The sequence below is a fragment of the Andrographis paniculata genome, unplaced genomic scaffold (genome assembly GCF_009805555.1).
Source record: "Andrographis paniculata isolate CXL003 unplaced genomic scaffold, ASM980555v1 Contig5END, whole genome shotgun sequence".
Taxonomy (NCBI): domain Eukaryota; kingdom Viridiplantae; phylum Streptophyta; class Magnoliopsida; order Lamiales; family Acanthaceae; genus Andrographis; species Andrographis paniculata.
In genome coordinates, this window is record NW_026137595.1 from 3821404 (window position 1) to 3893492 (window position 72089).

The 72089-nt window shown below is 33.7% G+C and overlaps 5 protein-coding genes and 1 long non-coding RNA gene across 8 annotated transcripts; 1 reads left to right on the plus strand and 5 right to left on the minus strand.

Annotated features, from left to right (window-relative positions):
* Nucleotides 1-2306: 2306 nt before the first annotated feature.
* Nucleotides 2307-3994, minus strand: LOC127258718 (uncharacterized). Its single transcript, XR_007840352.1, has 3 exons — nt 3775-3994; nt 3531-3633; nt 2307-2496 (listed from the first exon to the last, which is right to left on the minus strand). It is a non-coding gene; the product is annotated as an uncharacterized LOC127258718 (long non-coding RNA).
* An 18521-nt stretch (nt 3995-22515) lies between these two features.
* Nucleotides 22516-24832, minus strand: LOC127259024 (transcription factor bHLH90-like). Of its 2 annotated transcripts, XM_051286150.1 has the most exons (9): nt 24628-24832; nt 24371-24544; nt 24208-24271; nt 24061-24129; nt 23546-23959; nt 23274-23474; nt 23001-23180; nt 22641-22898; nt 22516-22535 (listed from the first exon to the last, which is right to left on the minus strand). In XM_051286150.1, the coding sequence occupies exons 1-8, from the start codon at nt 24720-24722 to the stop codon at nt 22836-22838; spliced, it is 1260 nt and encodes a 419-aa protein (XP_051142107.1). In that variant the 5' UTR covers nt 24723-24832; the 3' UTR covers nt 22516-22535; nt 22641-22835. The 2 variants fall into 2 exon arrangements, with proteins under 2 accessions (XP_051142107.1, XP_051142108.1); XM_051286151.1 differs by lacking the exon at nt 22516-22535 and having other exon boundaries at nt 22614-22898; nt 23001-23174.
* Nucleotides 24833-25486: 654 nt separating this feature from the next.
* Nucleotides 25487-28670, plus strand: LOC127259023 (uncharacterized). Its single transcript, XM_051286149.1, has 9 exons — nt 25487-25962; nt 26160-26309; nt 26739-26953; nt 27051-27121; nt 27305-27467; nt 27617-27788; nt 27862-28020; nt 28110-28198; nt 28275-28670. Exons 1-9 carry the CDS (start codon nt 25599-25601, stop codon nt 28353-28355), a joined length of 1464 nt encoding a protein of 487 aa, XP_051142106.1. The 5' UTR covers nt 25487-25598; the 3' UTR covers nt 28356-28670.
* A 17205-nt stretch (nt 28671-45875) lies between these two features.
* Nucleotides 45876-48063, minus strand: LOC127259140 (rhodanese-like domain-containing protein 4A, chloroplastic). The gene is made up of 4 exons (XM_051286285.1): nt 47303-48063; nt 46931-47033; nt 46264-46494; nt 45876-46117 (listed from the first exon to the last, which is right to left on the minus strand). The coding sequence occupies exons 1-4, from the start codon at nt 47992-47994 to the stop codon at nt 46064-46066; spliced, it is 1080 nt and encodes a 359-aa protein (XP_051142242.1). The 5' UTR covers nt 47995-48063; the 3' UTR covers nt 45876-46063.
* LOC127259139 (TPR repeat-containing protein ZIP4) lies at nt 48016-51867 on the minus strand. 2 transcript variants are annotated; one of them, XM_051286284.1, is made up of 6 exons: nt 50538-51867; nt 49954-50143; nt 49818-49850; nt 49121-49744; nt 48326-48989; nt 48016-48099 (listed from the first exon to the last, which is right to left on the minus strand). In XM_051286284.1, the coding sequence occupies exons 1-5, from the start codon at nt 51842-51844 to the stop codon at nt 48330-48332; spliced, it is 2814 nt and encodes a 937-aa protein (XP_051142241.1). In that variant the 5' UTR covers nt 51845-51867; the 3' UTR covers nt 48016-48099; nt 48326-48329. The 2 variants fall into 2 exon arrangements, with proteins under 2 accessions (XP_051142241.1, XP_051142240.1); XM_051286283.1 differs by lacking the exon at nt 48016-48099 and having other exon boundaries at nt 48166-48989.
* A 4411-nt stretch (nt 51868-56278) lies between these two features.
* LOC127258974 (formin-like protein 1) lies at nt 56279-60207 on the minus strand. The gene is made up of 4 exons (XM_051286080.1): nt 58348-60207; nt 58046-58251; nt 57356-57600; nt 56279-57277 (listed from the first exon to the last, which is right to left on the minus strand). Exons 1-4 carry the CDS (start codon nt 60063-60065, stop codon nt 56489-56491), a joined length of 2958 nt encoding a protein of 985 aa, XP_051142037.1. The 5' UTR covers nt 60066-60207; the 3' UTR covers nt 56279-56488.
* Between the last annotated feature and the right edge of the window lie 11882 nt (nt 60208-72089).

Genomic DNA, 72089 nt, shown 5'->3' on the forward strand with positions numbered 1-72089 from the left:
ATTGCCGTAATATTTCCATATTTTGTAATGTCATTTGGCAGTATTTTCTCACATCGTACAAGTTTTTCGGTCCCGAAACCATTTTTTTTAGGTTATTATTGAAAAAATAAGGAAATCTTTTTCGATACAATAAATTGGTCGTTACAAATACTGGTACATAAAATATTAACTAGGTTTCTGAAAACCAACTATTGTAACGAATTATTACTGTAACAAAAGCCGTTACAAGTGGATAAGCGTTTATTGTAACGATTCTTTTATAACGATAAATGGCCGCTACAAATACATCGAAAGTACAATCATAGCGTTACAAACATTGTTACAATAAATGCGTTGACCATCTATTTTTTGTTGCGGAAAAAGTCAGTACAGAGACTTTTTGTAACTCAAGTATATGCACCGGTTAAAATCCGGTACAAAATCGTTACAAATAGCTTTTTTACCAAAAAATGGCCATTTGTAGCGGTCATTGACCATTTTTTTGGTAGTGGGTATAATTAGTAAATAATTAAAAATATATTAGTAAAAATAAATACAATACAATAAAAATAACTATAGATTAAGATTAAGATAAATTATTTAAAATGTAATTAAAGTGTAGTTAAACAAATTATAAATTACAAATTTTAAAATGTAATTAAAGTGTATAATTCTTTTTAAAAAAGAAAAATGACATAATATGTAGGACGAACGAAAATAAAAAATGTGACATGATATATGAGACGAAATGAGTAATACTTTTTATTATATTATTTAATAATTATTTCAATATATTTCTATTTTTGGTAAGGTATGATTTTATTTTTACAAATACAATAAAATTATTGAAATTATTAAATTATTTTTACATATCTATTTTTATTTGAAAAAATAAATCTTATTTATTTATATATACTATATAATTATTATATTAAAAATGAGTAAAATGAAATAAATTTATTGATAATTAATAACAAAAATATCTCAAAAAATTTATTCACCAATAGAAACACTAAATATTTTAAAAATCCTTATTCAGTAATGGACTAAGGAGATACCTTTCAACAAAACATATAAAATATATCTTATTGTTATTTCATATGTAAATAATTAATACCGAATAGTTATTTTACCAAATAGTCTAATACAAATAATTAATATATCCCCTCAATCAAACTAATAGCCAAAGTTAATTGTTAAATACTCCTTGATATTTTGAAAAAAAAAAAAAACATAACTACGAATATATTTGTTTGTAGAATTTTAGTTATATTTTGTTATTCTAATTTTTTTTTAAAAAAAAAAATATCAAATCAAATATTTATTTATTTATTATACTTCACAATTATTAATTCCACCTGTACCATTAAATTTTTCTTTTATAGAATATTACCGATTCCTTTTTCTTTTTTTTTTAAATAGAAAAAAACTTTATCAACAAATTATATACATTAAAATTAAAATGTTGATTGGAAGAGAGCATCCAATAGTGTCTATCAACTTATTGGATAGTGGACCACTTTGGATGGGTATTTCAAACAGTTTGAAATTTTTTTTGTGTCCGGACACGAGGTCCCACCAAGAACGTTTTCTAAAACTCTTTGACCCCCGAATTTTGAGTATCCTGAATTTGGGCAACCGGCCGTGGAAGCTTTTACTCGAGGGGGTAATAGAGAGAAAAAGAAATTTATGAAAATCAAACTCTTTCTTTGGGCCACATAGAAGCCCAATATTTGTACCAATTGGGTTTTCCTGTCTGAATCAATGTCTGAATCAATGTGCCGTAGAAATTAAGTTTATTTTCAAAATAATATTGAAGCCCAATATTTGTACCAATTCTTTTTTTTTTTTATTTGATCCGCACTCATTTTTGACAATGTGTATATTGATGTGATATTATTATATGATTGTACATAACAATGTAATAAGAAAATTTAAAAGAGAAATTTTGAGGTGGTTAGCAAATATACCAAGCAGATATCTATCAATTTTCCATCACATACTTATTGGTTCTTAGAAGTCAATCAAAACAAAAGGGTCATCATTCCATCGCAAGAAGCAAGTTAAAAAACCCAAGTTAAAAAATATGAAAACACACTATTGACTGAAGCTTATTGGGGTGATTTATGATTGGAAGATTTGTACTCCAATATTTATGCTTTATAACATTCTTTGTCTGTCAATTCTCATGATAACTTGAATGAAAACATTATAAAGCCACCATCATTAACCAATAGTAATAAACCAAAATTTCTTTGAAGATGAAAATTCAATCTTAGCATATCAAAAGGAAAAGGCTTTAAAACCAAAATAGAGACATGATAGCGTTGATGTGGTTTTGGAATGAACCTTGCACTATTTTCGAAAAATGTCATACATGTAAAGGGTATCTATTTCCTACAAAAGATCAACAAATTTCAATCAGGTAAAGATAACAGAAACCTCAGATATACAATAAACGATAGAAGCAAAAAATAAGGCCTTTCATTCCACTGCATATCCGAAAGCACTGCAAGACTTGAAACAATTATGTGCAACACAAATCAGCAAAAATTCATTTGCCTCTCAAAGATATTTGTAGTATAATGCATTATTAGTATTTATTTAACAAGGAAATATATAGTAGAGCGAAATAAATATAATTTACAAATTTATCATTAATAACATAACCCATTGATAACATATAGTAATGTAAATATAATTTGAGGGTATATCATTAATAACACAATTCATTGGTCGATAACATAAAGCCATCAAAATTACATTAAGCACTACATAGATGATTACAAATTTTCAAAGTTCACTGTTTGGTCACTGCCTACATGGAAAGTAACTGGCTTATCATTGAGACAACGACAACGAGAAAATCTCTTTCTACCGGGAATTCAACAAGTTTTTGTGCGACAAAGAAATAAAATATGTGCTTCAATGGATTTGACTAAGGTAGACCCTAAAGGCTTATTCTCTTGGAAAAGATCTTTGCCAAGAAGAATTAAATCCACATAGCCTTCAAAATTAAATAATAGCTTAGATAAAAGAATAAACTCACCAAGAAATTACAAGTCACATTACAACATTTCTTTAGAGATGTAGAAGACAATAGCTTAAGATACATTAACACACATAACATTAGAAATTGCATAACAAAATATATAAAAGAGCATGAATACTTGTACAAACAGAAGCCAGATAAAAACAATCCTAACTCGGCCTCCCATGCTTCCAATTAAACAGCAATCACCGAAACAGATACATGTGAATATGCTAAGAAGAGCACTGGACTCTAAACCTATTTTTTTTTACCAACAATTGAGAAAATATCCATGATGGCAATCCATGGCAGTTAATATTCTTAACACATTGTATCTTTGCTACAACTTTAAGTTCATAGAGAAAAACAAGAAATAACAAAATTGATCTCATATAACCACTTCAATTTAAACCAAGTTTCCCAAAGGCACCTTCAGAACCCATACCAATAAGATAAAATCTGTAAATAATTTGAAGTATTGATCTGCTAAATATCCCAAGCAAATAAGATTAAATCTTACAATATATGAAGTTTTGTTGTTTTAGGCAAAAGTACTCTTGACAACTGCAAAACTTGTCTGTCCATTCCACAGAAATTGAACATGAATTAGCTAGCATTCCCTTCTGGCCAAGAAAGGGGTAGCAAACATATTACAAACCACAATAACTATTATCACAAACCAAATACACCCTAATCAACAAACGAGAGAAACAAAAAAGATATCACCTAAAAGAAGTTCGTTTTAAGAAGCGACTGAGACTTACGTTTGGGAGAGGAGTTTTTTTTCATCGCCGGATGGAGATGATGATCGATTTTTATTTTCCAACGCCATAGATCATCTTTGCCTCTTTTTTACAGTGGCAATGGCATGGAGTGCCCCAAAGTGGTTGATCAGCAGTGGTGGAGGATATGGCGGGGTGATGGCGGCGGCTCTACTATTGTGGTGAAGAGATCATGGATAGGTCGAGCTGAAAAAGACAAAAATATGATAGAAAATAGGAGGGTAGAGCAAAACAATTGAAGGGTACAATAGTAATTTTATGTGTCAAAACCCTACATTCGGATATATTAGTAATAATATGTATAAGAGCATTAATTAGATAGGTAAAGGGATACGAGGAGGTGTGGTTTTTTTTCATTTCATTCAGGCCTATATTTATACACAAGAAAACCTTAGTACGAAGGAAAATAAAAGTATACAAATGACTACGTTGTTCCTTTGTGTATGCAATGTGTATAATACTTCCCTTGGATGTTATTTTATAAGAATGTGTTTCATTAAAATCTTATTAGAAAAAAAATTTGTCGAAAAAAAATATCTAGTAAAGGAAAAATAGTATAATATTTATATATTAATTTGTTCTCCCTGATCTGAACATTATTTGAGATCTCTTAACTGACGCATCCCAATTTTCTTTACCAATTTTTCAGAAGTTGCAGTCGGAAATACCTTGGTTAATATATCCTCTAAATTATTATCTGATCGAATTTGTTGAACATCAATTTTACCATTCTATTGAAGATCATGAGTTAAAAAAAATTTTGGTAAAATATATTTCGTTCTATTTTATTTAATGTAACCCTCTTTCAATTGGGTTATATAAGACGTATTATCTTCATATAATGTAGTCGGAAGAATTTTATAATAAGATATTAACCCATAATTTTTATAATATGTTGAGTCATTGATCTCAACCAAACACATTCTCAACTCGCTTCATGTATTATCAATATTTCAACATGATTTGAAAAGGTGGTAGTTAAAGTTTGTTTCATTGATCTCCAAGAGATCACAGTTTTGTTACAAATAAATATCTAGTCAGTTTGTGACTTAACTTTATGAGGACCAAATAAATATCATGCATCGGAAAAATTAATCAATTCGTGTCGAAAATCTTTCGAGTAAAATAACTTGTGATCAATTGTTCCTTGAATATAGCAAAAAATGTGTTTAATCTCATTCCAATGTCGTCGAGTAGGCGATGAGCTAAATCTTGTCAATATATTTACAGAAAATGATATGTCAGGTTGGGTGTTGTTAAAAGATACATCGATGCACCTATAGCACTCAAATATGGCACTTCAGGATCAAGTCTTTCTTCGTTTTCCTCATTTGGTCTAAATGGATCCTTTAACGGATTGAGTGCTCTGATGATCATTGGGGTATTTAGTGGATGTGATTTATTCATAAAAAACTGTTTCATTACTCTTTTGGTATAATTTGATTGGTGGACAAAAATTACACTTTCCAAATGCTCAATTTGAATATCAAGGAAAATTTTGGTTTTTCTAAAATCTTTGATTTCAAATTCATTTTTCAAATATTTAACACCTTTCTAGATTTCATTAAGAGTTCCAATTAAATTAAGATCATTGATATATACAACGATGATTTTGAATCCTGAATCATTTTTCTTTACGAAGACTCATGAACACATATGGTCATTTATGTAACCTCTTTTGTTAAGCTTTCGCTGAAGTAATTGTACCACATTCGGCCTGATTGCTTGAGCCCATACAAAAATATTTGCAATTTGATGGAATATGATTCTTTTGACTTTGATTTGAATGATTCGGGTATGTTAAACTCTTCTGAAATTCTCATATATACATCATTGTCTAAGGAGTCGTAAAAATAGGTAGTAACTACATCCATTAATCGCATATCAAAATTTTTGCGTACTTTCATGCTCACTAAATACCTGAATATTATTCCATCGATAACTAGTGAATATGTTTATTCAAAATCAATGTCTGGTCACTGGAAAAAACCCCGGGCTACAAATCTTGCTTTATATCTTGTAATTGCATTATTTTATTTTATTTTATTCTCACAAACACTCATTGCTAAACAACATGTTTCACATTTTCAGATGTTTAGACTATAAGGCTGAATACTTATTGTTTATTCAATGAGTCCAATTCAGATGCGTCTTTCCATTTTGTCTAGTCATCTCTTTTCCGATATTCATCTAACTTATTTTGTTTCATAATCCCCGTAATCTTTTATAATATCGAGTGCTACAAAATATGCAAATTCATTATTAATATTTGTTTTCTTTTAATTCTAATAATTTCCCCTTGTGGTATAGTTCAAAAAAGTTTCAATAACTTCATCCTCACTCTCATAAAAAATTTTAGTATCAACTTCTTTAGTGATTGTACTGACCTTTTTAGATATCTTATCATTATTGATCTATTCACCAATATTTATAATTTTCTTCTTTTATGAATTTTTATCCTTGAAACCTAACGATCATTTTGAAGAGGTGTGGTTTTTTTTTTTTTTTTTTCACTTCTTTCAAAACTATATTCATACACAAAAAAAAAAAAACATCAAAATACAAAGGAAAATAAAAACATATAAATGACTATAGTATGTCTTCGTGTATGCAATGTGTATAATAATATATATATATATAATATGTTGAGATAACACCTTAAAACCTATAGGGTACAAATTCTTCAATCATTTTTTAAATTCAAATCCTATCAATTCATACCCAAACATACTAAAATATTAGTTAGTATTTTATAATAAAATATTTTTGCCCCTAACTTTGCTTATGGTATTAAATACAACTACTTTGCTCTCAAACACTTTTTAATATTTTTCGTTTAATTTATCTTAAAAAATTTGCAATATTTCTAAAATAAAAAATAATTAAATATATTTAATCTGTATACCACACTTTATCTTATTACTTAAAAAAATATATATATATACTTCTCCATCACTTTATCTAATTCTCAAATTATTTTATTTAATAATATTCACCTGACTTCTCATATAAAAAACAAATATTGCACTATATTTGGACATAGAGAGTATCATTCAACATCGTGCAAATAGTTCGTAAAATTTAGAAAAACATAATATAAAATATAAATTAATAATAAAAAAATATTAATATAACACAAATACAATATGCAAAGTAACAATAATCAACACATCATATATTATTGTTAATCTCAACACAAAATATATTTTCATATATCACACTTTTAAACTATCATTCGCATAGTAAAAATCTACATAGCACGTGTTCTAGTAAACAAAGACTTATACTGAGATGTCCCGTAAGGGATGACTTGATGGTGTGAGGGTGAACTCGTGACCGTGAGGTCATGGTTCAAATCCATGACACCTCCAGGTCCACCTGCTACATATGATTCCCAGTGTGACTTGCCTTGTCAGGCCTAATTTGCATAGTATTAGGTCTCTACGAGTAATGGCTAGTGTGACTTGTCTTGTTGAGTCTAATTTGCAAGGTATTGGTTCGACCGAGGATTTACCATTCGACGAACAACAACTTCGAATTTTCACGTTATCGAAAAAAAATACTAATATTTTATATTTTATGTATTGATTAGAATTATCAACTTCAATATATACATGCTCATATAAAAGAAATCTTTAAGAAAAATAAATAAAAATATTTTGCTCTTATTAAATTAAGATATCTCATATACTCCCTCTGTTCTATAAAAAGTGTAAAGGTTGCTGTAGATACGGAATGTAGGTAAAGTATAATTAGCAAGTAATTAAAATATGTATTATTAAAAACATTTATTGTATAATAAAAATAAGTATCAATTAAGATTAACATAACTAAATAGTTTAATTAAAATTTTTAAAAAAAATTATAAATTGTAAAATTTAAAAATGTGATTAAAGTGTATAATTATATTTCCAAAACTGTTTAGGACGGATAAAAATAAAAAAATAAACTATTTATATAAATTTAGCATTCCAAAATTTATGCATTCTTTTATTATTTGTTAGTATAATATAAGGCAACGCTTTTGGCGTTGATTTGATAAGTTAGCAAACTAATGTGAAATAATTAGTAAATTATTACCTGGTTAATAGAATTTTAACTTGAAATAATTTTCAGATAACGTATGTTGTGTTATATTTAAATATGCATTGTGTGGGTTATATTTCATACTGAAATTGATATATATATATTATACAATATGCAATTATATAATTGGTTATACTCTTTTCGTCCCATCACAAATAACCCTTTTTTCTTTTTTGCTCATTCCATAAAAGATGATTTATTTATATTTTTAGTAAATTTATTAATTTTAAACACACTTAACAAATATAAATTAATTTAATTAAATTTCTAATCTTTCACGTAGGATCCACTTAAAATTATATTATTTTTATTTTTTTCTCAATGAACAAATATTTTTGTCTATATCTAATTATATAATTTGCTATTAAAATATTTGTTATATACTCTGTCACACCTTATTTGTTCACTATTTCTACTTTTTTTTTTGTTCACCTTATTTGTTCTTTCCTATTTTTAGAAAAATATTTATACACTTTAATCATATTTTAAATTTTATAATCAATAATTTTTTAATTAAAATTAATTAGTTAGATTAATATTAATTTATAATTATTTATATTATATAATAATTATTTTTACTAACATATTTTTTAATTATTTACTAATTATATCTTACATAAATTAAGTATGTATAGTAAATCGGACACCAAATGCGGCGCGAATAGAGTATTATATTTTTTTGATCGTGTCAAATAAGCATCATGCTGAAATCAGAATCATATTTTACTATATATAATTATATAATTTGCTACTCCCTTCGTCCTATTGAAAGGTTTTTATTTTTCATTTTCGTTTATCCCAAAACAAGGTTACTATTTTCTAATTTAGTAATTGTACTACCTACCTAACATAATAAATATCTTTTCAACTTACAATATATTATACAAATATCATTACTTTTATATTACACAATACTAATAGGGGAAATGTTTGTCTTTTTTATTACAATACAATAAAATACTAATATTTAAATATCTACGTATAAAAAGTAAACAAAAATCTTTGAATGAGACAAATGGAATATAAAAATATTTGATATATATATTAACATATGTTAAACATTCGTTGATTGTGGCAAATAAGCACAATACTGAAATCAAAATCATATTATGCTATATACAATAATATAATTTGCTATTAAAATAAATGTTATAGTAGTATATTATATTAATATTTATTATCTTTTATAAATATTTGTTGATTTGATTGATTTAATTTAATCAACGTAACGGAAGTGAAAAACATAAATAAAATAATTAACAATATACAACAATAGTTCATACTTATTATATGTCATCATTGAAGTTTGCATAAAATATAATTCATCTGTTCTAGTCATATGTTTCTATTTGATTTTTACACATGAATTTAGACAGGGGCGAATCTATGTTCTGTCCAATGGTGGTACGTGTCACCAGTGATTTTATTTCGATTAAGGAAATGTTTTATGATTTATTAATTAGCACTACTAGTAAAAACTTGCAGTGTCTTCACTAAAAATTTAAAATACTTTGTTATCCAAAATGTTTAGATAGATTATTTAAAATTTTAAAATATCACCGATATCAAAATGATTAATTTACATTATATAAGAAATAAATATAAAAAATAATATTATTATATTATTATTTTTTATATTATCAATATTATTATCCTATTATATATTATTTTTATTAGAAGTATATATTTTGGCAAATTGGGGCTAAATCAAACAATCCATTAGAAACAAGCGAAGCGATGGGTTGCTTGGGTCAGGCTCATGTTAGAAGTTAAAATTCTAACATTTAACTACTCCTAGAAAGCGATAATCCTAACTATTTTAAGCGATAACACTACTCTAATTAAAGCGATAAGAAAAAAAAAATACTATAAATCTAAACTATGAAAGCGGGAAGAATTAAAAAAAAAAATTGGGTAAACTGTTTTTTTAGTTCCGTAACTAGACCCCCTTATCATTTTAGTCCCGTAAGTGGAACACGTCGCAAACTAGCCCCATAAGTGAAAAATTTTCGTTGTTTTAGTCCTCCGGCGCCGGAGACGCTCGTGTGGCTCGCCGGAGGTGATGTGTCCGCCAGGTCAGCGACACTTGGCGCTGACTTGGCGGACACGTGGATTTTTTTATTTATTTTTTATTTTTTTAAAAAATTATTTTTAATTTATTTTTAATTTTATTTATATATTTTAAATTTTTTAATTTGATTTAATTTTTAAAAAATAAAAAAAATTGAAAAAAATAAATAAATCCACGCGTCCGCCAGGTGTCGCTGACCTGGCAGGACACCTGGCGGACACGTCACCTCCGACGAGCCACGCGGGCGTCTCCGGCGCTGGAGGACTAAAACAACGAAAAATTTCACTTATGAGACTAGTTTGCGACAGACTCCACTTACGGGACTAAAATGATAAGAGGGTCCAGTTACGGGACTAAAAAAACAGTTTACCCAAAAAAAAATCTATCTATGAAAGCGATAAAAAGAAAGTTGTAAAGTTAACTAAGAAACCAATAAATTCTAACTAGGAAAGCGATAAAAGAAATCTGTAAAGTTGGCGGATATAAGATTAGGCTTTTGGATTTTCTTCTTGAAATTCTATCATCGAACGAGATTATGAACCTCCACCAGATTAATATCTGCATAGGCCTGCTGCTATATAGGCCCTTCGATATAGGGTTTCAGCCTCGCTCCATTGACCAGGAAGGAATCCCTTCCTCTAGGGTTATCCACATTACTGATTCTTATGGCTCCACTTGGTAGCACTTGTCTGACTAGATATGGCCCAATCCACCGTGATTTTAATTTTCCTAGGAACAAGTGGAGTCTAGTGTCATATAAAAGCACTTTGGATCCTTCGACGAATTCTTTCTTCTTCAACTTCCTGTCATGATAGAACTTCATCCTTTCCTTGTAGAGTTTTGCGCTCTTATATGCAAGATATCGGAACTCAGTCAGATCGAACAATCTTTTAGTGCGCTTCTCTTGCACGGGGAGAAGATCAAAATTGAGATACTTGATGGCCCAATATGCGCGATGCTCGAGTTCCAGAGGTAAATGGTAAGCTTTTCCATACACAAGCCGGTATGGGGACATTCCTATTGGAGTCTTGAAGGTTGTTTTGTATGCCCACAGTGCATCGTCCAATTTCTCTGCCCAATTCTTGCGAATTTTATTTACTGTGGTCTGGAGAATGTGCTTGATTTCTCGATTCGAAACTTCCACCTGACCGCTCGCTTGTGGGTGATAGGGGGTAGTCAGATGCTGACGAACACCATATTGTTGAAGGCAAGATTGCAGCGCCTTATTAACAAAATGGGTGCCTTCATCGCTTATTATCGTTCTGGGAACCCCAAACCTTGGGAAAATAGTATATTTCAGGAAGCGAAGCACAGATCGAGCATCATTAGTGGAGAGCGTCTGCGCTTCAACCCACTTGCTCACGTAATCCACCACCACCAGAATGTATAACTTCCCATTGGAATTTGGAAAGGGGCCCATAAATTCTATCCCCCATACATCAAATATGGATACAAACAAGACTTCAGTTTGGGGTATCTTATATTTCTTTGAGATAGATCCCAGTCTTTAGCACTTGTCGCAAGATTTGGCAAAGGCATCTGCATCTTTCTGTAAGGTTGGCCAAAAGAAACCCGACTGCAAAACTTTGGCCGCTGCGCGCAGGCCAGCGAAATGCCCTCTTACATAGGACCCATGACATTCATTTAAGATCAACAGGATCTCAGATTCCGTTACACAGCGGCAGATTATCCCATATGAGCTGATGTTAAACAAATAGGGTTCATCCCAAAAATAATCCTTTGCTAAACTGAGCAATCTCTTCTTTTCCCGTTGTACGGTATGTGCTAGAAACTGTCTTGTAGTTAAAAAATTGGCTAGGTCAGCAAACCATGGCTCCTTCGCTTGCACCAAGAACAACTTCTCATCTGGGAATTGTTCATTAATTCCAGGAGATATGTCCTCTTCTTGCCTTAGCCTACTGAGGTGATCTGCCACATGATTTTCTTTGCCCTTTTTATCATTGATCTCTATATCGAATTCTTGGAGCAACATAACCCATCTAATCAAGCGGGCCTTTGTCTCCTTCTTCTCTATCAAATATTTGATAGTTGCATGGTCAGTGTGAACAATGGTCTTGCTTCCGATAAGATACTGTCTGAACTTCTTGAAAGCAAAGACAATGGCTAGCAGCTCATTCTCGGTTGTAGTGTAATTCTTCTAAGCGGAATCCAGTGATTTACTTGCATAGTAGATAACGTTCAACTTGGATTCCACCCTTTGTCCTAGCACAGCGCCGATGGCATAGTCGCTTGCATCCATCATCAGCTCGAATGGCTCGCTCCACACTGGTGCTGAAATTATAGGAGCGGAGGTCAATTTTTCCTTTAAAACTTGGAAGGCCTCCTCATACTCGCTTGACCAGTGAAAGTGAGAGTCTTTGCACAACAGTGATATGAGCGGTTGCGTGATTTGACTAAAGCCCTTGATGAAACAGCGGTAGAACCCCGCATGTCCAAGGAAACTTCGCACGCATTTCTCATTCGAGGGCGTTGGCATCTTTTTTATTACACTAACCTTCTATCTATCTACCTCAATACCGGCAGATGAGATCTTATGACCCAAGACAATTCCTTCGTTTACTATGAGGTGACACTTCTCCCAGTTTAGCACGAGATCAATCTCAATGCAGCGGAGAAGCACTTTTTCCAGATTATTGAGGCATCTGGAGAATGTCTTGCCATAGACCGAGAAGTCATCCATGAATACTTCTATGCAGGAGTCCAGGAGATCACTGAAGATATGGTACATACACCGCTGGAAGGTGGCCGGGGCGTTGCAGAGCCCGAATGGCATTCTTCTGTAGGCGAAAGTCCCATACGGACAAGTGAATGTAGTCTTCTCACAATCCTCCGGTTTGATGGGAATTTGATGGTAGCCTGAGTAGCCATCGAGGAAATAGTAGTATTCGTGTCCTGCGAGCTTCTCAAGGCATTGATCAATGAAGGGAAGCGGGAAATGATCCTTCTTCGTGGCTAAGTTCAATATATAGTAGTCGATGTAGACCCCCCATCCAGTGACAGGTCTTGTCATGAAGACCTCCCTTCATCGCTTGTTTGTTCAACAAAGCCTCCTTTCTTGGGAACCACCTGTGTTGGGCTGACCCACTAGCTGTCACTGATAGGGTATATGATTCCTGCATCGAATAGCTTGATCACCTCATTTTTTACCACTTCTTGCATATTTTCGTCTAATCTCCGCTGAGGCTGTCCACATGGCTTAGCATCAGCGTCCAGCCTAATATGGTGCATACACACCGTTGGGCTGATTCCTTTGATGTCTGCGATCTTCCATGCAAACGCCGCTTTTCTTCTTTTGAGAAGTGAGACGAACTGAGCGTCTTGGTCCGGCAACAGTGAGGCAGAGATTATCAGAGGGTAACTCTCCTCCGGCCCAAGGAATATATATTTGAGGTGCTCAGGTAATTTCTTCAGTTCGTCCTTTACATTGGTGTCGCTTGTTGGTTCCCTCGTGGCTCGTTCAATGGATTCAGTGGGCGCTGGCGTCTCATCGCTTGCCTCACATGAGTCCCCTTCATCTTCCTGCTTAAGCGACCCATTATCTGAAATTCCTTCCAGATTTTCAAGTGTTATATAGCTCTCAAAAGTTGATACTTCATTTAACTCATTAATAAAATCACAATTTTCTTCTTGAGGTTGACGCAGTGCTTGGTTCATGGAAAATGTGACTTTATAACCACCGAAGCTCAATGAAATTTCGCCTTGGGCGACGTTTATAGTAGCTTGAGCGGTGGCCAGGAAAGGTCTCCCTAATATGATTGAAATTTCGCGATCTTCGCTCATTTCCATAATAATGAAATCTGCAGGGAAAATAAATTTGTTTACTTGCACGAGTACATCACGAATAATTCCTTTAGGAAGTCTTATTGATTTATCAGCAAGCTGAATTACAGTTCTACATGCTTCTAATTCATAAAGCCCTAATTTAGAGAAAAATGAGAAAGGGCATAAGATTGATACTTGCTCCTAGATCACATAATGCCCTAATCGGCTCTAAATTTCCTATTGTACAAATAATAATAAAACTCCCAAGATCGCTGAGTTTCTTTGGGAGGTCCTCTTTAAATACGGCGCTGTACACACTCTCCAGCTGCACCGCTACCGTTTCATCAGGAAATGTCCGCTTGCGATTGATTATATCTTTGATAAACTTAGCTTAATGTGGCATCTGTGACAAAGCATCAGCAAATGGTATAGTAATTTGAAGACTACAGAAAATATGTACAAACTTATCAAATTCCCTGAAATTGTCCTTCTTCCCCAATCGTGTAGGAAAGGGGGCTCGAGCCAAAGGCTGAGCAGGACCCTTTTCCTTCGGTTCAGGCACCCGAGCGGCTGGTATCGCTCGTTGTTGGGATGGACCCTCTTCCTCAGCTGTAATTTGTATAATTTCATCCTGCACAGGCACGTTAGCAACAATAGGGGTAGGATGAGTATTAGTACCTCTGTCTGGCAGCGGTGGTGATTGCGTCCGCTTCCCACCCCTTGTTTCGATGGCCTTCGCTTGGTTTGGGACAGTCTCGACTGTCCCAGGCAACGTTCTTTTATGCTTCAGCTTCATAGCTTCAGCAATCTGCCCGACTTGACTTTTCAGCATTTTAATCGAGGCAGATGTGTTTCTTTGGAACTCCTGATTTGCGCGCTCTGTGTTCCTCTAGAGTTCTTCCAGACTCAGCGGTACTTGGGCCACTGTGGGAGGTTGGGCAAATGCAGGTGCCTACTGCGGAAAGTGGGGGGCTTGATAATATTGTTGTTGATGTGGATAAAATCCTCCTTGATGATATTGTTGCGCAGCAAACTGTTGTGCCCTTTGAAATTGTTGCTGAGGATGCGGTCCAGCGGGGCCTTGAGCCTGCCCCTTGTTGGTCTGCAAAGGCATTCTCCTCAATTTCCGCAACCTCCTGCAGCGCCTGTTTCCCTTTGCTACGCAGGTCCTGCTTCATGAGCTTAGACAGCTCTTTGACTTGGATAGACAGACTGTCTATCTGCGCATCGTGGGAAACCGAAGTAGGAACCTGGTATAGACCCCTCGATGGCTCGGGCCTGTTGGACTCTGGCCAACTTGTGTGATTGGCCGCCATCTTTTCAATTAAAGCCCTCGCTTCTGAGGCATAGCGCCCCATCAACAAGCTTTCTGCCGCTGCATCAAGCGACATCCTCAGTTCAGGAGTGATTCCTGAGTAGAAAATTTGAAGCTCCATGAAGTCTGGAATTTCATGATGAGGGCAGTTGCGGAGCAATTGTTTGTATCGGCTCCAGGCTTTGGGAAGGGTCTCATCATTCGCCATCTTGAAAGTTAGTATTTCATTCATCTGACGAATGGTCTTTGATACAGGATGGTATTTTACTCACGAAGGCCTGCGTTACTTCCTTGAAAGAACCAGGAATGGAAAAAAGATTGTCAAACCATTCACTAGCTTCTCTTGTTAAAGAAAATGGAAACATAATCAGTTTGGCAGCGTCCTCCGTGATGCCATGTGATTTGGAGGTGGCAGCGATACTATTGAAGTTCACGAGCGCTGATTTCACCTCATAATGGCCAAAGCCTCTGGGCACAGAACTAGTAAGTAATGTATTATCCAGAAGGGACTGGTAGTGAACGTCCATTGGGACTTCAACAAGCGGGCGTTCAACAGCCCTGTGTCCCTCAGCCCTCTGGTTAGGCTCATCAGTAGGTGGTGGGGGAGTGATGGTAGAGGGAATCGCAACAGTGTTGGCAGCTTGAGCTGCTTGGGAAGCGATAAACGCTCCCTGCGCGGCTTGGGCCTTCTCTACCTGAGCGAGGTGCGCTTGCAGCCCCGCCATTCTCTGTTAGATGCTACTGAGGGCTCTCATGAGCTACTCCTCAGTCGGTGTCAGCGCGTGGGGAATGAAAGTAAGGACCACAGTGGGAATTTGGAGCGGCACCTCCTGCGAAGACGCAGATGTGGCAGAATTTGATGAGGTCCCTACAGCAGTCTGGTAAGCTGGGACAACAGTAGAAGAAGCGGTGCCATTTTCTTGGTTCACCATAAGTTTTTCTCGCACTTGCTCTCTAAAATGACGTCTCTGTGATCGAGCGGAAGGAATAGGACTTGTGGGACGCTGAAAACGCTTCGGACCCCTACACAATGATAGCCACACCAAAGTAAAAGTTAGAACAATAGTTAGTAAAACGCAAAACAGAATTACAAAGATTAAAAGAGTATAGTATGGCGCTTCAAAAGATCATCAACCCGGATACTTTTCATGAGTTTAAAATTCCCCGACAACGGCGCCAAATTATGGCAACTAAATTTGTGTGTATTGTAATTTGCACAAATCCACAGGGAATTTATATACGAAAGTCAGTGAGTGATGTATATAGAAAAGCGATCAGATATAGTAAATTTTGTGGTTGTAGACCCTGAGTAGTTATCACAATTATTTATACTCTTTTTACTAGTGAGTTTCCAGGTCGAACACAAGGATTTTAAGTCATGAATTTCAAATGGTGAAGATCTTGAAAAAACGATGAAAATTGCAGGAAAGGATCCGCTTGCGGCGGATCAAAACTTCTAGTCTATTTGAAAGCGGTAAGTAAAGCGGTAAAAGGGGTGAGCGGAAGCAAGCGAAGCGAAGGGGTAAAGTGAAGTGCCATCAGTAGCCAGATGATCGGGACATGAGCGGAAGCGGGGACCAAGTGAACGGGACATAGATGAATGGCGGTTACCGAATGAACGAGACATGGACGGGTGGCACATTATGTTATATATATATATGTATGTGTATATAGGTAAGCGACAGAGAGTGAAGAGAAGATGTTATGTCTGACTTGTGCGTTACTAAATGGATAGATTCCCCTGGATGTAATGAGCGAATGATGTAAGTGTGTTAACGAAGATATATGTATATTACGAAAACGGTTAGAAGGGGATGGTGTAATTAGATAAATTAAAGTATAAAGAATTCATAACACTGGAATTTGACCTTAAGGGATTTACAACAAGACTTCAATGACACCCAGAATCCAGACATTATAAGAAAGAAACCCTACTGTCACTAGGAATCTCTGTGACCTAATAGACCACCGTCTATGCCCCATTAATTATCCCAACTTCTGCCTCATTAGTGGCTTTACCCTTCTGTTACCTCTCTTTAATCAAAATTGAATTCAGAACAGTAGTTAAGCAGGTCGACAAGGCTCCCACGTACTTAATTACGTTGAACTACCTTGAAACCGCTTTTGGCGCAAAACAAGGCTCAGATTAATCAATTCTTCTCATGCTCTAAACCAGTGAAATGAAGTTCTTTAAATTCAAAGTTTATATAAGTATGGATAAAGTGTGAAAGAAATGAGGATTGAGAACTGAATGATATTTCACTAATTACTACTAAAGCTGGAAAGATTAGAACTACAAAGCTATAATTGAAAGCAGTAATCTAATCTAAGAAAGCGATAAAGACTTGGCCAAGGGAGGAGGAAAATCCCTACTCCCTTGGCCATTCCTGTGGAGAACTCCCTTATAGGGTTGGAGCTCTCGGAGACAGGAAGACAACTTGACTGCATAAAGTAATTGCTCAAAATACTCCAAAAATCGAAGTTATTTACATAAAGATATATGGCCCTATTTATAGTAGGTGAATTGGGACGGTTGCAAGCAGTTGCTGGGCGGTTCCAACCGCTGGGCAGTTAGGCGGTTGCTGGTAGTTATTCTGTTGAAGTAGTTGCTGGTCATAACTTCCAGGGTGCCCGCTTCGCTTGCATTGAATTGTAAAGGCTCAGATCTTCCTCGCTTGCCGGAGAGTTGGAGGGCATCAGCGCAGCTAAACTCGCTTGTGCTGGCTGGAAATGAGATGGCTGAACCGCTGCAGTTGGAATACTTAGTCGAAATCTGGTGACATTCTGCAGCGGTGGGTGTCTGGGCTGTCGCTTGCAAGCGGGAGGGGCTATCGCTTGTGAGCGATGGAAGCTACCGCTTGCCTCTCGTGCCTTAGTCTTTTTCAGTAGATATTCTGGGCGCATGCGAGCGGAGGAGGCTAACGCTTGTGGCACATGCCTTAGCTTTTCTGGCACCAGACTACCGCTTAAAAAGGGCAAAAAATCGTTAATAATCTCAACAACGGAATATGGATCATGCCAAGCGATATAGATCAATAATGTATACCATTAACGGGTTATTATGATGGTTTTTATACAGAAATTCGAGTAATACACAGTTTTGTCAAACTAAGAATATGCTCATATTTGGAGTCATCAGCCACCGCTGAGCCGCCTTGCGCTCGTCTGTTATTGCAGCTTCTTCTTTTTTCTTCAGTTCAATCCAAATTTCTTTAAAGATCTGTCCGTGAAACTCACATCCAAGTGAGGTGAAATTATTGTACTTTTTATATATATTTTGATTCAATGCATAATTTATCTGTTCTTTTTCTAATTCGATTCAAATTTTTATATTATTTTAATTTTATTATTGTATTACTTTTGGTTTTACATTTTTTATTAGAAGATTTTACATTATTTATGATTAAATTAGAACAAAATTTTAAAATTTGAATTATATTATGATTTTTGATAATTTTCTAATGTTTTTTTTTTACATCTATAAATGTAGATTTATTTTCTATGGAGAAACTTTTAAAAAGAAAGGTATCTTGTGATGGTTCAAGTGGAAGTAGTTCCGACAATTTTTTTCAACCGAAATGTTATCTATCAACACCATCAAAGATAATTGAATTAACAGATCTTTCGTGGGATTCGGTTGATAGGCCAAGAATTTTGAAGTATGACGCAAATCAAACAGATGAAATAAGGCGACTGTATTAGCAAAGAGGATCTTTTTTCATCCACACGATTATGTGTTTCCAACAAAAAGAGTCGGAAGTAAAGTACATCGTTTTGTCCTCAAATGGTTTAATGAGTTTTGTTGGTTGGAGTATAGTGTGAAAGAAGACAAAATTTTTGTTTATATTGTTATTTCATTAGAGATTATGTTGGAAATTAAGGTGGGAGTGATGCTTTTGTGACGAAGGGATTTGATAGTTGGAGCAAGAATGATTGATTCAGTATTCACGTAGGTGATATTTCTAGTTTTTGCAATAAAGCACAACAAAAATATAAAAATCTAATGAAATAGAATTAGTCAATTGTTGTTGCATGTCATAAGCAAAGTGAAACTGCGAAGAAAGAATACCGAATTAGATCAAATGCTTCGATTGATGTTTGCAGATTTTTAGTGAAAAATGCAATATCACTATGTGGTCATGATAAGTCGAAAAACTTACTATAGAGGTCTTTTTTTGAAAGCATTATCATTACTTGGAAGTGCAAATGAGTCCATTCACAATATTATATTAAGAAATGCTTCAAAGAATAATCAAATGGTGTCTACATCTATTCAGAAGGATATTGTGAATCGTTTTGCGAATGAAATATTAAAGTCCATTTTTGAAGAGATTGGTAATGATGTATTTGCATTTTTAGTTGATGAGTCTATTGATGTATCAAAAAAAGAACAAATGGTCGTGGTTTTGAGATACGTAGATACACATAGACTTGTTAAGGAAAGATTTATTGGTGTAGTTCATGTGATGGATACATCGTCATGAACTTTTAAATCTGCCATAGATTTCCTATTTTTTAAGCATGGATTGAGTTTTAATAGGTAAGCTTTTCATAATTAAAATTCTTAAATACATATATTTTTATACTTGAATGTATATTTACTATCTTCAACTTTAACTAAAACATATAAGGCATCAAGGTTATAATGGAGCAAACAACATGCAATTTGAGTTTAGTGGTTTGAAAGTTTTAATCTTGAAGGATAACAACTCTTTATATTATGTGCATTGTTTTGCTGACCAAATTCAGTCAGTGACAGAACCAGCAGTAAAAGCTTGGGAGGGTAAAAATATCGATTTTCTTTTTATCAATTCAATGTTATTTTTTTTTAATTCATAACACACCCGGGCAAACAAAAATTGGGAAAATTTAAATGTTTTAAAAAAAAATTCAACAAAACTACATAAAATTTAATATTTTTTTACTATAAAAAAGTAAAATATAAAGGCTAAAAGTGTAAATCAACAAACGGACAAAATTTTTATTATTTTTTACATTATAAAAAAAATAAAAAAATAGGAGAAGCATATTACTATAAAATACATAATTTTATTATTTTCTACACCAAAATATATATATATTTTGGGAGGTGAGGTCAGCGGCCCCATGTAGGTCTGCCCCTTAATTCAGTTAGTAATTGTTGTTGTTGCAAAAAAATCACAATGATGTTAAAAACTTTTCTGACATGCTTGCAACAATGATGAATGTTGTTTGTGCTTCTTGCAAACAGAAAGATATTATTCTAGAAGGCTACAAAGATATAATACAATAAGTTATTTGTAAAAGTGAAATTGAAACGGAAAGAGGATTTAATCAAGAATTCTCTTTTATTCGTGCAAGAGATACACATTGAGGTTCTCACCACAAAATACTACAAGGTTTGATTTTTTTGTTTCCCGAAAGTTGTTGTAGTGCTTAAATATATTAAAGAGGATGATGATAATAGTTTGAGCCGGCATCAGCTTGATCTTCTAGAATATTTTCAGTAATTTAATTTTGAATTCTATTTGCGCCTAATGTTGCATATTTTAGGGTTTACGAATGTGTTGTCACGAGCTCTTCAAAGATAAGATCAAGATATTATAGAAGCAGTCTCATTGATTGAAGGAACAAAAAAATCATTGCAAAAGTTTAGAAAAAATAGGTTTGGTATACTTTTGGAGATAGTGTATTCATTTTGTCAAAAGTATAGTATGAAAGCTTAAATATGGAGAATTGTTATGTTACTTCAAGAAATCGAAAAACACCATCTCCAATCGGCACTATTTTGAAGTAGACATTTTCATCATTGTTTTGGATATGCAAATTCAAGACTTTGGTGATCGATTTACTAAGGTTAGTACTAAGTTGCTTTTTAATATGGTTGCTTTAAGTCCGCTAGATTCATTTTCTATGTTTGATGCATCAAAGTTAGTGAAGTTAAGTGCATTCTATCCATATGATTTTAATAATATGGAAGAAAATTCATTGGAGGGTGATCTTGACATCTACTATAGACTATGCTTCAAGATGAAAGATTTACTAACTTAGATGGTATCAGTAACCTTGCTAGATTGGTGGTGCAAACAGGAAAGCACATTTCTTGTCATTATGTCTTTCGATTATTAAAGCTAACTTTGGTTTTATCAATCGCAACAACAACAATTGAAATATATTTTTCTGCTATGAAACTTGTGTAGTCAAATTTGCACAATCGGATGGGTGATGATGTTTTGAATGATTCGTTAATTTGTGCTACAGAGAAGGAAACGCTTGTTAATGTCAGAATAAAGTTGTAATTAATCGCTTCCAAAGCATGAAGAGCGTTGAGAACAATTGTAGAAGGTATACACGACTAACAAGATATACATCCATAAAATGTAAACTTACAGTACATAACATCAGTTAACACTACTAACAAAATATACATTCATAAAATGTAAACTTACAGTACATAACATCAATTAACACTACTAACAAGATATACATCCATAAAATGTGAACTTATAGTACATAACATCAGTTAACACTACTAACAAGATATACATGTTGTGTTAACTAAAATTATACTTGTTTGTTTGTATGATATATATTGATTAATCCTCTACAATATACTTTTACATCTCCATTTTATCACAAATAACTAATTTTACTTTTTTGTTTGTCCTATAAAGCATGATATTTTTCTATTTTTAATAAATTTATTCATATTAAATATACATAAAAAATATAAAATAATTTAATTAAATTTTTTACATCTTACCCTTGACACTCAAAACCTCATTATTATTATCTCTTTTTAATAAAAAAAATATTTTTATCTATATGTAAAACTCAGTCATTTTCTATAGAAATTAGTTTTAAATTAATTATAAATAAATAAATATAATTTTATTTATTTGTATTATATAATAAATTATTATTTAAAAATAATATTTATATTACATATATTTTATATAAATAAGAGTTTATTTTTTCTTTAAGCTGGACTTTTTTTTTTTTTTTTTCTCTCGTAGGCGAACTTGAAACCCAAGAAGTAAAGCGAAGGACACTCTGGTTCAAGTCTAGGATGGCCTAGCCGCTCCAGAAAAAAAAGAAGCATCGGACTACTTCATGCATGCTCCACTTGGCTCGGAAGATATAGCTCGTTTGCACCTTGGCACATCTCCTTTTGTTTTGTCAGCCGAGGACCAAATCCAGATAGATTCAATACTAAAAATATTTAAAATATTAACTATATTGTTCATATAATAAAATAATACCGTTAATTTATTATCAATAACTTGTTAATTTAAGCTATATAAAATAACAGAGTCCTTGAGCAAATGAATCATCTAGCGAGTCCTTAAGCAAATGAATCATCTGATTGGAGACGAAAAGATCTCTTAAACATATACATATTCGGAGCCAAAAGAAGTCTACAATGACCCCTGAGAGAGTGGACTGAAAGAACATATAAAAACAAATCACTTGGCTCTCATCGCAGCACCATATGCTCTGTCCCAACCACTAAAGAGTAAGCGGTTAATAATTTACAGATAATAAATATCAAGCAGACGGACTTGTCAACAAGCAAGCAAACAAACAAACACAATAATGATGTATCAAACATACAAGAATATACTCTCAGATTCCATTCCAGTGCCCACTTCACTCTACAAGAATATACTCTCAGATTCCAGTGCCCACTCCACTCCAAGGACAGATTTAGTCTATTAACAAAACATACAACACAAAAATACACAACAAACAAATCACCTAATAATAATAATAACAACAAATATGAAAAATCACCAATGGAAGATCTTCTTAAGCAACCAGTTGGATCAACAAACACTCCAAGCTCTTAGGATCCACCTCCTCATTGCCTCCCTTCAACAACACCACAAATTTATTTCAATTCAATTCAAAAATAGTCTATTTTTATTGACAAATAGCATCAGACAGACAGAGCATGTCTTTGTTTCATCGTACTTGAACTCTAAGAACAATCGACGACATGGAGCCGTTGAGCGTGGTGACATTGGCGTCGACCACTTGTAGCCCCAAGGCGTCGAGCGCCTCCATCAGCCGCGAAAACCCGCCTCTCCTATGCGCACACGCCACCTTCACGGCAAAATCCTTTGCCCCCAGACGGCTAACTTCCGCCTGCACCTGAAAAAATATTTTATAAACGACTCAAAAATTGTAAAGTAAATCACTAAAAAAAAAAGAATCGTAGAACAGGTAGTGTAGTCTTGTCCCGACCGGTGGCGTTGGAATTGGCGGCGGCAGCCTCTCCTCCGCAACGGCGTTCTTGAGGAGGGGGCAATCGGGCTCCGCGTTGATCACTTCGCCGCATTTGTCTTCGTCTTCCATGGCTTGAATTTGGCTTTTGTAATCCTCGATGCTCTCCAATAGCTCCTCGATGTACTCGGCGGCGTCTCCCAGCGTCGCCACCCTGTCCATCTGCAGCAATCGAGAGATAAGTAAGTCGTTACTACGGTGGGTGAAGAAAGACGAGATATTTTTCAGACAACCTTGGATATCTTCGGGACTAATGCGCGGAGGGCGAACATGCCGGCCTTGATCCTCTCCCTCCGGTTCCTCTCCGTGACAAGATTCTTCGACTTGTAAGGCCCTCTTTCCCGGTTTTTCACTGCGCCGATGACGGATACAGAATCTGTGCACTTCTTCCTCTTGGGCTTCGGACAGCTCGCGTGATCGGAGGGCATTAATTGGCGGTGTCTGGTCGAGAGGTTTGAGCTCAACGACGAGGCTTCGAGCTGGGGGAGGAAGTTGAGGCAATGGATTTGCCAATCATAGGAATCGGGTTCCAAGAGGTGATCTCCGAGCTGGTTGAGATTCATGGCCATGGCTTTCGGCTTATCCATAACGGTTTCTTGTCCGAATCGGGCCGATACATAGTCTATCATCTTCTGATCCCTCGCCACCTGCAGACAACAAGCAAACCAGTCCAAGATTCAAATCAAATCAAATCGAATACTTTTCAATTCAAAACTTCACTATTATTGTCCTTTCACAACCATCTTACATGCTTTGAGCTGAAGAATTCGACCAGTCCGCCGTCTACAGGGATTACAACTTGAGTCCCCTTTGGCTCCTGCAACAATGGAGATGTAAATTTATTGTTATTTTTTTTATAAAAAAAAAAAACACAAAGCAGAGTTTTTGAGAATACGTTGTCTGAAGAAGAGGCCGTCGTCCAAACTGGCTGTTTGGATGTAGCAACATCGCCGTGGATTCTGCATAAAATTTTAACTTTTTTCTCATCATTACAACAGCTTTTATGGATCCTCAAACATTAATCGCTCCGAAAATGGAGAATTAATGAAATAATTTACCCAGAGTAGAGCGGAATGACTGACGGCAACAGAGCAAGTCTCCTGCAAGCCTTGGTTTGGATGGAATGCTTCACAATCTGATCCCTGCAACAGCACTCCTCCTTCACCCCTCCATTTTCATCCTTCTCCACCCTGTTTGCGCCGCTGCAACAGCAAGCCCCCCACTGTATAAACCTGAGAAAAAAACAAAAAGTTGAGAGGAAGAAGAAAGAAGAATCAAGAAGGAATTTTGAGGAAAAAGAATAAAAGGAAATCGCCTTGAAGGATCGTCCCCTAAAATCCAAACCACGATATACTCCCATGGCTTGGCGTTGACAAAAGGCCTCAAGCACTCCATTGCTGCTGCCTCCATAGCTGCCAAGTTTTTGGTGAAGCTATTGCTGCAATTCTTACTCCTCTCTCTCTCTCTCTGTCTATATATATATATATATAAATAGTGGTGAAAGGTAGAGAGAGTAGAGTGAGTGTAGACGACAACCCTAACAGACTCTGCTCCTCTCTCCCCTTCGCCCAGTGCAAAATCTGTCAGACGAATCTCATACCCTCTCTCTCTCTCTCTCTCTCTCTCTCTCTCTCTCTCTCACTCTACAGTATGCACAGAGACAAGAAAGAGGGGAGAGAGATGAAGAAATAATGGAGGTTTAGAGAATTGTTCAAAAAGGGAGGCTCATATGATGGGTTCAGTTGATAACTGAACCTGCCCAATGTAGTCATGGAGGATTCCTCTTTCTCACTCCATTGTGCTTTTTCTCTGCTTTTCGAGCATCATTCCGTATTGTTGATACCAAAACTCCATAGGCAGAGAGAGAGGGCTTATGGGGGGACAGAATATTTTGCTGGACAAAGTATACGTTGGGCTGTACTGCTTTTCTTGTGGGTACAGACCTCTTATTAGCCATGGCAGTTACAGCTGAATTCCATGGCTCTTCGAACAAGGTAACCCTAACCTCAAAAATGGCGGAAAAAGCAAACCCCTCAGAAATGGCGGTTCAAAACTTCAATGGGGCAGAACACGCCTGTGTTGGTCGAAACACGGCCGTGTCCTGCGCATAATTAATTTAATAAATATTAATTAAATAAATAAATGGTAAGTTAATATTACTGCCACTGGATTAAAGAAGGCAATGGCGTCGGGCCTCTAGGATCGATCGGTATTCTATAAAATCTTCAAACCTTCTTCCTTCACTCATTCCGCTTGCTTGTTGGCTCACTCACGTCTCTTCTTCCAATGGCGGCTACCGTTCTGAACATGGCTTTCAACCAATGCTCCCGCCGCGTGCAGCCTCTTCGACGCGCCTACTTTTCCGGCTGTGGCGGAATCGCGGCGGCGGCGGCGGCCGCCAGAAGTGCCTGTACTCGTAGCCCAAATTTCTCGGGACGTATTTGTAGTAGCTATCGGGAAATCAGTACGGAAATATTCGAACCCGCTCAATCGGGTCGGGCCTCTGGGTCGGATTTGCACACCTTCGATGTGGTGGTTGTCGGGGCTGGAATAATTGGGTTAACCATCGCCCGCCAATTCCTACTCGGTTCAAATCTCTCCGTCGCCCTCGTCGACGCTGCCGTTCCCTGCGCCGGCGCCACTGGTGCAGGTAATAAGGCGAATCGACCTCCTCCTACCTGCACTATTTTTATTTTTATTTTTATTTTTTTCTATTTAATGATAATTAATCAAGCTCTTGGAAGCAAAGCAGAGACTGAAAAAAAGATTCATTTCAGTCGTAGGGTGGATTTGATTTTTTGCGATCCGTTCGATGTTCTGGATTTGAGTTAGGTTTCTGATTTTCAGGTCAGGGTTACATATGGCGGGTTAACAAATCGCCGGGAAGCCATAAATGGGAGCTGGCGGTTAGAAGCCATGGATTGTGGGAAGCTCTGGCTGAAAGCGTCCGGAACGAAGGTTTGGATCCACTTCAGACGCTTGGGTGGAAGAAAACTGGTAATAAACGATTTCGATTTCCCCAAATTCTTCAATCGATTCTTGCACTGTTTCAAATAAGCTAATGGAACTGTGATACAAATCAGATTCATCGACGATTCATTCGGAGATTTAATTCACTAAAATTCATGCTTAACTTGCTGGTTCGTATGCTTCCACTTTGTTTATGAATCTTACAGGATCTCTGACATGCCAAAGGTGTTGCATAACATTGGCTGATACCTTTCATTAGGAAGTTTCTTCGTTGAATTCTCTATTTGTGACTTCTACGATACCACTTGTTCAGGACAAATTCGATAAACAGGGATAACATAATTCTGCAAGCTCTATGAGAACACCCCCAAGTGTTTTACATCTTTACTACAAATGGTAGATACCAATAGTCAAAAACTTGGGATTGTAACTAAAATTCGTATCACCTTTTAACAGGAAGCTTGTTGGTTGGTAAAACTTCAGAGGATTGTGCTGATTTGAAGAAGTCGGTAGATAAGCTAGTAGATTTCGGTGTGAGTGCAGTTTATTTAAATCGTGATGATTTGCTAGCCGAAGAACCTGCTCTTAAGCTTGGAGATGCACACGGCGCTGCTTTTGTCCCCGGTGACTTTCAAATAGATGCAAAGCGCACTGTTGCATATATAGAGAAGGTTTGATTATCTCCCTCCCTATGCGTTACTTGGAAATATTTGAGCATTTTTTCACTAATTCTTTCTTTTACGTAATTATGGGATTACTGCTTGATAGGGTAACAGGAAATTCGCAGCAGAAGGGAGATATGTTGAGTTCTATTATGAACCAGTTACCAGTTTATTAAGGTTAGGGAAGATTTATCACGTCGTACAGCGCTGCCCCTGGCTGAAGTTGTAAACGACGATTCATTTGGCTTTCAATCTTGCTGCTGCGTCGCATTTGTTTTTGAAATGATTTTGTTTTTTTATACGGGTCTTGGAAATTTTGGTCATATTAATGCAATGTCTGTTGATTCTGCTCGTGGTTAGGGACGAGAGCAGCGGAGAAGTTGTGGCTGTTCAAACGAAGAAGAATATGATTCGTGGTAAGAAAGCTGTGATCATTGCAACCGGCTGTTGGACGGGTTCTGTCATGGATCAGCTTCTAAAGGATTCTGAAATCGATTTGGATTTCCCAGTAAAGCCGAGAAAGGTGTGAAATCGATTTGCCTTCTTTGTTGTTAACTTGGTTGGAGTTTGAATTCGCTTTGTGTTATGACCTTCCGATGTTTTTGCTGACATGAAGGCATCGAAATGTTCTTCAAGAAGAATACCTTTCTAATGCTACCGTTTATGTGGCAGGGTCATCTTCTTGTTCTCGACAACGACAACACAGTCGAGCTTAACCACGCCCTAATGGAATCGGGATATCTCAACCATGCATCTGCAGCCGGGGTCTCTGCTGCTTCCGATTCGGATGCTACATCTATTTCAATGACGGCTACTTTGGACCCGATGGGAAGGCTTGTTCTTGGTACATTTTCGATGCTCTTATTCTTCTGTATCGATTCTCTGCTGGAACTCATCTGCTGTGCTTTTCTCTGCAGGAAGCAGCCGGCAGCTTGTCGGGTTCGATACTGAGGTTGATGAAACTATCGTTCAACGTATCTGGGATCGAGCAGGCGATTTTTTCCCTGCACTTAAGGAAGTTTCGCTTCAAGATATGATCGACAATAGGAAAGTGAGAGTTGGACTGAGACCTTACAGTAAGTCTGCACCAAATGAGTTTACCGTAACGGCTGCTGAATTCGTTGTTGTTTTCTTCTGAATTGCCGCGCCTTTGTAACATTTCCAGTGCCTGGTGGAGCTCCGAAGATCGGGCCGGTGCCTGGATTTCCGAAGATGTTCGTCGTTGCCGGACATGAAGGCGAAGGGCTGACATTGGTAAACCTCTCCCGACCTTACTCGGTGATTTAGTTTCCGATAACTCTGTGTTGTTTGCTTGACTGGTTTCTTCCAGGCTTTGGGGTCGGCAGAGATGATTTTCGACATGACGCTCGGAAATACTCCAAGAGTAGATGCCGAGCCCTTTTCGATGTAGGTCGATTCGATGATCTTCTTCTTCGACCGATGGCGGAGCATGTCGGATTACTAGGTCTTTGCCGGAGCTCCGGCAATGGCTAAATTTGGGAACGAAGATATTGAAAACTTGCAATTCAAAAATTGCAATTTCTTATCTAGACTTTTGGATTTGGATTTAGATTTTGATGGTATTGAATTTATCCTAAGATTGCGTTCAGCAATGTTGAACGCTAGCTATAATAAGTTCGAATATTGGTTTCATTAAAAATTTATTGAATGGTGCGCGTGAATTATGTATTGTATAAATTTTTATGGTTGATTTGTTTAGTGTTTATGATTTGTAATGTTTTTTTTTTTTTTTTTGGATGGAACTGTACTTATTTATTTTTTAAATTATTATTATTTTGTATAATGTTGGAATTCGCAGTCATTATATTTCGGATGCGTTCTAAGTAAAATCTAGACAAAGTTTAATAACTTGCGAGTTAGAATAAGACAAATTATCTGTGAGAAACAAGAGTGAAATGAGCAAGAGAATGACCTTCTCGTACCACTTATTATCATTGATGTCGGTGTCGTTGTTTATATCCAGCCAACAATAAATTTCCATCCACTCAAATCAAAAAGCATTTAGAATAAAATGTGGTCCGTAAGGGCACCCACAACATGGGAAGTATCCCTACGTCACCAATTTTTTAAAAATATAAAATAAAATCTAACCGAGGAAAAAATAAAATTTGATGAAGGAGCGGTTCTTTGTGGGCTCAGCTAATTCGTTTTTTTAATATAGATAGAAATATATATATTAATATTAATATTTATAAAAGATATTTATATTTTGTTGCACAAAATTTTATTTTTAACAATTATAACTTTAAATATATTATTTTTGTATTAATTATTTTCATGAATATTTTTGTAAAATATTTAATTTAATATCTATTAATTTAATTATAATCCTTGTTTAATATAATTACAATTTTATTAATCATATAAGTGACTTTGAATTTAAAATGTTAATTATTATGTAAACTAACCGAGACAAGTGCTAGGCATGGATGATTATGTAATTCTATATTTAAATTATACATAATAAATTATGTTTTAATAATAATATACTTTCTCTATCTTAATTCAAAATATTTTTTTGTTTATTTTTGTGTCATTCAAAAATAATTTTTTTTTATTTCTTAGTAAAAGTAGTTGTACATAAATACCAAAATACTCTAACTCTTATTTAAATTAAGCATACAATTACGTTATACAAAAATTAAAGTCAAATGACAAAAACATCAAAATTTCTTTCACATTTCCACATTAATAAAAATATTTTATTTCTTTCTAGCCGCGCTGTTGTTCTCACTTTATGGCTTTATCGAACGGTAAGTTAAAACTAGGTATGTTATTGCGTAGTTATGAAAATTAAAATTTTTAAGTTATTTAGAACTCTGGAATTTTTAATAATCTTCATAGACATTATTTCATATTTTTAATGGGTATACAAATTTGGACCAATTGCCTGAAGCTTTCCTTGAACCACTGTTTCTAGTGTTGTCCGTCTGCAAGGCCTGGGTTTGGAATCCAAATTTAGTGTTCAATTTGTGTTCTTGCTTGGTTGGGGAAAAAGACAATGGGAGTAGAAAATAATTAATTTGTAAACTTTTGTATGAATTTAAGGTTAACTTTTGCTTTGCCACTGACCATGAAAATTGTTTGGATTTTCTCAATAGTTTTTAAATTTTGATGTTGTAGAAACGGATTATTGAATTTGCACGGAGAACTTTCATTTGTACTTATTTCTATTCCATATTTTTGTTTTGACTTTTGCTTATTGAGCCGTCATCGGCAATGTTGGGGTTGTTGGTCGGACTTGTTTTTTTATGTTGGAAAAATCTATGCAAATCTTAATAGCCTAGGTAAGGTTACAGTGATATTTGTTATATAATTGAATTTACAAATTACTATTTCAATGGTTGTCAAATGGTTTAATAAAGACACCACAATTTAAGAATACTAATTTAGTTATTTTGGTGGGGTGGTTTAGTTAAATAAGATAAATAATTGATGGACTCAACACACTGATGGTAAATTTTGTATTCTTATTATACTTTAAAAATTCACGTATTTTCTTAGATTTATATTTTACCTGTAATTGATGGAATGATTGAACCAACCAAATAAGAGAGCAAGCGTCTTTAACGGTTGAAAATATTGAAACTTTGGATTTATTTCAAACATTTGTAGTGTAAATTTGAGTCATTTCAACTAAAGGATTATATACTTTGGTGTCTCCTGTTGGTTTAATTTAGCTTTCTACCAATAATTTGAACCATTAAAAGTGTGCATTGAAGTATTATATTTTATGATTTTGATTATAGTTAACAACTATATTTATTTCATATGTTTGAGTTTGATTCTGTGCTTTGAATCTAGTCACAATTTATATTTGAGGCTTTCTATAATGTGATCTCGTAGACATGTATTGGTACATGTAAGAACCTTTTTCAGTAAATTGCAAATAAGCAAAAATTTAACTATTAAGATGAGATGTTATGCCATCTTAATTAATTAAATTTTAATTAAATAAAGTTTAATAATTGCTAGAGGCATCATGGATGTTTGAATATTACATTGAATGTTGTTACTTAAAATGAAGATAGGCATGTGCTGTGATTTAGTTAATTATATACAAAAATTACGTTTCCTTAATAAATATTGGAATTAATCCAATTATAAGAATAAGAATGGTATTTATTGAAACTTGGAAAATATTTTTTTTGTTACCAAGATATACTTAATTTGTTGGTGAGCATATAAGGGTTTGTAAAGATTATGGTATTCTGAAATTTTAATTAGGAAGGTCTCATGATAATTTTGATTTTCCTTTTATTGTGTATGTTATTGACGTTTAAGAATATATATTTCTTGTTATTTTTTATGTTCCTTATTTGTCTCTTAACATTTTTACAAAATTTAAAGATTAATTTTTTACATGACCTAGGTGAGTTTAGTATCATTTTTATACCTATTCAGTGAGAAAGGAAAAAAATTATTAATTTTCTTATCGTCATTTTTCTCATGTTAGTTTGGTATTTGAAAAAAAAAAATATCAATACTTGCGTGGATTAAATTTAAACTTTAATTAATTAAAGTTTAAATTTGTTTTTGGATTTGAAGTTCTGATTTCTAAGATGTTAGATGTTATGCATGGGTGGATTCAAATTTCTTATGTGTTTTTGAAAACTTTACATTGTGAGCATAAAGTGTAGTCGTATGCTAAAATAATGTTTGGTTTTTAGATTAATTACTTTTTCACAATGAATTCTTCTTCATTAAAATCTTAGGATGTCTAGGTGTGATATAATGTTGGAAAATATTCAAATTTGATTCAAAATAATCTCAGTTGAATGATCTATAAAAGTTTGAACTAATTGTCTTATGATTCACTCAATCAATTGGAGCTTATTGATTTGAGTTTTTTTTTTCATTTTTTTTTCTTCCTTTGAAATATAGCTCATGTGTTTATTGTGAGTAGAGTTGGCAAAACCTAACCCGACACGACAATCCGACACGAATCCGATATGAAATTATTGGGTTTGGGTCAAATATTTCAACCTGATTACGTATACAGGTTGACACAAACCCGATACGATAATAAACAGGTCGGGTTAGGTTTCTCAACTCAAATCTGATACGACAACCTGATTATAATATATTAATATTAATTAATATATTTATTATATATGTAAAATAATTATGATTATATAATTAGCCCACATATTAATTTAATACAAGTTCAATCTTAAATAATTTAATCTAATTCATTGTGCACATTACACTATAAATAACAAAAACTAACATAACACCACAACATGACAAAAATAATTGAATTTGAATTAAGGATTTCGACTTAGTTACATATACGGGTCAACACGAATCCGACACGATTATAAACGGGTCAACACGAACCCGACACGATAATAAACGGATCGGGTTAGGGTTGAGTTATTTAACTCGTTTAAAGTAGTCGACCCGATACGAACCCGACATGAATCGAAAACAACACTTATTTTGCCAACAATTGCTAGAGCACGTACTCTCGGTGAGGTAGTTAATGTCGAGCCTATCGAGTGGACCTAAAAAGATGTATATAATTTATCTTTGAAGGTTTATTTGATGTAGTAATTTATATCTTTTGCAATTAAATACTCATACAACCTACTTATTCATTGCAGTTGGTTCCTCACACCTGAGTTCCCCCGTCGTCTTTTTGTCGTCGCATGAGCATCGGCTCACCATGTTTATGTGTTGAACTTAGACTGATGCCTTACATGTTTTAGATAATCGATTGAACACTATTACGTAGAACTATGACGTCTCTACGGTTTACTAGATAATCATTTTGTGCATAAGTATGTAATTTTGGTTTGCTTCCTAGCATGTGCAGGAAAAGGGTTATTATAACGGACAGGTGTTCCACTTTTTATAGAGATTATGAAAAAAAAAAAAAGTTTATAATTGTCACGACATCGATGTTGTTACAAAAATCGTTACAATTGTCTTTTTAGGTTGTATTAAAATGTTATTATAACGGACATGTGATCAATTCTTTTTCACGAAAAGATGTTACAAAAACTGTTACTAAAAGTTATTGTGCACGTCATAGAATATTCACAACCCATTTTTGTAACAACTACGCTTTGTTACAAATAAAATTTTAATTTTTGTCACGAACAAGTACCCGTAACAAAATCGATACGAAAATATGTTGTAACTGTCAGAAAACTTCCCTACCATATCGTTTGTTACGGACATGCGTCGTTACAAAAAGAAGTTTTGTTTTTGTCGTGTACAAAAATTTGTAACAAAAAGTCATCCCACGGGCATTGACCACTTGGCTATTGTTATAACATTTGTGACGATGCAGAATTTTTGTTACTCGAGTAAACGTATCGACCAAAATCCGCAACAAAATCGTCACAAATAGTTTTTTGTCACAAAAAAATGGCTATTTGTATGGATTCAATACCGCTAGAAATAGTCACTTTTTTTGTAGTGTAAATAAATATATAAAATATATATATATATTAGAAGTTAATGTAGGATCCACCATTACTAAAGAAAAAAATGTAAATCTTTGAATTAGATGGATCAAAATAGTAATATGTAAATATTAGAAGTGGAATGAAATAGTATAATATAATTATTATTATCCATAAAATAGTAATTTAATTTTAAATTATTTATATATTTTTTTTCTTATGACGTGGGAGCAGCTACCCTAAAGTACGCACTGTTAAGCCCTCCAAACGAGATGAATACTTGTTGTCCCAACCATTCTCAATGGACATTTATGTTCTTTTTCATATGCTATCATGTTTCTAAAAATACTTTTGAACTTAAAAAAAAACTAATATATTTGAATAAAAATCAAGACAAATATACATAAAATATTTTTGTTAGATACACAAGTCAAAAAAACCATTTCAAAATCAATCCAAATAGAATCTTATTTATGAGAATTTAATTAAATGTTTACAAAAAAATTGATGAAAAAATATATATACCTAGCAACAAACATATTGATTTTTTTATTATTATTATTTACGTCCGATTTTGAATAGTAATAAAAAATGTTTTATGACAATATTTGTAACAAAAAAAAAAAAAATTGTAGCTATTTATGTTATTTTAAAAATTGGGAATAAAATTCTATGGAAAAAAAACTATGAATATTTTTGTTATCTATACTGAAATCTTAAAAAATTACAAAAAAAATTATATCATGGTAATAACTTAGATTATTGTGGGTTTTTTTTATTATTCACGTAAAAATTGGTGGCAATTATTGTGACAAGTTAAATTTATCAAAATTTTATTGTGGACTTTTTTATTATTATTATTTATGTCGTGGCTTTCTATAATATATGCCTTATTGAATGAATCCTAAAAAAAGTTTAATTAATTAATTAAATATGTGCGGCAAGCAATTTAATGGAGCAGGAAGAAATTAGTACCCAAAATTTTGTGTGAAGCTGCGATGAATGGTGTTCCCTGTGGATTTTGCAGATATTTAGATTCATGGATTTTTTTGGTGGGATTAGAATTTGACGGATTTATACGTTATGGGATTTATTATATTTAAGATTTGGAATCTCATATTATGTTTGGTTGGTAAAATATGGTGGGATTTATATTTCGTGGATTTGGATTTTTTATATTCTAAATGACATAATTGCCCTCTTATGAATTTTATTTATTTTGACAAATTAAACCTTTAATTCATTATTAATATAAATTGAAAAGATATCAATAATTTTATAGGATGACCGCGTAAACTCGAGACCCGACCGAGCCCGACCTATTTATTTGAAGTTGAGTCCAATTATTTAAGTATTAGGCCTGGATCCGGATCATGATGAGGGTAATATAATAATAATATATCAACCATACATATCAAAAAATAATTTCGAATAATATAATTATATTAAAAATATTTTTTGAGTTTAACGTATTCATTATTTTATTATAATATTTTTCTAATAAAATACATAAATTTTAATATACATTGGATCCGGTACATGTGTAATTTTAAATTAAAATTTAAGAACTGTAAAAAAAATAGATTTTTCGGATCCATCAAGTCTTACCGGGTATAGTCTTGGTCGGATCTAGTATAATCGGATCCAATTTGAATTTCGGATTTAACAATATATATTTGGGATGAATATCAGTTTCGATTGAACCCGACTTATGGTCGTCCCTATAATTTTATAATTCAAATAAAATTTATAATAAATAATAATTTAAACAATGAATTTATTAATATATTTAAAAAATATTATAAAAAAAATAATATAAATTTAATTAAGTATATAATTCAAATAATAATTAATGTTAAAATTATTTAATTTTTTATATAAATATAATACTATTATTTTTTTTATAAGAGGATATAAATATAAAAATTAAAATCTAAAGAATGGAATTTAAAAGTAACAGGGGTATCCCAATTACAAAAAAATCCATGTAGGATTTTAGACCCTTTTTTCAAATCCCATCATTTTAAATTCCACCTTCTTTTTCTTAACCATGGATTTCATAGGATTTTAAAATTCAAACCCCATGGAATCCCATCAAATCCTTGAACCAAACAGCCGTTATTTAATCTCATCACTCTTTCTTGGATTAATTAATTAAGGACATAACCGCCGCCTCCGGCCACTTTCATTTTTCCTAGAATAATAATAATAATTAAATATATTTTTTCTTCATTAACTTTTTAAGAGTTAAATAATCATATAGTATATATGAATATCGGTTCCAATATATAATTCAGGATCATTATGAATTAATTATAGTCGTAGGATTTGTTGTATAGATGAACGATTAAGATCATTTGAAATGATTTATTAGTAAATTATATTATATAATAAATAAGACAAACATAAATTCATACATAAATTAAGGATATATATGTGTAATATTTCTTTATTATTGTGAAATCACTTAAACATTCTCACACTAAAAGAAAAAAAAAAATTATGCATTTTCCGCCGACGTTGATCGATCCGAGAAAATAAACTTGTGAACTTATAACTTGGAAGAAGATGGATTAAAATAATGTACATTCCCGTGAGTGTCGGCACCTTGTGGTCGAAGATGAAAATCAAGAAACTAAAAAATGCAGTAAATTTTGTTTTTTTTTCCCTCATTTATCGCGAAAGTGACGTATGGCGAAATTATCTTACATCATATTTGTATTCATTCAACATCAATTATATGTGTACTTTTATTAGTTATCTAGCACAGTGGTGGTCGTGTTAGGCGGTATTGAATCATAACCAAAATTTATAAAAAAAAAAAAAATGGATATTCAATAGTATGTTACGAAACTTTAATTCTACATTATTTGTCAAATTCAATAGTTATACGTATAGATGTAGGGAAAAACCAAAATGATCGAAATTAATTATTGATTGATTTTAGATTTAATTAAGTATTATGGGTAAAATATTACCTAAAACAAATCACGATTAATGTGAATGTTATTTTCTAAAAATAACTCCATTAATTAAAGTTAAGTTTGATTTATGTGTAGATTTTTAATTTTAGTAAATGCAGAAGTAAAACTTACTTATTATAATGATTATTTTACTGCTTAAAAAATATGATATCATATTGAGAGTTTGAGAACATCAATTTAAGATAATATGTATTATGTTTACTTTACCTTAATGTATCGTACTAGTGATACTATGACAGCATAGTTAAAAGACTGAATTAGTATTTACGTACACAATGTTTAGGCTGAATTAACATCATAATATTATACTACATACATCAATTCATGAAACTATGTGCATCATATTTTACAAAGTTGAATATCATTCATTTCTCTATGCGCCGATTGCTGGGAGAACGCATCATTTTCAAGCCCTGATGATGCATATACATCATATTGTAATTACGCACATAGACGAAGTTTTACTGTGCAAAAAAAAAATATAAAAAAAATTCAAAAATAGATCCTAAAAATGCGAAAAACCAATCATTGTTGTATCCAACATATACATCAGTCAGTCCTTATGAGTACATATCAGTAATTTAACATACTTATTTATGATTGACATCATCCAAACTATACCCACCCATCATATTAATAGATGAATAGATATCAAACAAGCATGTAAGTATAAAATCGCCACGATTTAAGATATTTTGCGACATCATATTAATATAAGACAAAAAAAAAATCATCCGTTATATCGCATAAAAACAAGTTTTGAGTATGAGAACGGTATATCCATCATATGATTCTAATACAGTCATCATATTTATTTAAGATACACATCATACATATATAAATTATGGATCCAATAACAATTGTCTCATATAACATAGTCATAATATATCATTTAGCCTTAATATATAACATGCATCGTGCAAAAGGGAGAGCAAAAAAGTTTAAGCGTAAACATACTATTCACATAGTATACCTATTTGAGATGGACATCATCTAGCCTAAATATATACACCATATAAACGTAAGATAAAAATTAGATAAGGATATCAACATAAATCCAAGTTATGCATAGAAATAGTACTTCCATCTACCACAGAACCAACAAGGACAGTTTTTTCCATCAAGCATCTAAACATAAATAAAAATTTATGGCTGAGAACTATGCAAAAAAATACACAATCATAACAAAAAGGCAACCAAATATGTTCAACATCAACCAACCTTGCCCCTCTCCCTTTCCCTACCACGCGCGACAGTACCCTCTCGTTCCATGACGTAATGGACGTTCTTTTGTCTGTTCTTCTTCTTCTTCAGCCTTCCTGAGCTTAGCCAACGCACCTCCTTTGATGCATATGTTATTCCTTTCTCCCGAACATACTGGCCAACTGTGCTCTCTGGCTTTAAAAGTAGATTAGCATAAATTTGTTTCTTTCCACTGCTAACTTGAAAGAGCTTGGCGTTATTGAGATCGAAAACCTTCCTAGGGACACATGGAACTTGTATGAGCTTATTTCTCTTTGGCTTGGGCTTCGCGAAGGGCTCTAGGACTATTTTTTTTGTTTTCGCCATTGATGCAGTGGCAGTTGATTGGTTGACGACATAAATGGACCGAGTACGACGGTGTTGCTCATAATCGTGACAAATTGTATGGGTACGACTAGATTGAGGCTTGGGTTATTTTTGTGGGGGATAGGAGCCGAACAACGACGGTGATGTGTGGTTAGCGGCGGTGGTCTGCGGTTGACGCTAGGAGGGGGAGGCGCCGGCGACGTGGCTGGAGATTGGGGACATGGTGAATTCATTTCGGGCGATGGGTTACGGTTGGATGAATAATTGGGAATTTGAGAAAAATACTCATTTAAGAAATTTTTAAAAATTAATACATAACAAATTAATGCAATAATGTAAATGTTATTTTCTAAAACTAACTTCTCTAATTGAGGTTATTATCTATATACGTGTATATTTTAAAATTTTGGAAATATAGAAGTCAAACTTACTCATTGTAATTAATATTTAATATTTAAAAAATATGACATCATATTGTGAGTTTGTGAAAATCAATTTAAGATAATATGTATTGTATTCACTTTACCTTAACACATCATATTAGGAATATTATGACAGCATAGTTGGAAGGTGTGTGCATCACTACGTTTTCGAGTAAATTTTATTTGGAAAGAACTTAGTTGCATACGTTTTTAAATTATGCGGGTTAATGTTACCAAATATAACGTATCTAGTTAACGAATTTAACTTTATTTAATTAATTAACATTAAATTACTTTTCTTCAAAATCCCTAAACTACCCTCGATGAATGTCAACCATTAGATTATGATGATATTTCGTCCAACGGGCAAGATGGGTTAAGGATGGTGCTAAATATTGCATAAGGTTAGGAGGATATCAACAACCATACGAAGATAATCGAATTTTCATGTCTCATACAACTCCACCTTTTGCTTATGTTTACAGTTTCTCTTTTGTTATCCATAAATTTGTTGGTGTCTGCTTTTTTGTTGTTCACGTTAAATTAGTTGTTTATATGTAACTTGTCGAATTATAATATTTTAATATACTATTATTTGTTATATAATAAATATAATATATTGGTAAGTGTATATTATGTATTTATATAATGTGGTTGTATCGCATATGTATATATATGTAAATATGTTCAGTATTATATGTAAGTATATAATATATAGTATATTTAATGAAGAGAGAGGGATAAAAGGTAAGCCAACGAGAGAGAGTGTGTGTTATGGAGTTGGGTAAAGTCAAGGTCTATATTAGAAGAGGGAGAAGCACCGTACTCACTTAGGATAATTATTATTTTATTCCTTATTATTTGTCTTATTATTTTATTTATTGTTTAATTGCTGATTATGAGTCTTGGGTTTGGCCCATAAGTCCGCCTATATATAGGGCGCATCTAGGTCATGTTAGATTAGACAGTCATTATTTTGGTTTTGGTTACAAAGCGAATTGGTTTTCCTCTGTAGTACTCTATTTCCATTTATTCGAATTAATTCTCTCTTCAAATAACTCTAAGTCATAAGAATTGGTCCGACCTTCCGGATTCTCTGCTGATGGAATCATGCCGATCTCTAATCAACAAAAATTTGAGCTATTGGAAGCAATCGTTGGAGAAATACAAGATGAGGTAAACTAGATCCACCAGGATCTTTCCACCAAGCTTGAGACTTTGGGAGAACAGAACACGAATTAGATGGTTTTGCTGCAGCAGAAGTTGCTCGCAGCGGTCGGCGGCATCAGCGCCGCTGCAATCGTCTGAGGACACTAGACCCAAAAGATTTGAACTCAGCTATCTAGATCAGCCGTAGCATTGAGTGGGAATTCAATGATGGTTCTTCCACGACGTATCAACAGCCTGGACAACCGCCTAGTCAATTTGCGAGTTCGCGCCTAGCAGTGGAGCACAGATTGCACCTCCGGTAGGTCCCTCTAGTCTTGGCAATGGCATCGGGAGCAGTAGACCAAGCACGGACAACAGCTCCACTGGCGGACGCCCAGTGGCTTCAAAACAGTCCTCTATGCGAGTTCCCTTCCAGAAACTGAGTCGTGAAGAGTATCGCGAGTGTCAGTATAAGCGACTTTTTTGCCGTTGTAAGGAGCCTTATACACCATTGCATAAGTATGCGAGCAAGTCCCTTTGAACTTGTGTGCTGGACCCAGACACGAATTGGGTAGCCAAGCTCAAAGAGATGGACGAGGTTGAAGGGTGGACAGAATATGAGGTCAGATCCACGGAGCTCGAGCAGATGTAGGTAGAGGCGACAAGCTCATTCCTCAGGTTTTCATACAATGGCGTGGACTAATGTACAAAGATTCAACTTGGGTTGATGAAGAAGAATTGCGCTTCCAGTTTCCTGTCTTGAGCCTTGAGGACAAGGCAGTTTTCAAGAGAGATTGAGTTTTTATGGAGTTGGGTAAAGTCAAGGTCTATATTAGAATAGGGAGAAGCACCGTACTCACTTAGGATAATTATTATTTTATTGCTTATTATTTCTCTTATTATTTTATTTATTTTTTAATTGTTTATTATGAGTCTTGGGCTTGGCCCATTAGTCCGCCTATATATAGGGCGCATCTAAACCATGTTAGGTTAGGTAGTCATTATTTTGGTTTTGGTTACAAAGCGAATTGTTTTTCCTCTATGGTACTCTATTTCCATTTATTCAAATAAATTCTCTCTTTGATAACCCGAAGTCATAAAAGAGAGATTCAGAAAAGGAGAGAAATTGTAATTTATTTAATTCTATTCTTAAACATCATTTATATAGGAATTTGAAAGCTAATTAAGTGGCTAAAGAAGTTCCAACAAAATATTACATATAATATAGCAAAGCATCCACATTTATGGCACATAGGGACTACGTCGATATTATGTATATAACACTCCCCCTTTGATGTTTTATACAATGAATGTGCCTCGTTAAAATCTTATTAAGAAAAAATCCTGTGGGAAAAAATCCTAGAGAACAAAAAAGAGTACAACATTCTTGTATTAATACGTTCCCCTTGTTTTGGACTTTATTTGATGTCTTTCAGCCGACACATTTCAATTTTTTGCACCAATTTTTTGAATATTGCAGTCGATAGCGCCTTCGTAAATAAATCTGCAAAATTTTCAGATGATCAAATCTTTTGGACATTAATTTCACTATTTTTCTAAAGATCATGAGTGAAAAAGAACTTCGAAGTATGTGTTTTGTCCGATCGCCTTTAATATATACTCTCTTTAACTGAGCTATACAAGCTACATTATATTCCAGCAATATTGTATGAGGTATTATATCATCGGTAATCAAGCCACAATTTTCTGAATATGATGAGTCATAGACCTCAACCAAACGCATTCACGATTAGCTTCGTGAATTGCTAAAACCTCAGCATTGTTTGAAGAAGTAGTTGTTATTGTCTGTTTAGCAGATCTCCAAGAGAATGTTGTTCCACTAGAAGTGAATAAATAGTCGGTTTGGAATTTTGTTTTATGTGGATCAAAAAGATAACCAGCATCAACATAACCAATTAATTCATTCCGAGATTCACTCGAATAAAATAAACTGAGGTCATGAGTCCCCTGAAGATAACGAAAAAATGTGGTTGATACCATTCCAATGGCGCTTTGTGAGGATGCGCTAAACCTGGCCAGTAAATTTACTGGAAAAGATATATCTGGTCTGGTACAATTTGCAAGGTATATTAATGCGCCAATAGCGTTGAGATATAGTACCTCGGGGCCAAGAATTTCTTCATTTTCTTATCTTGGCCTGAATGAATCTTTACTAGGATCTAACCACCGTTGGAGTACTTAGAGAGTGAGATTTATCCATATAAAATTGTTTTAATACCTTTTTGGTATATGTGGATTGATGAATAAATATCATATTATTAACATGATCCACTTGTAATCCCAGACAATATTTTGTCTTTCCAAAATATTTGATCTGAAATTCTTTCTTTAGATATTCAACTGTAATTTCGATCTCTTCAAGAGTTCCAATTAAATTGAGATCATCAACATATATGGCAATGATGACAAAATTTGATCCATTTTTTCTTAATGAAGACGCATGGGCATATTGGATCATTAGTATAACTTTTTTTTATTAAACATTCAATGAGATGGTTATACCACATTCGCCGTGATTGTTTAAGTCCGTACAATGACTTTTTCAATTTGATAGAATATGATTCATTTGGGTTTAATTTGTATGCTTCAGGCATATTGAATCTCTCAAGAACTTTTATATAAATATCAGTATCCAATGAGCCACAAAAATATGCAAGTACATATCATTAATATAGTATAGTTATATATGATTAACATCATCCAGACTATACCCACTAGGGATGACATACCGTACCGTACCGAAAATACCGGTCGATACCGATATCGTACCGAACTTTTCGGTATGACAAAAATACATACCGGTACCATATCGAAAGTTTCAATATACAGAATTTCGGTATACCAAAATTTTTGGTACGGTACCGGTATATACCGTTTATACCGAAAATTTTAATTTCGGTACGATACCGGTATATATCGTTTATACCGAAAATTTTGATTTCGATAAATACCGGTATATACCGATTATACCGAAAATATAATTTTAAATTTCAAAATAATTAAAAAAATTAATAAATATCACTATTCTCCACCACAAAAATATTATGAAAAAATTAATAAATTTTCCATAGTTTGTTATGATTTTAAAAAAATATTAATAATTAAATTATTTAATAAAATAATATCGGTATGGTATCATACCGAAATACCAAAAATTTTGATTTCGGTAGATACCGGTATATACCGATTATACCGAAAATATAATTTAAAATTTCAAAATAATTAAAAAAATTAATAAATATCACTATTCTCCACCACAAAAATATTATGAAAAAATCAATAAATTTTCAATAGTTTACATATTTTTTATGATTTTAAAAAAATATTAATAATTATTATTTATATTAATAATTAAATTATTTATTAAACAAATTAAATAATATCACTATTCTTCACCACAAAAATATTATGAAAAAATCAATATCTTTTCAATAGTTTATACATTTTTTGTTATGATTTTAAAAAAATATTAATAATTATTATTTATATTAATAATTAAATTATTTAATGAAAATAATATCGGTACGGTATCATACCGAAATACCGAACTTTCCGAAAATTCATACCGATACCATACCGAAAATTTATCGTACCGAAATTTTCCGCATACCAAAATTTTCGGTATTTTCGATACGATACGGGTAATAAGTTGGTATTTCGGTATGTTCAGTAAATTTCTCCATCCCTAATACCCACACATCATATTAATGGATGAATAGATATCAGACAAGCATGTCAGTATAAAATCGTCACGATTTAAGATATTTTGCACCATCATATTAATATAAGACAAAACAAATCATTCAATATATCACATAAAAACAGGTTTTGAGTATGAGAATGGTATATCCATCATATGATTCTAATGCAGTCATCATATCTATTTAAGATACACATCATACCTATATAAATTATGGACACAATAACAATTATCTCATCTAACATAGTCATAATATATCATTTAGCTCTTATATATAACAAGTATACATCATGCAAAAGGGAGAGCAAAAGGGTTTAATAGTGAACATATCATTCACATATCATACCTATTTTAGATGGACATCATCTAGCTTAAATTTATACATCATATAAACGTAAGATAAAAATCAGATAAGGATATCGACATAAATCAAAGTTATGTATAGAAATATTACTTCTATCTACCAAAGAACCAACATGGATAGTTTTTCATCAAACATCTAAACAAAAATACACATTTACGGTTGAAAACTGCGCAAAAACTACACAATTATAACAAAAAGGCAATCAAATTTGTTCAACATCAACCAACCCTCCCCCTTCCTCTTCTCCTACCACGCGCGATAGTACCTCTCATTCCATCACGTGATGGACATTCTTTTCTCTGTTCTTCTTCTTCTGCAGTCTTCCTGAGTTTGGCCAATGCACCTCATTTGATGCATATGTTCTTCCTTTCTCCCTAATATATTGTTCAATTGTGTTCTCTGACTGTAAAAGTAGATTAGAACAAATTTGTTTCCTTTCGCCGCTAAGTCGAAAGAGTTTGGTGTTATTGAAATGGAAAACCTTCCTCGGGATACGCAAAACTTGTATGAACTTAATTCTCTTTGGCTTGTGCTTCACGGAAGGCTCTAGGACTTTTTTTTTTCTCCATTGATGCAGAGGCGGTTGACTGGTCCACGACGGAAATGGACCGAGTGCGACGTTGTTGCTTAGAATCGCGATGGATTGTACGGGTACAATTGAATTAAGGCTCAGGTTACTTTGGTGGGGGATAGGAGGCAAACGACGACAGTGATGTGTGCTTGGCAGCGGTGGTGTGCGGTCGATGCTGGGAGAGGGAGCTGGCGGCGATGTGGCTAAAGATTGGGGACATGGTAAATTCATTTCGGGCGATGGTTATGGTTGAGTAAATAATTGGGAATTTGGGAAAAATACTCATTTAAAGAATTTCTTAAAATTAATACATAAGAAATTACTGCAATAATGTGAATGTTATTTTCTAAAAATAACTCCACTAATTGAAATTAATTTTGATATAGTGTATATTTTGAATTTTTTGGAATGCAGAAATCAAACTTACTCATTGTAATTAATATTTATTATTTAAAAAATATGAAATCATATTGCGAATTTGTGAATATCAATTTAAGATAATATATATTGTGTTCACTTTACCTTAAGACATCGTATTAAGAATATTATAACAACATAGTTGGAAGGTGTGTGCATAAATACGTTTTCGAATAATTTTTATTTAAAAATAACTTAATTGCATACTTTTTTAATTTATGTGGGTTAATGTTACCAAAGATAACATATCTAGTTCGCAAATTTAACTTTTTTTAATTAATTAATATTTAATTACTTTTCTTCAAAATCCCTAAACCGCACTCCATGAATGTCAACCATTAGATTATAATGATATTTCATCCAACGGGCAAGATGAATTCAGGATGGTGCTGAATATTGCATAAGATCGAAAAGATACAAGCAGCCGTGTGAATATATTTAATATTATATGTAAGTATATAATAGTATGTTTGTTTGGGGTTTGGATTTTGAGTTTGGATTTGAATAGAAAAATTTTGAATTTGAATAGTTGTATGATGTGATATAAATAGGTGTTGATGTGATGTTAGATTGATTTTTAGTATAATATAAAAAATGAAAAATAAATGTTTGATTTGATTTTTTGGGAAAAAAAAATTGGATGAACAGTGTAAATCCAATCCAATCTCCCAAACAAACACAGGGATGAAAGGTAAAGAGAAAGAGTTTGTAGTATGTTTAATTCTATTCTTATACACCATTTATGTAAAAATTTGAAAGCTAATTAAGTGGCTATAGAAGTGCCAACAAAACATTATGTATAATATAGCAAAGCATGCACATTTATGGCAAATAAAAACTACGCCGATTCGATATTATGTATATAACATTATTATTGCTGTTGTTGTGTTTTATAATTTTATTTTTTTCAGCATATGTTATGTTATGATATCAAGCCCTGTTACTTCAGGATTTAATTTTAATATCTTTACTATTCAATTATTTTGTATATAAAAATATAGTATTTGCTTTTACAGTATTACATTCAAATCAAAACTAACTCCCAAAATTACACTCTTAACATAGTTACATTCAACTAATAGTTTGTCCTAAAATCATTTTTAAAAGAAGACATGCATAAATATATAAAAAATAATAATAAAAATAAAAATAACCCTACTTTTACATTAAAACTTGTACATAAATTGAAAGGATCATCATGAAATTAGGGCATTATGTTTTCGGAATTGGAAGCCTTTTGGTTTTCTCATAATGTGTATTATTATTAATAAAAATAAGCATTAAGGAAACAACAGTCAGATGTCAGATAGATAATTCTCATAATTTAGGTTTAATTATTCTGAAATTGAGATGTAGCAAGGCAAGCAGCATTTCATAATTAAATCATAAGTTTTGAATAATAAATAAATAGATAAAGGTAATGTTGAAGCTAATTGATGCTTACTGCTGGTGAGCTGAGAGCTGAAGCTTCTTGGTCAGTGAGTCTTGTCAACAACAAGGCTTTGACGGAGTTGGGGAAGATGGAGGTCTCCAATCCGGGTACTGCATGCATGCATGCATTATTAACTAACATCATCATTATCGTTACTGTTACTGTTACTCTATTAATTAATATCCACACAACAAACATATAACAAAATTAGTCCCAACACCATAATATAATATGAGAGAGAGAGAGAGTTTCATACATTTGGATATGGAGACAGCGGCCTTTGGCCACCGCCCGCACTCAAATTTTCATTTGCGAATTCTTTGTTGGCGATGCTCGAATCAGAATCTCTAGTCGAGGAGGAAATGCCATCGCCATCGCCATCGGTGCTGCTGTCCGTTAGGATCATCCCACCATTTTTATTGACATGTTTCAGCTTCTTCTTTGGGAAGACATGTACATATAGGGGTAGAAGTGTCTCTTGTATCTCCTACAAAATAAGCACACAACATCCATCCAGAATAACTAACAAATCACATGCTTAAGTGAAGCACCAAATACTAGTCAAATCCAAAAGCATTCATTTGACACACATTATTAGGTACATCATAACCAACACCATACACGGAAAAATTTCAAGATTGGATTCTAAAATTTTCCAAAAAAAGTGCCATAATATAATATCTTGAATGATTAACAGAAGACAAAAAGAAATCCTCAAAACATCAGCATCACCACCGTTTGAGAAAATCATGTGGTCTAACTGCTAGCCTGTGAGTGCCAACTCAATTGATTCGATTCGATTCGATTCAACCATAATCATACACAGCAAACACCAGTCATGCAACCATGTCGAAAACAACACTCAGATGCTTGAACATCACCCAAGACTTCAAAAGAAACAAATAGAAATAAGCATATCATACCTGCCATCCCTTCTTTCCCCTGATCCCTCCCCGGACAGCATAAGCCTCTTCGAAACCATTTTTCACCAACAGCTCAGCTACTTTCAAAGAATTACCATCAAAACTACCTTACACATGACACAGTTCAACAAGAAAATTGGTTTAATACTCCATCGATCTCAGAAAACATGTTGAAAAAGCAGTAGTAGCCTGAACCACTTAAAATAAAGCAACAACTAATTTGTATTTCCACTCCACAAGCTTTCTACAAATTTTACCAATGAATATAGCAGCAAAAAAGGCTCTAAACCCTTCTAAATATTGAAGACTTCACCAAAATTACTGTAGAATGATATTACCACTAGAGCAGTAAAAGTAAAGCTCAAAACTTACTCGTCGAGAACACAAACACAAGTGTCAGCTGGATCCCCGAAATTCTCCAGTACCCTCCTCACAAAACCTTCTTCATCCCCTTCTCGGAATTCCACCTGCACAGCACTCTTATTCAACCTTTTCAAATTCGGTGAGCCCAAAGAAGCCACACTCTTACTTTCCCTGATGTCCAACAACTGGCAATTGGCATCATCCTTCAGCTTGTTGAACGCATTAATGGCGGATACATATTTATACTTCTGCAAGTACTCTTCAATCAAAGGGATTGCAACAAGCCAAATGAAGGCCACTGTGGCAACAAAGAAAGGGTACCTATTGAAGAAGTTATCAATGGAAACCAAAACGGATTCCAAGTTAATTTTGTTGGACACTTCTTCGGGGGGAAGATCACCAGTTTCAGAAGCCAAGCAAGAGAGGGGGGAAGATAGTCCAACAAACAGTAGAGGAAACTGATTCTTGATAAACAATCGATGGAATTGAACAAAATAGAGATGTGTGGTTCTTGAATCAGTATCATTTTGGAGAGTTGAGTTTCGGGTTTCAGAGGTAAGGGAATTGAAGGAAAGAAGTTTAGAAGAGCAAATGGGGGTGTAATTTGAGAGGAATATATGTGATTTCTTAGCTGATTTAAGGGTTTTCGAAGGGAATTTTAATGGAGGAGAAGATAAAAGGCATCTTGAAAAAATATCCATCCTGAACGAGAAGACAAAACAAAGGCAAATGGATTGAAGGGGAGAGGGAAGATAACATGATGATCATGGATTTACATTTTTACCCTCACTCACTCCATCCTGGTTCTACAGTTAAACAGGCAAAGACTGGCTTAGCCCATTTGTTTAAAAAAAAAAACAAACAATAATAATAACTGGCCAAATGTTAGAAAATTTATTAAGCAAAAATGATCAGTATGTTATTCCTATAGACTAGAAATGCCTATGAAGCTAAGTATTATCATATGCATATTACTCAGATGCTAATTAATTCCTGGAGGCTAATATAATCAAATTCAACAGGCAAACTTACCTCATCAGGACACTGTAAGTGTCCTGTCATTACCATTCTCCTGCTCTTTGAATTTCTTGTCAAAGCCTGCTAAGTAATCCTCCATGCATGTTTTGTAGTTCTGCATGCCTGGAACCTTCACGGCTAATTCCAGTCCAATGCACATCCACTTTTTTGCTAGCTCAATCTGCCCCATTTTTACTGGACCGGCAGCTCGGTTCCATGCCGTTGTGGCGAGCCATTTGGCTTCTTCAATGGGATACTCACCTTCCTTCAATCCAACCATGATTCGGTAAGCTTGCTTGTACATTTCAAGTACAGAGTCATCATCTGCGCCTCCTGCCTTGTAGACTGTGGTGATAGAGATCAGCTTCCTCAAGACTAGAGCCGTAGTCTGGTAGTCCGGAGAAGGGGAAGAAAGAAGGGCAGTGAGACAAGTGCTTAAAGCAAAGTTGCTGACTTCGGGGTTGGATCGTGGTCCTTGTGAGGCCTCAAGGCCAATCTGAAGCAAATGTTTGGGGTTGCAAGATTTTGAGGTCGCAAAGCTTTTTACCAGTAGGAGCTGTTGGGCATTCATGTCACTCAACCTGGAGTGAAGGTTGAAAGCACTCCAAGTGTACACGAAGAAGAAGTTTGGCTCAATGGCAGCTGTTTGATCATCATTTTTTCTGCTCGACATCAATATCTGCATGTAACTATAAAGTCAAAGTATGCAGAGCTACATGCTTGAGGAAATTTCCCATGGTGTTTACTGAATTTACTTTTTCTGTGTGTGCATTATTTGTTTCAGAAAATAATGAAAATTTAGATGGTTACCTTTCCAGCTCTGCCCAACAGCTCAATGGTTTGTCGAACTTCATTTTCCGGCAAGGTGGTTTTGTTGTGCATCTCATCAGCAATTATGGCAGATGCAAACAGCATGATTGATTTACAAACCATTGCATCATCTTCAACCTCTGTTTCTCCGTCAACTATAGCTCCATAAAATTGTGATGCCAATTTGAAGAATTCAGCAGACATATCATACTTCTTCTCCTGCCCAGTTCTTGCTCCAAAATTCCAAGCATTCCCTGCGAACCAGTTCTTCTCCCGCCTTCCAACTTCACATTTGCCAAAGAAGAGGTCAGGCCCAACCTCAGACAGCCGGACATAGGCTTGTTTCATGTGTTTGAGGACATCAGCATCACTGTCCGGGACCTGAGTTAGAATTGTAATCAAGGTGCGGTGTACCACGACCTCATTGGTTGGCATTGGTTTCCCAGATGAGTAAAAAGTTAGGAGTTGGGACAGAGAGGCAATGGCAACTGGGAATGCCTGGCAGGCGACAGCTTCATGGGCTGCCAGGGAAATGAAATCATTAGTGAAGTCCAGGCAGGTAGGCATTGCTCGCATCTGAGCAATAGCCCTGTCGTGATCGTTCTTCTGCAAGAAAATCTTGAACTGCAATTTCTGTTATGTCAGTAAGTCATCAAGCAGATATGTGCACAATGGTGAGATATGTCATGGAGAATACCTTCAGAAATGCACTCGCTATATTGGGTTCCAACTGCAGAAACAAAAATGGTGGGAAGACACAAGTTAACCGCAGAAATGCAGGCTTCAAACATGACGTAATAAATAATTTAGCCAACACTTGTATGTATGCATGCCTTATCAGCTTCATTGATGTATTCTTCAGCTCTATCTAGCTGCAATAGGCCTAAGTAGCAGAGGCATAGAACCCGGTACCCCTTTGCTCGGATAATTCTGTTCTCTATTCCATGAGGTACATATAGCATAGAGTTTTCGAACAGCTCAGCGCTGAGTACATAACCTTTCAACCGAAAATGCTCTGTTGCACTGTAAAACAAAGGCTTTAAGGCATAAGTTGTGCCTAACCTAACAAAGTGCCACAGAGCACAAATCTGAATACCACAAACTCAAAGAAAGATGGCATTCAACTGTAAATTTTGCCATGATAAGCTCAAAGTTTTGTGGCTAATCTACAAGATATGAGTATGAAATATAAGCCAGATATCACACACACATAGCATATACCAGTACAAACTAAAGCAAATGAAACCAATCAAACCAGCCCATATTCCTATACAGTCTAACAATTGCAGGTTACTCCTAATGGTTAGTTGGTTCGATTGTGATATGTAGTTTTGATTTCAGTTTCTAAACTACTGGATATTAAAAACTTGATATTCATTAGCATATTTCTTATAGAGCCAATGAACAATAGAATCACCAGTTCCAGAGAAGAGCATGCATGGTGGTCCTCTCCTTAGCAGCACCTTCTCTGTTAAACAGCGCCACCACTCTTTCATCTGAAACCAGCTGACTGACAACATCAGCTCTGACCTTCACTCCTTCACCACTGCTCAATCCATTCCCAATCACTCTATTGACAACCCTAATTGCAGCCCCGGCGCTTACATGACAACGCTCTAGTAGCCCGAGAAACACTCCTTTAACTGTCTCTGCACCTGCTGCGCCGGAGGCCTGAAAGAACGACTCCACTGCCGATACCCAAACAGCCTCAGGTATTCCTTTATTTAGTACCATTCCTCTCAATTCCTTTTCTGCTTCACCATACCTCCCCAAACCCAGCCAGGCCTTCATGGCCAAGACAGTCAAGCTTGGGTGGTTGTCGCCACCACTCCCAACATCCCTCAAAACCTTCACACACTTTAACACACTCTCGAACTCATCACTCTGCAAATGTGCAGCTGCTATGAATCTCAGAGTCTTCAGTCTCAACTCCTTCAAAATCAGAGTCTCCTCTGTCCTTTTCACTACTCTCAAACCCTTTTCACACAATTCCAACGCATCATTCATCAACTTCAATGCATCATTCATGGCAGAAGATTCGTTTCCTGCGAGCAATGTCTTTCCAAATGCCAAGTACTGATTAGCAAGGGCACTGAAGTTCCTGGAAACTCCAAACAAAACATTTTTTGACCTATTTAGTAATGTAATTGCCAAATTTCTATCTGAAACTTCCCAAGCTGCTCGAGAACGAGCGAGGTTGAGATCTAAGAGCAATTTCCGCTCGTCATCGTCCGAAACTGCGCTATTGTCAATATTTGATACTAGCTCGGTAGCCTTTTCAAAGCAATTGTTAGCAGAATCCAAAATTGTTAGGTCGTACCAAATTAACCCGGTCTTGTAGAAGAACAGAGCCGCCTTGAACGCCGGAGAGGGAATCCCAGCCACGTCGACAGTAAGAAAAAGCAGCTCAGCCGCGACTTGCCGGAGCTTGGCGTGTTCCTCTGAGATTTTCGCTGAGGATGCATTGGAGAGATCAACGCACGCGTTCCAAAGGCGGTAGCTTAGTTTCCAAACAAGAAGCTTCACGGAATTGGGAAACGGAGCGAGTTGAGTCAACTGAGTTAGCGTCCGTCGAAGGTCGGAGGAGAACGATTCCTGCAAGGATTGCACGGGCGAGTGACGCTCGAGCAACTTGATTGTGGACTCAATTTGTGAGAGCGCGGTGGCCTCTACGACGGAGTCCCGCCGGCGGTCCGGCGTGGATGAAATCTCCGCGATTCTCATTAGGTGATTTGACACGAAGTTATGGCGCGAAATTTCGATGATAATTCACTCAAAAAGTGATTGTTTTGAGCACCGACATCTTTGGCTTGTTTAGATAATAATAATAATAATAATAATGAGTAAAGGTCACTGTTACTCCCATTCAAATCCAATTTTTTCATTTTTTGTCTCATACACAAAAAAGAAAAAAAAAAATTTATCAAAATTAGTTCCACCCTTATCATTTCTAATCTTATCGTTCAAATTTTTTCGATTTCGGCTGACGTGATTATTACAGATGCTAACCTAGAAGCTGACTCGGACACAACACGCCCATATTGCACAAAACACATCCGTGTTTATAATACACATCATTTGACCAAATTTGAGACTCCAACACAGGCGTGTTTATATGGAACACAACCGTGTTTCTACGGAATACTATGATACATGGGCGTGTTCATTAAGACACGGCCGTATTGTACCATTAAAAATATTGGCTATTAGAATTAGCCGTACACAACCATGTTCGACCTCGTTGTTGACAAAAACCCTAACCCTACATATCCCCCATTTTAAATCTATTTCAATCAAATTTTCTCTCATTTCTTCCCCATTCCAGCCTCACTTCTCCAATCTATTAACCTCACTTTTCATATATTATATTTTATCTCTTTGAAGAATATTATTGTAAAATTTATTGTGGAGATAATTTTTAATTTGTTCTTTTCATATACATATTATTATTTTTTATGAAAGACGTTAAATTTATGAAAAGAACAAATTAAAAATTACCTCCACAATAGATTCCACAAGATTATTCTTTCACTTCAAAGCGACAAGATATAATATATGAAAAGTGAGGTTAATAGATTGGAGAAGTGGGACTGAAATGGGGAAGAAATATAAGAGAAATTGATGAAATAGATTTGAAAAAGGGGACATGTGGGGCTAGGGTTTTTATCAACAACGAGGTCGAACACGGCCGTGTTTACTTACAAACACAGCCGTGTACGGCTAATTCTAATCACCAATACTTTTAATGGTACAACACGGCCGTGTCTTAATGAACACGCTAGTGTATCATAGTGTTCCGTAGAAACACGGCCGTGTTCCATATAAACACGCCCGTGTTGGAGTCTCAAATTCGGTGGTGTATTATAAACACGGGCGTGTTGTGTCCGAGTCAGCTTCCAGGTCAGCATCCGTAACAGCCACATCAGCCAAAACCGTCAAAATTTGAACGGTGGGACTAGAAATGATAAGTAATTTTTTGAATGGGCCTAATTTTGATAAATTTTTTTGTATGGAACCAAAAATAAAAAAATTGAATTTGAATGGAACTAATAATAATTTTTACTCTAATAATAATAGTAGTAGTAAAAAGTATGGGAATAAATTAATCATTGGTATACACATAGCACACATGTGCTAGGTAGTCCATATGTAAACTTTTAATTCCTTGGCACTAAGATATTCACATTTATAAATATGGGTTGAATGAAATAAAATGAATACTCTTATTCTCTATATTTCTCCCTCGTCAACATTCAACATCGGACATACATAAAGTTCATACATACATACATTATCTAATGTATTATATATTTATATACTAGCATACACACAAAATATATATATTACTACTTACACGTATATTATATATATATATTATATATCATATATTATAATATTATATATAGTATATTATACTATATATAAAATAGTGATTGGCGGTAAAAGTAATTAATATTTCTATCGTTGTCAGCAAGATTATATATTTTAATTTTTGTAAGGTAATATTTTATATTTTATCTGTTTATTATGTCTAACCTTGTCAAAAAAGAATTTCTCTCTCTCCTGGTTTCTAACTAAAATTATATGGTTTTGGCTCGCAATGTTAAAATGCATCTGGCATCAATAAGCTTGAAAAATACCATTGACTAGGATAAAAATTCCTCAAGCCAAGATCATGCACAGGCCATGATCTTTTTGTACCATCACATCGATAAGGTACTGAAAATGCAGTATGTAATGTTGAAATCCCCACTTGAACTGTGTGAGAGATTGAAAGAAAGATACGATCATTTGAGGCTGATTTTGTTGCCAATGGCACGAAGCGAATGGCAAAGCCTACGGCTTCAGGACTTTAAAACAGTCCAAGAATATAATTCTGTCATGTATAAAATAACATCACAGTTGCGCCATTGTGGCGAAAATATATCTGAATCTGATATGATGGAGAAAATTTTCTTCACTTTTCATATCTCTAACATAATTTTGCAGCAGCAGTATCACGAAAGAGGCTTCAAAAAATATTCTGAGCTTATTACTTGTCTTTTGTTGGCCGAACAAAATAATAAATTGTTGTTGAAAAATCACGGATCTCGGCCGACAGGTGCAAATCCATTTTCAAAGGCAAATACAATACAGCCGGAAAATCTGGTGTCTGGTCGTGGGCAGGTCAGAAATCAACGAATTGATCATGATCAAAATCAGAATCGCGGACGGGGCCGAACAAACGCATACAGTCATAATAATTATCAAAACAGGCCCCGATATATGTCAAATCGGCGTTATAATGACAGAAGGCCGTACAGACCTCAACAAAGGTTCAACACCAAGAAAAATAGAAGCAATGACAATGAATGCACCCGGTGTGGAATCAAAGGCCATTGGGCCCATGTTTATCGCACAACCAGTCACTTGGATGAATTGTATTGCCCCTGAAATAAATCACGTTGCCCACGATAACACATTTGATGATGTGATGAATAAAAATATCACGCACCTGGATGCCGATGATCTGCTTAACATAGTTGATGATGTTAAATGATAAAATGTTAAATGATGGAAATCGGTTGAGGGACAGCCGACGGAAGGGTGAGAGAAGGGTTTTACCTAAACCCCACGATGTGACAGTGTAATGATTGCACTGTACTACAAACTCCTAAACGTCACAAGAAGTAACGCTTAGGAGTCGGGCGGGAGGAGGCAAGTTGTTGAGTAAGAAAAAACCAATGTGCAGGGTTTTCGAGAATGGGCCTAGGGCTGTGGACTGGTGTATAATTCAATAGGTCTGTTAATGGCAGTGGGATCCTAAATGGGTCTGAACATAAGCCAAACGGCCCAAGTGTTATTAAGAAATGGGTTTTTTCGGAGAAACCTGTGAGAAGGATGAGACGGCCAATACGGGAGTCGGACAAGATGAAGTCGGGCAAAGGAGGATGAGACGGACGATACAGAGGTCGGAAAAAATGAAGTCGGGCGAAGAAGGATGAGACAGCCGATAAGGAGGTCGGACAAGACAAGGTCGGGCAAAGAAAGATGAGACGGCTAATACGGAGGTCGGTCAAAAGGAGGTCGAGCGAAGAAATATGAGATGACAGACACGGAGGTCGGACAAGAGGAAAGGTGTGTTAATTGGTCGGACGAAGGAAGGTCTGTTAATTGGTCGCTTAATTAAGCGACCTGTTAATCGACTGGTCGATTGGCCGGTCATTTGGTCAAACAGTAGTTCAGTCGCTTGAAAGGGCGGTCAGTTGGTCGCTTGATTGGGTGACCAATAAATCGTTTGGACGAAGGGTTGTTCAGCCGTTTGAAGGGACTGGATGGTGGTCGCTTGATTGGGCGACTAATGAATCGTCTGGACGAATGGTTGTTCAACTGTTTGAAGGGACCGAATGGTGGTCACTCGAGTGGGCAACTGATTAGTCGTTTAGCCTAGCGACCAGTTAGTATCTGGATTGGTCGCTCGGGTTATTCGGTAGGTTCAATCTGTAGATGGTCCGGACGGTTTCTCAGTCATATGGTGATTTATGATCTGTCTGAAAAGACGGTTGAGAGAAGTTACAACCTGCGAGCGGATATGAAGGCACGACCTGGTTGTGGTGGTTGACATAGGTTTTAAATAGTCTGTCTAAAGTATGCTGGGCGGTTGAGTGGTCGTTCGGGACCAGCCGTCCATTTAAAGAGGTAAGGTGTTCAGAGGCGGTCGGTCGAGCCAGTTAAGTCCTGTAATTGGCAGGAGCGGTTGGCGAGATAGGTTAAGACACGTGTCAATGGAGGAGGAATTGGTGAAACAGTTAAAACACATGTCAATGGAGGAGAAATTAGTGGGCGGTTGATAGTGGTTGCTATAACCGACTAGACGACGGTTCAAAACGTTTCTTTAGGGACTATTTAAATATTTGGGTCTATTATGGGAAAGAATCTTTAATTGACATCAAATTCAATGAATTTCTTTTGGGGATCACCATTTTACTTTTACAGTATGTAGTATTTATTTTTCTTAGTTTACTTATGTATCGTTCGGCGTCTAAAAATTCTTAATCTCAGACATTTATTTTATCAAATTTGAAGATAATTTGTATTTTGAAATTTTACTTTTTATTATTGAAAAATTACATCTAACATCTATATTTTATCTAAATAAACAAATAATGGAGTAACATAAATAAAATTGAACTCCGCTTGAAGACAACAAACACTACCTTACTTATTCCCCAAAAGATATTTCTATGTATACAACATTATATCATCATTATCATCTATAAATAATCCGACGTAGTTCCAAAATATTATTCTACATTGCATCATCTACACATATATATATATATAAATAAAATTTCAAAATGAAAATGATTTCTTTACCTTAGCTAAACATCACGAGCTCTCCTCATCGGAGGAGCTGCCGCGCCGCCGGACGGCGAAGTCCCCGGCGGTGGCGGGGGCTTGATGCAGCATCATCGGGTTAACGGGAACCGGAAATTTATACGCAGAGCTGACCGTGGTTCGTTCGTTTATCATCCCGACTTCCTTGCAGACTCGGTCGAGGATCGCTAAGAAGTCGCGAACAACCATAAATATCCGGAAGGGATGAGCCTCTTCCTTGGCAGAGTTTCCGTGGAAGTATTCCGTTATCTCCTTCACTAGAGACAGGGCAACGCTTTCCTGCGCTTGGATCCGAATGATTTCCTCCTCGGCCTTTTTCATGAATCCGGCCATGGAGTCCGAGAACTTACAGTTGCCGTCGATGTCTTCCGATTCGGTTAACTTTGCGATTTCGCCTACGTTCCCGATACCATTGGAGAGCTTCGACACGTCGCTAGTGAGCACTTCGGCGTCCATCGCAGCAGCTTTTTTGACGTTGGATAACTCAGAGCTGAGGCCCGAAACGACTTGGAGGCCGAGCTTTCGGCACTTGACGTCGTCAGCTGCGTTCTGGCTAGAAAGACGGGCACCTTCGCTTCTTATTATTTCCTGAACGACAAAGTGTAACAGCGTTGTTTTCCCGTCAGCGCCCTTGACGTCAACGAGCTTGAGGAGCGTGTCGAGCTTGAATGCGTGGGCGTCGCCGCGGTTTGTTCCGACATTCATCCTGTTTCCCGTCTTCAGCACGGCTTCTAGAAGCTTCAAGAACATTCGGCTCGTCCTCAGTTCTTCGCAGGCCGCCTGTAACATTAACCGTAGGGGCTGCGTCTAAACTCGGGAATAAAGCATAAACGATCAGAGCATCGAATGGAAATGTACCTCGAGGGTTGTAAACGACTTCTTGAGGTACTCGACCTCGGATTCGAAATTGGTTATGTAGAGCATTGCGTCGACTCTCTTGAATGCGTGCGGCACGTCGAGGACAGCCTTGAGGAATCTTTCGGCAGCCCCGAGCTTTGTTGGAGAAGTGTCTTTATATTCTTTGAGCTTTCTCTCCTCTTCCTTGGTCGGCACCATTTTCAACAAACTCTCGAGAAGTTCGGCGCCCAGAGTCTCAGTGTTACCTGATTTCATCGAAAAATCATCAACAACAACACAACCTTAGATTTTAGATAGATCAAATCGAGGGGCACATCGAACCAAACAGCTCTACCTGATGCAAAACTAGAAAGAGATGGAAATGCAATCTCCAATCCAAGAAATCAAACAAACAAACAGACCGTAAAAAGGGCAACCCAAGCTACAAGAACCTAGCTCATTCGAACCAATAGAGGAAAAACAGTTAGTACCATGTGGAATGTGAATGTCTATCTTAAAAGAGCAAATCTTCCAATACTAGTTTGTTTTCTTATGCCCAACATCGAACTAGACAACAACAAAGAGGGGAGAGTATCTAGCAAGAGCACAATTACTGTTCAAAACATCCCACACAATCACCACCATCACAACAGTTAAATTAACCACAGCAATGCAAAAGAAGCATATCTATGGAGTCAGAGTCAATACTACCTTCGACGAGGCCTTCGCAAACTTCCTCCACAGTCACATTTAGAGCCCTCAACAGAATAGCAATGTTCTGTGCCTTCTTTGGATCAAGAACACGATTACTTCCGTCCTGCCCCGGCGTGGGGAGAACCTGCCATCGGGTTGCTTCCTTTAGAGCCGGTTTCGGATTGTTGGCAACGAACAATGTCTCGATCATCTCCTCGTTCAATCTGCAAATAGTTATACATATTAGAGGAACTAAACATAACCATAACCATAACGATAAGGAACACCACGATGTCTGTCTGTATAATTAGGAACATTACTTGAAAGAGCTGCATTTGAGTTGATCCCACACCATCTCCCGATCTGAGCTCGCCCTTACTTTGTCCCAATGCAGGGCCTTTAGCTTCGGTTTGGGGGTCGTGTCCTCGCTCCGATCGGTAGTGGAGGATTCGGTCGAGTGTTCTTCTGCTTGGTCGATTGGAGATCTATGGCTGTTGGCGTTGGCTGCAATTTCTGTATAATTTTGGGGAAGCTCCATTGGAGAAACTAGAATGGGGCTTTCCATGGGAAGGGGTCTTAGGGGCTTAATCGAAGGGGGCGCGCCGACAGGGGTTTTTGTGGGAGTTGGAGTTTTGGGGCTCTCCGACAGTTTAATGATCGATGGTGGTGGTGGCGGAGGGGGGGGAGGAACGGAAATTGGTGGTGGAGAGAGATCGGGAAGAGGAGGAGGTGCTGGTCGTGACGGCGGGGATGGATAAACGAAGAAATTATCCGGTGGAGGTGGAGGCGGAGGTGGAGGCGGTGGTGGAATTTCGATTGTGTGCTGTAGAGGACGGCGGAGTTTCGTCGGAGAATCGGTGGAAATCCTCGGCGAAGATTCTTCGCTTCTGCGAGAGTACCTCTCCGGAGACGATGAGCTAGGCGGCGACGGTGATGCAGATTCCTTGCGCATCGGCGGAGGGGAGCACTGCATTTGTCGGTTCAACGGCGGAATCGCCTGAATCTCGATCAAGTCGGGCGACTTTGGAATCGAATTTCTCGGACTCAAACTGTTTTCCGGAGAGAGGCTCAGAGAAATCGACCTCGCCGGAGAGCCTGAAACCGATCCAGAAACTGACGAGGAGTTGGTCGACGAGGAATTGGAACCGGAAACATTGAAATTCTCCACATCTATGGCGTGGAAAGCCCTTCGAGAAGCTGATCCAGTTCCTATAGAACTCTCCCGACCATTTAACGAGCCTTTGGGGGAGTAGAACTCTTCGTCTTCATCGTCTTTACTCGACGCGACATCGCCATGGGTGTTCCGGTAGCTTCGACCTAAACTCTGCTGCGTGCTCAGCGGCGGCAGCGGTCGAAGCTCCGGCGAGTCAATTTTCCTCGAATTCGAATTCGAGGCGTTTCCTTCCTTAGCCTTGCTACTGCTTCGATTGCCGACAATGCCGGCGCCGGGGGGATGCGAATTAACCAAAGTACCGAGGTATAAGAACTCCGAGCTTGTCTGCGAAGGTCTCTGAAGCCGGGGAATATGGCTGTTGCTCGGCGGAGGGTGGAAATTGGGGGTAGCAGTGCTGCTGTTGCTATCGGATCTCGCGGCTTTAGAGCAGTTTCCGAACGACGATCTATCAGCTCCGCCGCGCTTGCGGAGGTGAAGGAAGACGGCGAAGGAGACAATCGCGACGGCGGCGGCGACGGTGGCGACCGCAGCTCCGATAAACGCCTTCGATACGGCGGGCTTGGATTTATCTCGGTGAGGGACGTTGAGGGAGGAGATATTTGCTGGGAAGGAGGCGAACGACGCCGGCGAGGGCGGCGGCGGAGGGGAGGGGGGATCAGATGGGAAGAATGGGGCGCTGTTGTTCGGCGGCGCCAAAGTGGAAAACGGCAATTTAGGAACCGGCGGCGGAGGTGTCGGTGGAACCGATTCCTGCGGAAAGAACGGCTGGTGCAGAATGCGGTGGCGGTGGCGGTGGTGCTGAGACGCCGCAGACAACTGACCGGCGAAGATGAAGCATACAAACAGCGCTGCCATGGCCGCCATTCCTGATCTCCCAAAATAAACCTCCCGATTGAACGGCAGCGGCAATTAGGGCTCAAGTGGGTGTGAATGTGGGTTGGACTCCACTCTCATCGCACGCAGACATTCAACAGTAGAGAGAGAAAGAGACCTCGATCTGAAGTGTGAGAAAATTGCAGGTAAAAAGAATAAAAGTGGAAGCTGTAGAAGAAGACGGAACATGGGAGCACCATGGACCATACACCGATCACCGGATAAATCCACATTGTTGAAAAATTAACGGCGTAGATTTAGTAGGTGTTTGGCTCCCGGCACCTCTTAAACATGTATCACCAAACAGCTATAAATTAAGTATTTAAATAAAAATAATTGTACAAATACCTCTGCGTATGAAGCCCTACAGCTAAGATTCTATATATGTGTGTATATATATCTAATAAAATTATTGCTAAATAATAGTAATATAATAGTAATAGTAATAGTAATAGTAATAGATTCATTTATATTCTTCTTTTTGTAATTTTGTTATTTTAGTCGTAATTAATAATTGTCCATATATGAATGTAAGGTGGAGATGTGTAGGGGACACACTACCTTCACTAGTTTGTGTTCAGGTTAACAAAAGATAATGTCTCTTCTTGTCCCGCAAGGATTCCGGTACTATAGAGAGTCAAATCGAGAGAGTGAGGTTATGAGTTTAAACTCCGCTTCAGGTCTAGTGTGATTTGGATATTACATTCGATCGCTGAGATTTACCCGTAAGTACTTTCGGGGAGCATTGCGAGTTCTCTGATTATATAAAAAGAAAAAGATAAATTGTGTTCTTTTGTGGATTTTATTTATTTTTTTTTATATTATATTACAAATTTATTTTACATTCAAAATATCACAACAACTTCTATTATATCATATTAAACAACTATTTAAATTCATCGATTTACTAAAAAATTCAAACTCAAAAACTAAAACTCTCAGACAAACACACCTAATTTGGTTTTATTTTATTTTTTAATTAATTTTTAGACATATGAACATGGGAAGTGTTGTCATATACTCTCTCCTTCTTGTGCCATTTTTCTTCCTATTTTTTATTTACAATTTTTTTGTAAATTTAATAAACAAAATTAGTGTGTTTACTTGTAAGATTTTAAGTTGTGGGTTTTAGTTTTAAATAGTAAAATTTTAAATTGAAATAATTATTTGATATGATATAAATATGTATTGATATAATATTTTGAATGTAAAATTTAATTTTAGTGTAATATAATAAATAAAAAATAAGTGATTGATTTGATGTTTTAGGAAAAAAAATTAGAATAGTAAAACCGAAAATCAAATCTGGCAATTAAACACACTTTAAAACTATATAAATGAACAAACTTTGCTAAAATATGAAAAACATTCCAGATTTAAAAGAATTACAAATCTTAAGGCTTGGATTTGTTTGTAAATTTTTAATTTGAATTCTACTATTTATTGATTTTTTTATGAAAAATTATCAAATTGATATTTATTTTATATTTTTAGATTATATTAAAATATTTATATTTATTTATATCACAATAAATAATTATCTAATTTAAAATTTTATTGTTTAAAACTTTAAACACAATTCCTAAACTCACAAATAAAGATGTGGTTGCGTTTGTCTACGTGAGATAATTTAAGGAATATATATATATATATATATTTTAATGTGAAATCTAAAAAATTATATAGAAAATATTTTTTTTTAAGATATTAATAGTTTTTGAAAAATTTATATATTTTTTTGTTAAAAAAACACCCCGTTATTCTTTTAATAATTTTTTTTTAAAAAAATTACTAATTATTATGAATATGAAAATATTATCAAAATATTTTTAAAATATTAATAAAAAATAATTTATTTTAAAAAACATCACATTGACAAAGTATAAAAATGAAACCTACCATACCGTACACCCGTAAGTTCAAAATAACGATGTAGTAAGAATTGTTAAAATTAATTAATAATAATACTGCATTCGTCCCTATTTTCTATATCTATCTGTCTCAAAATAGTTATTGTTCGAATTTGTGTTTAAATAAATTATTATAAAAGCAGTTTTTTTTTTTTCATTAAAAAAAAAATGGATGTAATATAATTGAAAATGTTTTTAAACAGTTAAAATTACTAAAAATACATATTCTTAATATAATTGTATTTTTTTTATAAAAATATTATAATTTATTTTAACATTTATTAATTATATTTAAATATTTTAAATTATAGTATAAAAAAATTTTTCAAAAAAAGTTAATTATTTATTTTTAAAAATTTTGATTTAAATATAATATATAAATTAAAAAAAAAAAATTATAAGCTAATAATAAATTATTCGTATTTTACATTTATTTTAAAATTTTATATATATTATTTAATAATTTTAGTACAATTAAAAAATTTATATACTTTTATTTATATTTGGTATTTCAATTATAATTTTAAATTTTATTCAAAGATAATATATAAATGAAAAATAATAATATAATTATATTTTTTAAATTTTTATTAAAATATAATATATAAATTAATTAATTTTATATTATATTATAATATTGTATTTTATTATTATTATCATTATATTATTGAGATAAAATAGTAATTTTAATTGGAAAAATTTTTTTATTTATTTTAGAAGCTATCTTAACTGAAAAATATGTTTCTGAAAAAATATGAAAAAAATTATTTTTTTACCTCAAAAACTGCTTTGTTTTTTTGGTAGAAACCAATACAAATAAGTACAAAGTATTTTTTTTAAAAAAAAACATAAGCCAAAAACTCTCGTCAAAAGTCAATTCAAATGGAACTTTAATAATTGTATTAGCTAACCAACATAATTAATATCTTTAGAATTTTCAATATATTACACAAATATTATTACTTTATATTACATAATTTGATAAGTATATTTTTATTTTTTACACTATAACCTAATATAATACTCTCTCTGTCCCGGTGAAAGAGTGGCGTTTGTTTTTTGCAGGTAGATATTTTAATATTAGTATTATATTGGATTGTAATAAAAAAAGACAAAAATACCCCTATTAGTATAGTGTAATATAAAAGTAATGATATTTGTATAATATATTATAAATTAGAAGGGTATTTATTATGTTAGGTAAGTAGTACAATTATTCAATTAAAAAAAAAAATAACATTATTTTAAAATGAATAAAAATAAAAAATAATAATATTTGAATAGGACAGAGAAGAATGTATTAAAATTCCAAAATCTACGTATAAAAAACACAGAGGACGGGATTCTCTTTTAACGAGACTTAGGTAGTAATAATAATAGAGAAGAATATGAACCAATTGCAATCAATGCCAATAAATGCTCTCTCCACCTGTTTTTCAAGACTTTCATTATAATAATAATAATAATAATAATAATAATAATAATAATAATGATGTACTTGAAAACATATGTGTGTTTTTACTTGTTCAATTTTATTTGATTTTACAAATATAATTATTTTTTTTAAAAAAATATTAATTATAACACTTGTATTTTATTTATTATATTATATTAAATATTAATTTTACATTCAATATATATATAGCACATCAAATTATTATTTTAATTCAAATTTTTTTTATTCAAACTAAAATTTTAAACACACTCATAATCTATTTGTTCTACTTAAAATTACTTCTTCCGTCCCATAACAAAGTATCCATTTTTCTATTTTAGTCCGTCCCATAATAAAGTATCTATTTCCTTTTTTTAATAATTGTACTATCTACCTAACATTACAAATACTCTTACAATTTACAATATATTACACAAATGCTATTACATTTATATCACACATACTAATAAGGTTATTTTAGTCATTTTTACTTTATTCCTACTATATCCCAATATAATACTAATATTTCTAATATTACTTGCAAAAAACAAATGAATATTTAATTTCGGGACGGATGAAGTATTATTTTTATTACTTTTGTATATCTAGTTCAGAAACATATATTTTATTATAATAAAATAATGTTATACCAATATTAAAATATTCATTTTTTTATATAAATTACAAATATAATATTGTACGTAAAGTAAAAAGAGCATAAACATCAATTATCTTATATATTTTCATTAACTAATAAAATACTTTTATTTTTTAATTTCCTATAAAAATTCAAAAAGATACTTTCAATTGGGAACGAGGAAGTAGTATATTTTTCATGATCTAGTCAGCACTGTGCTAATTTAATTAAGTTTGCACATCAATTTGAAGAAATTAGTATTTCATCGTAAGACATATAATATATGATGTGTTATATAGAAATATGTATTGTGTGAGTTATATAATTTGTGATACTGTATAATTTATTTATTGTGTTGAAATTACAATATATTATGGTATATAAAATTATACTCCCTCCGTCCCAAAAGAGACGTCTTATTAGGTGTTGGCACGAGAATTAAAGAATAATAGTATTTAATTGAAAGTATGTATAAAGTAGATTTTAATGCCCTTACGTTTTGAAGGATTTTAACAAGTAGGTTAGAGTAATAATAAGGGATTGTTCGAAAAAAGTATAAATAATTTTGTTATAAAGTGGGGACCACGATTACAAAAAAAGGAAACAAAACAATTGTTTTAGGACGGACAAAAATGAAAAAACAAGACAACTGTTTGGGACGAATGGAGTATAATATACTATCAAAATATGTATTATATACTATATTATACTCCCTCCGTCCAGCTAGAAAGTATACACATTTCTATTTTGGGACATCCAATTACAAAGTAAACATTTCATTAAATACCTTACTTTTTTCTACAAATACTCTTACTTTACATCACATCATTACTTTTATATCAAAAAGCAAGGGCAAAAATGTCATTATTCTACTTTTAATTATCCACTATAATTAAAATATTATTATTTCTTAAACATCGCGCCAAAATTAAATGTATACTTTATCTGTAGACGGAGGGAGTATTAATATATATTTCAATACAAATATGTGTTGATTAGTAACCAAAGAAAATTGTCATATATAAATAAATCAACACAAAACATTAAATACAATGAATATCTTTGTTATTTCAAAATAAATGTAAATTCAAAATTATTTTAAAATGTGTATATATATATATATACATATAATAGTGTAAGAATACAATAATGTGTCACGGAATCCATCCTCTCTATTTATTAGGGAATGCATATTTGAATTTCTATTTAATTTAATTTAATTGGGAAAGATGATTTTGTTGACCAACAAATTTTGATGAGTTTATTGGAAATGGTAATTGAACATTCCCATTATAGGATTGTGGATTTACAAGTTCAGTTTTAAATTTTTAAGGATTTAAATGGGCAGAATGCAAAATTTAAAATAATAATAATAATAATAATATTAGTAAATAACTTCTATACCCCTAATTAATTTGATTCTATTTTCAATGAATTTAAAATTTGTATACATATTTTTATGTTGATGAATTTTCATTGTTATTGATAGTGTAAATATTTTTTTAGATATAATCATTTTATTAACAATTAATAATATGTTTGTTTTGTAATTAAAGTACATATTGATATTATATTTTCAACTTTTTTATATGAATTATTTTTTAGTTTTTTTAAGTAAAATAATTTATAATTTTTATTTAAATTATCATAATATTTACAATTATTAAATTTTTAATAAATTAATTTAAATTAGTTATGTGTAAATATATTCTACTAGTTATTAGTACAATGTAAAATTGTATGGCCTATTTTTGGTTTGTGCTCTTTAGATTTTGTTTTATAGATATATATACATATATATATATTTAAATGAATAGTAAAATCATATATATTTCTATACAAAAAAATTATATATTTTTATTGAAGAAAATAAAAACGTAAGAGAAGATATTCTTATTTTATAAAATAATATTTTATTATAATATAATTTTTAAATATTCAAATATATTTTAATTAATTATATATTATATCATAATTTAACTTCAAGTAAAAATATTTAATTTAATTGTTTTCTATAAATTATGAAATACTTATTATATGAATGCTAACAATAATAGAGTTAGTATTATTTATTTTATTTAGTAAAGATTTAGGGAAAAAAAAAACAAAATAATAGATAAAGCATAGTGATAATGAAAACATTAAAAATGAATTTTTATTTATGTATATTCCAAAATTAAGATTAAATATGTTTTTTTTTTAATATAATACTTTAATTCTTAAGCAAATATCAAGGTCGAATTCACCTGATTTTTCTTTTTTTAGTTCAAGCATGCATAATTTTTTAATTTTATTTTTCTTGCAACAATATTTTTGTGGATTTAATTCAAAGATCTCTGTTTAAATATATACTTTGAAGTAAATAAAAAAATAAAATAGTAAAAACAAAATATTTTCACAATATTTTACGAAAAATAGCATTTGACATTTTTTTTTTTCTGAAAAAGTTTGCAATGAATAGTATTTTAGATTATTAGTTGACATTGAAAATAATATTTAACATTTTTATTTTTGAAATTTAGTTAGTAAAAAATAATGAAATACTATATAAAATAAATAAATAAATAAAATTTTTGGGAAATAAATATGAAAGAAAAAATCTAAATAAAAATGCAGTAAATGCTTTGTTTTAGAAATAATAATTGAAAAGATAAATATAAATATTTAATCATTATCTTTGTAAATAAGGGTATAGTACACATTTAATAATTTATTTTAAATGATAATTACTTTATTACAAATTTTGTCCCACCAGAATTAGCAAATTTTTTAATTGTAAAATTTTAAATTAAAATAATTATTATGAAGATTTAAAATTGCGCATTGAATAACCTTCCGGTCGAACCTAATAACTGTAAACTAGACCCAATAAATAAAATAATTATTTAATTTGATATAAAATAATTGTTGATACAATATTTTTAAAATAAAATTAATTTTAGTATAATATAAAAATATATATTTTATTTAATATTTTAAAGGCAACTTTTTTTTATAAATGGAATTTTTTTTAGTAAGCCAAACATTAGATGGAATTATATACTCCTTTTATCCCGCGTAATATTCTCGTTTATTTTTTTATGTAAATTTTTTAATATTAGTATTATAATAGATTGTAGTGAAAAAGATGAAAATAATCATATTAGTATTGTGTAATATAAAAATAATGACATTTGTATAATATAATGTAAGTTGGAAGGATATTTATTATATTAGATAGATAGTATAATTACTAAATTAAGAAATAGTAACCTATTTTGAGACTGACGAAAATAAAAAATGACAACCTTTCAATAATATATATATCTGCAAGTTACAATCATTGTTCCAAAATAGTAAATTTATCATTAATAAATACCTACTTTTTATACTTAAAATGATTGTGTATATTATTACTAATATATACAAATGCTAGAGTTTTGACACCTGAATTACCTATTTTGCACTTTGTTCAAATTTTCTTTTAACCGTCCACTAATTTCTCCTCCATTGACACGTATTTTAACTATTTCACCAACCGCCCCCACCAGTTACAGAACTCAACTGGCTCGACCGACTGCCTCTGGGCACCTTACCTCCTTAAATGGACTTACCGAATAACCCAACGATTGACCAACCGACCAAACCAAATACGAACTGGTCGCTAGACCAAAGGACTAATCAGTCGCCCACTCGAGCGACCACCATTAAGTCCCTTCAAACGGCTGAACAACCATTCGTCCAGAGGATTCATCGATCGCCTAATCAAGCGACCACCATCCAGTCCCTTCAATCCGCTGAACAATCATCCGTCCAGACGATTTAATCGACCGCCCAATCAAGCGACCACCATCCAGTCCCTTCAAACGGCTGAACACCCATCCGTCCAAACGACCGACCAATCAGTCGACCAAACGATTCATTTAATCGCCTCATCAAGCGACCAACCAACCGACCTTTCAAACGACTGAACCGCCGTCTGACCAAACGACCGACCATTCACTCACATGATTAACAAGTCGCCTAATCAAGCGACCGATTACCTGGCCTTTCCTTTAAATGAGCCTTTAGAAGCCCACTTTCCTCTTGCCCGACCTCCGTATCGGTTCTCTCACCCTGCTTCGCCCGACTTCATTTTGTTCGATCTCCGTGTCTGCCATCTTATCTTTCTTCCCCCGACTTCCTTTTGTCCGATACGGAGGTCGGACAAAATGAAGTCGGGTGAAGAAGGATGAGACAACCGATAAGGAGGCTGGACAAAAGTAAGGCGGGCACATGAGGATTAGATGGCCGATCCGGAGGTTGGACAAAATGAAGTCGGGCGAAGCAGGGTAAGAGAACCGATACGGAGGTCGGGCAAGAGGAAAGTGGGCTTTTAGGGGCCCATTTGAAGGAAAATTCTGTTAATTGGTCGCTTAATTAAGCGACCTGTTAATTGTCTGATCGATTGGCCGGTCACTTGGTCAGACAGTAGTTCAGTCGCTTGAAAGGGCGGTCAGTTGGTCGCTTGATTGGACGACCAATGAATCATCTGGACGAAGGGTTATTCAGCCAGTTGAAGGGACTGGATGGTGGTCGCTTGATTGGGCGCCAATGAATCGTCTGGACTAATGGTTGTTCAGCCGATTGAAGGGACTGGATGGTGGTCGCTCGAGTGGGCAACTGATTAGTCGTTTGGTCTAGCGACCAGTTACTATCTGGATGGGTCGGTTGGTCAATCGTTGGGTTATTCCCTAAGTTCAGTCGGTGGATGGTCCAGATGATTTCTCAGTCGGATGGTGATTTATGATCCGTCTGAAAAGGTGTTTATAGACATACAGACTTCTTTCGGATTAACTTTTATCATTCCAACGTAATTATTTTTATTTTCTCATCGTATATAATTGGCTCACCATAATGATGCACATATTTAAATGGATCGAAAATTTTCATTACTCCGTCTTTTTTTTTTTCTATCACGTATATTCACATCGAATATACAACTACACTGTCTTTTCTTTCATACCGATACTTCGATTTTACATATACAACCTCATTATATTATATCTCACTCGCGCGTCGTAGCGCGCTGCGGGTGCTACTATATATATATATATATATATATAGAAAGATAATGATAACTACATAAAATACTTAGAAAATGGTAAGAATCATGTTTTAAAGAATACTAAAATAATAATAAAGTAATAGAGTTTTTATTATTTTTATGTGGTCAACAATTTAATCCATAATTTCACGATAATGAGTCCATATTGTTATTATTATTATTATTATTATTATTATTATTATTTGGGTATTGTGTTTGTATGGAGTACGTATTAAAAGAAGGGTTTTGAATTTGGGAAATTAGTTGGTGGGTGACAGTGGATACATACATATATATATATAGAGAGAGAGAGAGAGATCAATAGATAATAGTCATACAGTCCCATTAATTATTGAGAGGCTTGACCAAAATTAAAATACAAATATATATATATATATATGGTACGTATTATAAATAATAATAATAATAATAATAATAATAATAATAATAATAATAATATCATCATGATTGAGCGATAATTACGGGGTGAATAATGTCAATAACAAATGATTTTGTAGTTTTATTTCATATTCCTTTATAAAGTAAAATTATGACTGCATATGATATAGAGTGGTGTTTTCTTCTTTTACTAATATATTTTTGGACTTGATAGATATCATGTAGATGTTTTTCTATTATATATTTTTGAATGTTATGCCATTTTAATATAAATTACAACAAATAATATTTTATATTAAATAACTAATTCTTTTAAATGAAAACAATATATACTTTTTTTTTCTCATTCAAATGTATTATATTGAAATTTTATAATAAATTAAAAAATAATAATTTTATTAGTTAATAATATAGTGTATAAGAGATTTTGACATTTTTGTCATTTGAAAGATAATTATATGTGTAATGATATGTTGTAAATTAGATAATAGTTAAAGAGTATTTTGATATTAATGTATAATTATTTTTATTAAAATAAAAAATAGATATTCTTAAGTGAGATCAACGAAAATAGTAAAAATGTTATTTTGATTAGAAAGAAGGAAATATTGTTTAAATGTATATATATTATACTCCATCTTGGATAAATTGTCCAAGTTACCGTAGATACGAAATTTAGATAAAATATAATTAGTATTAAGAAGTGTATTAGTAAAAATAATTATAGATTTAAGATTAAAATAACTAAATAATATAATTAAAATTAAAAAATTATAAATTATGAAATTTAAAATGTGATTAAAATGTATAATTATATTTAAAAAAAAAAAGAAAAAACAAATTATGTGAAACTGAAAAAAATAAAAAATATGAATAATTTATACTGGAGATAAGAAGTATATTTTCAATTTTTTTTAAGAGAAGGGAAGGGAATGGAGATAAGAGAATATAAAATGAACTTATCTTTTTTTTTTTTCTCAAAATTGGGGGAATGTTGAGGGGAGCGAAAGATGTCTAGTTTTATTTTATAAAATTACTATTATTTTTTAATATTATATATTATTTTATGTGTATTTAATTATACATAAAATATATTATACGTATTTAATTATTATATATTATTTTATGTGTATTTAATTATACATAAAATATATTATACGCATTTTTATAATTAATAATTAGTTATAATATTTTAAAATTTTATAATGTAATTAAATTATAAAACAAAATTTTATATAAATTAAATTAAATTTATTTTAATTATTTAATTAAATCCTTAAGAGTTAGGTTTTAATTAATAAAATAAATTCATATCTATTATATTTATTTAACATTATAAACAATATTTATCTTATAATTTATTCTAGATAAATAAATTTATGTTAGAATGATTATTTATGTTATTAATTTATTCAATTTTATTACATATAATTTTATTTTTATTTATGTTTTATTTATATGATAATAAGTATATATATATATATACTTATTTTAAAACAAACTAAGCCATTATTATATCAAAATTGATATTTTATTAAATACTTTTATTTTTATTTATTTATACAATATATATAGATAAAACAGTAAAATTATTATATTTTTTATTCTCTCTCTTGTTAATCAAACACAAAATACCATTTTATTCAATCTCTGTTAAATATCCCACATTAGATGTAATATTGGGATTCTCTACCTTGGAAGGGGTGAAGGGCTACTCCACTTACAACCAATTGGTTTTAAGTTGGAACCCGGGATCTAAAACCAATTGGTTGTAAGTGAAGTAGCCATTCACCCCTTCCAAGGTAGGAGAATCCCAACGTTACATCAAATGTGGGATACTTAACACTCTCCTATCGAGATAATAATCTAAAAAAATCATACAGTATTCAAACTCAATATGAGCACCATGGCACTGATACCATGTTAAGACGAGGATCCGGGGTTCCGATTTAAAACCAATTGATTGTAAGTGGAGTAGTCCTTCACTCCTTATAAGATAGAGGATAAACCAAACACATTATTATAATTTTAATATTCTCTCCCCTCACCTAGCCTCTCTTCTCTTCCATTAAAATCTCTCCCATTAAAATCTCTCCCCTCCCCTACCTAGTATGCTATAGATATAGGTCTCAATTTTCATGCATACTGGTTCAACCAATGTGTTTTATCAAAGCAATCATCATATGTTTAAATTGATATTACATGATAATATAATATACAATATATAATATAATTTATCATAATATATTATATTATTGATTTCAACATAATAAGATTCCGCCGAGTCCGAGTCTATGTACTTTAGATATCATTTGCTAGATGATAATATAACAAATAATGCATCTTGTATAAAATATTACTCCTTATGTATTGTTAATTCAATTTTATATGTATCTTGTAAATATATATATATATATATCTAATGCATTTTTTTTATATATATATATTATTTTACTGTCAACACGTTGCTAAATTAAAAGACTTTTTTTGAGTTTTGTAATAAATTAAAAAATAATAATATTTTATTAGTCAGTAGAAGTGTAAGAATTTTTTACATTTGATTTTTTTG

Coding starts and splice junctions, on each gene's coding strand:
- LOC127258974 (XM_051286080.1), bottom strand. CDS start 60,065: ATGGCGGCCATGGCAGCGCTGTTTGTATGCTTCATCTTCGCCGGTCAG. Junction 58,252..58,347: donor CTCAAATGCAGCTCTTTCAA/GTAATGTTCCTA, acceptor AACTATTTGCAG/ATTGAACGAGGAGATGATCG. Junction 57,601..58,045: donor TTGCGAAGGCCTCGTCGAAG/GTAGTATTGACT, acceptor CGATGAAATCAG/GTAACACTGAGACTCTGGGC.
- LOC127259140 (XM_051286285.1), bottom strand. CDS start 47,994: ATGGATATTTTTTCAAGATGCCTTTTATCTTCTCCTCCATTAAAATTC. Junction 47,034..47,302: donor TGTGTTTGTGTTCTCGACGA/GTAAGTTTTGAG, acceptor TGTGTAAGGTAG/TTTTGATGGTAATTCTTTGA. Junction 46,118..46,263: donor CGCTGTCTCCATATCCAAAT/GTATGAAACTCT, acceptor GCATGCATGCAG/TACCCGGATTGGAGACCTCC.
- LOC127259023 (XM_051286149.1), top strand. CDS start 25,599: ATGGCGGCTACCGTTCTGAACATGGCTTTCAACCAATGCTCCCGCCGC. Junction 27,122..27,304: donor CCAGTTACCAGTTTATTAAG/GTTAGGGAAGAT, acceptor GCTCGTGGTTAG/GGACGAGAGCAGCGGAGAAG. Junction 27,468..27,616: donor TCCCAGTAAAGCCGAGAAAG/GTGTGAAATCGA, acceptor TTTATGTGGCAG/GGTCATCTTCTTGTTCTCGA.
- LOC127259024 (XM_051286150.1), bottom strand. CDS start 24,722: ATGGAGGCAGCAGCAATGGAGTGCTTGAGGCCTTTTGTCAACGCCAAG. Junction 24,272..24,370: donor GTCATTCCGCTCTACTCTGG/GTAAATTATTTC, acceptor AATTTTATGCAG/AATCCACGGCGATGTTGCTA. Junction 23,960..24,060: donor AATTCTTCAGCTCAAAGCAT/GTAAGATGGTTG, acceptor TGTTGTCTGCAG/GTGGCGAGGGATCAGAAGAT.
- LOC127259139 (XM_051286284.1), bottom strand. CDS start 51,844: ATGAGAATCGCGGAGATTTCATCCACGCCGGACCGCCGGCGGGACTCC. Junction 50,144..50,537: donor CATGCTCTTCTCTGGAACTG/GTGATTCTATTG, acceptor TTTGTTTTACAG/TGCAACAGAGCATTTTCGGT. Junction 48,990..49,120: donor TGTTGGGCAGAGCTGGAAAG/GTAACCATCTAA, acceptor AGTTACATGCAG/ATATTGATGTCGAGCAGAAA.